The following is a 71,471-nucleotide window of genomic DNA, read 5'->3' as shown; positions in this document are numbered from 1 at the left end:
AACCTCCTCCACAATCCTCTTTCACTTTCCTCCTATTATCTTCCCAAAGTTCTCATCTTCCTCTTCACTCATACAAAGCCTAAGGCTCTCATCCCTCCTTCATTTACAAGGCTAAGGATCAACTCAATCAATCTTCTTAGTGATTAAGAAAGGAATCTTAACTAGGTAAAAGATTAAGACCACGAGAGTAATATCTAAATCCTTATCTTATTCTCAATTTATAATTTATTCTTATTTTTGTAATGCATATTGCAGTCCTCGTAGCACAAAGAAGATCCTCAAGGAACAAAGAAAAAAAATGAATAGATGAAACTATGATACCACCCAATTTGATTTCGATAAACATGCCCTAAAATTTTTAAATTTTGAATATAGGATTGTTCATAAAGGAAAATATATGACCTAGAAGATTTAGGTAAATTGGAAATAATCCAGTGGTTCACTAGTTTAAATGTCATTCATATTCTTCAAATTAGTGAACCTATCTATTTTAGGCTAGTTAGAATATTTTATAATAATTTATATGTAGATAAGAATAGTAGACTATCCACTTATAATCTAAGGCTTTATATATCTATCACAAATGACATAATTTGTGACATCTTAGGTATTACTTAAAAGAGATGATATTACTTTTTTCAATGACAATGGACATCAAGTCCATTGGGGCCACTTATCACAAGGTCATTGTCATTGTTTTTAGAAACCCTAATTTATCTATTGTCCCTAAGAACTATGAGCATCTTTTATTATTTAACATAAAATTACTTCATCATATTTTGATTAGTACTTTACTTCCTAAATAATATTATCTTAATGAAATTAATATCTTGAAAATAGGCACCATGTATTGGATTATGACAAGACGTGATTATTACTTCAGTTACCTCTTACATTAAAATATGATTGATATATCTGAGAAAGATGTGATGCTTTCATATGGATGCTTGATTACTAGACTTTTACATGCAAACGATTGCCATCTCATCATACGAAGAAATAATGGAACTAGATAGATTTAATATCATTAATAGAAATCTATTAAAAAAATTAAGGTACACTGTAATTAATAAAATATATAATAGATTACCTAGGAGAACTAATCCTCCTCCACTTAAGCTTGTCTCAAATACACCTATACATTGGGATAGTCATTTTCCTTTTAATAGTCCCTTTGAAATGAGACCTAACCAGGTCTAACACCTTCCTCATTTTTTGATTCTATAGTAGCTCGATTAGATTTTCTTTAGTTACATTAGGACCAAATTTTAATTAAAATGCAGTATATTTATTAGTGTCTTGATGCTCTTAATGCATACTTTCATATTTTATTTAGATATTTTAGATATTTTAGATTGTTACTACCTAAATCGATTGTATATTCCTCCTTATTGATGATAAAGGGAGAGTAGTAACTATGCCTATCTTTGCCTTTGATGAAGTTGAAATTATGTTTTTTTTTTTATAAGAAAACTTATGATTTTTTAACTTCTAATGATGCCCTTTGATGCCTTTTAATTAAAATTATACATCTAATTCTTGTAATAATTATTATTAAAAAATATTAGAATTTATGATCAAATTATTTTAACTTGAATTTAAGACTAACATGAAAGGTAATTATTTTTAATTCAAGTTCATTATACTTTTAAGGTAGCATATAGATAGAGAGAGTTTGGTTAAGACTACATCGATTGTCATCATTAAAAAGGAAGAGATTGGTAATTCTTGAATTTTGATAATGAAATCAATTAATGAGTTTATAAAACATATTTTTGAGATAAGCGATATAGGAAAATACTTCGCTCAAAGAATCAAACTACTGAAACGTCAATTATTGAGTAAGAGAGTTGAATATTATACCAAGAAATTATCATTTCAAAAATTAGACATTGAGTTAGAGGATTGATTGATATACTAGAGATCAGACTTTGTACTAAAGGTTTTAACATCATGCTAGAAGAACCGAATATTCTGTTGGTAGATTAGACATCGTGAAAATGTTGATATGTTGGTGGAATATGTGATATACCAAAGGAAAGGACAATATGCTATAACTTCGGACGAAATACTAGAAGATCAAATGACATGTCAAAAGCACATACCATGTGTCAAAAGCTTTATAAATATGTTGGATTGTAGTAGATTTATTAAGGTAATAATCGATGTTATTTTTTTATCAATATAAATTAATATTGAGATAAAATAAAATCCACTTATCATGAAAGTCATTTGGCTTGAAGCCGATTCGAATTGGGCTTATTAGAATGTCAAATTGGTGACCAACTAGGCTTGGGTGATAGTACTATCAAGCTTAGATCATAGTACTACCTAAGCCAACCAATAAATATTATTTATGCTTTGTTAGCTTTTTCCATGGTGGTACCGCTTAGGGCAATGATAGTATTACCCAAATTTTAAAAATTATAGTGATAATACTATTAGAATTTGGTATTATAACTATGTCAAGTACAATGATAGTACCACTCGACGTTGATAATAGTATCGTTTGTATCCGAAAATTTTAAAAATTTAAATTTTTAGCTTCATTCTTAAAACTTTTTAGGGCCTATAAATATCTCACTCAAGTTTGGTTGATGGAGCATCTATTCTTGAGCTAATGAAGTATTGTGAGCTTTTATTTTGAGTATAGTTTAAGTCTTTTTCTCCACTTAAGTTTAGTTAAAATTCTAAGTTATAGAAGGTAAAAAATCTCCTATGTAAAAAGAGAGTACGAAGGTAAAAAATCTCCTATGTAAAAAGAGAGTACGAAGGTTATCTCTTAAGTTAAAAAAAAAGGAGAAAGTTGTAATAAGAATAGTTAATCTTCGCCTATTAAAAAGAAGATTGGTAGTGAAAGTCAATAGTCTCGAGAGAAAAAGGAATCAAAAGTAGATGTAAGTAAAAAAGATTGAATCACTATAAATTGATTTGCCTCTCTTTACTTATGACTTAGTCTTATTCTTTTTACTCACAATCTTAGTGAATCGAGTTTTTTTTATCAAGTTTTAAAATCGATTAAAAATACTGTTACATTAATTCACTCTTTTCTCTTAGTATCATTAAAATTTTATAATATAGGGAATATAAATAGTTGTTACAAATATAAAATAAATCTAATATATGCTCATTGTTATCAAGGATTTCTGCACTCATCTCAAACAAAATGAAAATTCTGCATAGAGTATGCCTAATACTATATTTAATAAATATGCTCGATGATTGTGAAAATTTTCCAATATAAGATGCATAAATGATGATGCAAAACTAAAACAAATGTAAAATAATTTTTTTCCATATCGTTGCATTACATAGCATTCTAAGTGATACAAACAAACAAAGGCTCAAGTGTAGTTACATTTTGGTGGGTAGATCTTTATTTCAAGGGAATGCATGTGAAATGACAATGACAACGATACATTAGTTGGACATCAACACAATCCAAAAGCTTAAGCTGAATGCATCGATATGTAATATCTCTTGCTAATTCTTATTACATCATATATTAGATTGCAGAACAATGAGCTACACTGTGATTTGGAGAGCAATATCTTCCCATCTCAGGACAAGATCCTCTACAACTTAATAAGAGGTGATATCAATCAATTGATGTCATTTTTTTCCTCTTCTTAATCGTTTCATTTGTTTCGTCCAGCCATCACAACAACTTACGCTCATTCCATTCAAAAGCTTAACAATAAAAAATGCCACCCAAACATCGATCTCAATTGAATCAGATATTCCTGTTCATATACAATGTATGATGGAGAACAAAAATGGAAGAATCCAAATAACAAGAATGATCAAAGCTCATGATCCAAAGGATTTTGCACTGAGACTGACCTCAATCTAAAGGATGAGGTTTATGCATCGAGGAGAGCTTCACTCTATAGGGTGAAGTATGACATATTAATGTTGGCAGGCTTCTAAGATTATTAGAGACTAGTTAATAACACAAAGCAAAGATAACGAGGAAATCTGACAATCAAAATGCAGTATTTCTCTTTTCCTTTAAGAAGACATCATAATTTGATGATCATTACTTCATTAGCAAGAAACAAAGTTGTATCACCAATAAAAGTACATCCCAACCCACATTTCTAACCGCACCAGAAAGCTTATGGTCTGCATAATTGTCTTGCCATTCTTGGCTATTTAATGAAAGCTTTGGGGAACTTGTGCAGAAGAATGGCACTGCCGGAAAGAAATATATGGGCAAGAAAATGTATTAAACGTGTATAATGTATGAAGAAAAAAAATATTTTAATGCTTCTGATTGGTACAGTGAGTTGGCTGCAAGAATCTGAAGTTAATCCAAGTGCTCCAGACAAAACCCAGTTCAGAAGAGTAAAAGAAATAGAAATATCCATTAGAAGGGAGTGAGGAAGACCAGCCGGCTTTAATTGTATGCTCTCAGGTCCTGCAAGCTGGGAACAGTTGCTTCTCTTTCATTCTTTCTCCCCCTCCATCCCTGTCCAAACCCAGTCCCACGGCCAGGTAGAGAAAGAGAGAGATCAGTAAAGCCTGCGTTAGGGTTTGCTAAGTTTGGGGAGGTGGGATGAGATTTTCCTGGGTGGGTGGTGAGTTTGAACCATAAAAAAAGTGGATGATTTTTTTGGTAATATTTAAATGCATGTTTACATTTTAGTGAGGAAATCCTCTCCGCCATGAGGGCTATAAATCCTCTCTTCCTCTACCTTTGGCCCCCTCATCCCTTCCTCCTGTTTCTCTTTACCTCTCTCTCTCTCTCTCTCTCTCTCTCTCTCTCTCTCTCTCTCTCTCTCTACAAATATTAGGCGGTGTAGGGTTTCAGATCATGTTGTCTATCCATTTCTCCATGGGGAATAGCTTTGTAGTCACGGCCTGATGGTTATGGTGGGAAGAGAAATGGCCTTTGCACTCCTTTACTCCCATTGAATGAGTGAGTATAGGTTTAGGTTTGTTTCTGCCATGTAGAGGAAGAGCGCAGGTGAAATGGGTTATGCCTGGCTCCCTGTATGCCACACATATAGACCAATTCATGGGGTGATTGGCTCTATTGTGGGTGGCGTGCAAGGAGCCAAGCATGCCTCTCTCTCTCTCTCTCTCTCTCTCTCTCTGATCTTGCAGTCATTTCATATGGCGCTCAGATTTGGATATAAGAAGCATATGATCTCAAATCTAAGGTTCGGTTGTCGGTGATGGGTTACATTCTTTTGCAGAACTCAAGCGCTGGTCAGAGACAGGATTGGAGGTTTCAGAGAACCGTGATTGTTTGTCATTTCTTAGAGGGAAGATGTAAGGTAAGTGTTCTTATTCTATGCAAAGATCCTTTCTTTACTTCTCGGTGGTATTTTACTGCTTCACCACAAATCATGGATCCAAATAAATGGAAGACATCTTTTTGCATGGCGTGCATATATCCATTCTGTATGTCAAGTATGCCAGTGAGAATTCTATTGTATCTTTTCCTATTCGATGTGTGTGACAGGATTGCTTGTTATTTTTGTAGAGCTTTTATGATTCTTTCATCTTTTGATATGGATCGAGTAAACGTTAGAAATGTGAGTAAATGAGAGAGACACTTTTGGTAGTTTGTCAAATTGGATCAGCATTTCCTTCCTCTCTCTATTCCTTTTAATTCCTTTGCTCGCAGTGTGGTTGTATATGCTTATAATAGTTTCCAATGTAAGTCTCATTCTCTCTGCTGAGATTCTCTAGGGTTCAGATGTGTCAGATCCCTGAGAAATATTTGGATGGGGCTTCTCGCTCTCTCTCTCTCTCTCTCTCTCTCTCGCTCTCTTCCATATGTAATCTCAAATAAAGATATATTGCTTTAATAGTATTGATTTCTATTCATTTTCTTATATAACAAGTGAGCATCAACTGCTCTCACATGATCATGAACAAGATATATGATGACGATCTCTGCCTTTTATGCTCTTTTTGGTTGAAAGATTACAAATAGCATACATACACAGTTGTCACAAGAAACATAGCTGTGATCTCTCTCTCTCTCTCTCTCTCTAGGAGCAAGTTTTATGCAGCCATCCATATGCATCTTGACTTACTTTGTTTCTGGTACATAAATGGTTGACATTTTATGTTGTGGATGTTGATTAGTGTACTGAATGTTTTCGGTTTTGAGCTCTTTCTCCCTCATGCAGCTCATCGCAATGAGATCTGATCTCTGACAGAGAAGAACCGTAATACCATGTATGAAGAGAAAAAAGATCTGAAGCAACAGGTTTGTTCTTCTCATGGTAATCCCACATGTTGGCATGATGCAGCCGTACTGCTACATTTCATCCGCTACCCAACTCTAGCAGGGTCCTGGCCAAGTTTAATGGCATCTTCTTCTACTCAGGTTCATGTTCTTGATGCCTCAAGGATCTAACTTGTTGGATTAAACATATCTATCTTTGCACATTCTCTCTCTCTCACTCTCTCTCTCTCTCTCTCTCTCTCTCTCTCTGCAAGTGATGAGAGTAGTATCTGAGATGAAAGCCTCAACACATCAAATCCATCCTTGATGTACAATGCTGAAACTGCCTCCAGGTGCCTTGAGTGGTCTACTGTACTTCTCTTTCCTCAAAAGAAGCTCCAACTGTTCCCTTTTCCTTCTCTCTCATTATTCTGCATGGTGAGGGCGATGACAGGACCCCACTCTCACCACTGGGCTGTGGCCACCAGAATGTGAGGTGGTGCTGAGGACCCTCCACCACCAGTAGGTCAAATAATTTTTTGGCTGGCTGGCTGGCTGGCTGGCTAGTGCATGACACCACACTTTCTGCCTCGCTTTTTGTTGGTGATAGTGCAAGCAAGAAGAGCCCAAGTGTTTTGGCCTCAGACTCCTGCCAGCTTTCCAGCCTTCCAAGGAACTGAGACAGCTTTGTGTGCCATCCATCCAAGATGGACTTCTCAGAGCTAGGGAAAGAAGCAGCAGCAGCCCTTCAAAACACCCATCTTATTATGTTTACTGATCTTGGTGTTCTTATCATCAGAAGCATCTCATGTTGAAAAAGAAAGAGTGGATTAGACATGGCGAAATCAACTTGCATGGAAACGATCAACTCACGTTGTCCTCCGTGAACATTATTGGGGCCTTGTCGGAGTAGCAATCCGAGGGTAAAATTGTCTTAGGGTTTTGTGGCTGAGTACTTGCAAGTGCAACTCCACAGTGTGAAGGTTGGAGGTCTTGTAAGGACGTCGACATGCACATGTATAGCAACATCGTACATCCGCCTTGCGGAAGGGAAGTCTTTCACACATAATGTAACCTTCAGAGCACTTGAAGGATGATATGCTCTCACTCAATACAATCTTTCTTCGTCCATTCAATGTCATATGCGATGTCACATCCAATGTCATACACTTATTCTAAGGTTCATGCATTCGAGAACAAGTAAGTGATGGTCACGTACCATATAGGAAAGGAGGACGATCTCCTGTGCGTCATCGTTATCACTCCAAACATTCTCCTAACGTAGACAAGCGACTCATTCACCATATTCTAAAACGATATTCATGCAAGAGATGAAGTATAAAATTTTGAATTAAATTATATTGTCAACCCTATCAATTAAAATTTTCAATATAGCATCAGATCCAAAGTTGGCGGATAAGAGTTTGGGTAAAAAAACTACAGATTGAGTTAGAGACATTAGAAATATATTGATATAGAAATTACGATTGATTGAGTTTGACCTTTGACCAAACCGTCTTAATCCAAATCAATTTGACTTTGAACTTGTGGAATGAAGAATTTGGGGGAAGCTTCCTCTCTGGGAGGACATGATAGGTCCCCCAACAGCACCACCTCAACCAATCCACCAACTCGGAGCATTAGATCTCATGTTTGACTGCAGAAAAATAGCCTGTCTCCCTCTTCAATGAACAGTAGTATCTTTTTGCTTTTTTGTTGATACCTTGTGATCCTTGTTTTGTGCATGCGTTCATGCATGGCATTCAACTCTTCTTTCTTCCCACCTCTCCTCGTTTTCCCTGATGAACATGGAGGAGATGACGGATGGAGCCTATCCATGTCGCTCTCCAGCGGAAGGAGGAGGAGGAGGAGCAGCAGCAGCTGATCCCCCTGCCGTGAACAGTCCGCAGCGACATGTCCACCACCAAACACTGCTGCAGGCAGAACCATGCTGCAATTGCCGAGGCCCAAAAGGTTCCTCCTCCCCCAACATGCTGCGAACTTGTTCCTGCAACATCACATGAACAGGTTAAAAGGGTGCATCAACTTGTGTTTTGCCTCAAAACTGTTGTAAGTTTACTCGCAAACAGACAGAGACATTCTGGTGGTTAATGCGTTATATGTACAGTTGACTAAGCCGACGATGAGATGTGTACAAGAGATTTTCGAGTATGTTTGACTACTAGAAGAAAAGTTTTATTCTTTATAATTTATTCTCACACGATAAGTGTTTGATTGTCCCCCCTGAAACGTAAAATGTATTATTAGGAAGATAATCTTTATCATTTGGAACCTCAGTTAAATTTAATTACTAATATGAGAGTGTTACTTTTTATAATATATTCACATATAGTAGAGAGTTTGATATGTTTTTTCCCGTGCAGAATATAAGATCAAAATATCAAGCTATATAAATATTGTACAATAAAAATCTTCATCACTCGAGAGTCCAAAGCCCTTTAACAATAATTGCAGCAGCCCATAGAAAGATTTGGTTGGAGTAGCAGCTAATTAGAGGTGTCTTTTCTCTTTGGATTGGCATCAGAGATGGTTGAAGTGGCTGATTTTTTTTTTTATCCGAAAGAAAGCTGTTTCTGTATCACTTTTCTTTATCCTTAACATTTGTCAGAAAGGAGTAAACTATTAGCTCAATAAAAGTGTGATTTATCTGACAGGAAACAGTCCCAAGAACACATGTGAATGACACAGGTGAAAGCTGGATTGAAATAGCCATGGTGTCTCAAACAACATAACTATTTGGAACTGTTTCCACTCTCATTGTAATGCTGGTATGCTCCATAAAGTCTCTTAGAGAGAGAGAGAGAAAGACAGATCTGCATAACATTGATTGCTTACTTCTTTTCTCTCAGTTAAAAACTACCTTTGAAATAGCCATGGTGTCTCCAACATTGATGACTATTTGGAAGTGACATGTCACTGTCAGCGAAATCTGTTATGCTTCACAAAGCCTCTTAGAGAGAGAAACAAAGAGAATTTGATAACATTGATTGATTACTTGTTGACTAGGAATTCTTTTCTGCCTGTAAATTTTTCTCTCGGTTAAGGAACTACCATTGAAATAGTCATGGTGTCAGATGACTATTTGGAAGTCATGTGTCACTCTCAGTGAAATGCTGTTATGCTTCAGAGTCTCATAGAAAGAGAAACAAAGAGAATTTCATAACATTGATTGTTCATTTATTCACTAGGAAAATATTTGTCTGTAACTTTCATCTCAGTTAAGGAACTACCTTTCAAATAGTCATGGAGTCAGATGACTGCTTGGAAGTCATGTGCCAGTCAGTGAAATGTTGTTATGCTTCACAAACTCTTTTAGAGAGAGGAACAAAGAGATCTCCATAACAATGACTGTTGTGCATTAGGGACTCTTTTCTGCATGTAACTTCTCTCTTAGTCAAGGAACTACCTCTGAATAAAAGATGACTATTAGAAGTCATATGCCACTCTTACCGAAATGCTGTTATGCTTCACAAAAATCTCTTAGAGAGAGAGAGAGAGAGAGAGAGAGAGAGATAAAAGTGTTTATTTGGCCACTAGGAACACTTTTCTGCATGTAACTTTTCTCTCAGTCAAGGAATTACCTGCTCATGCCTCCTCCTGGTCTGGATGCAGCCTTAGCTTTCAGGACCACCTGAATCTAATGGACCACTGAGCCACTTCCAAGTCCCAATTCTGTAGATAATGAGCAAAGCAGAGAGTATGGTCTTGACAAATAATGGAGCTTCAAGAACTACTGGCACACTGAGAGCAATGGAACCAAACTGACCATGTCCTGCCCAAAATGCCAGCCTCAGAAGAGAGAGAACCAACCTGGCTTGGTTTCTGGCCAACACACAAAGATCCAACACAAGTCATGTTAATTGGGTGGGCATAAACCCAAAAGGACTTGATAAAAGTAAAGAAAGCCAGCCTTCTGATCAACAGGCCAATTGGGCATTTTGAGAGAAAGGCACCTACCTACAATGCCCAGGGTGGCCAAAGGACAACAGCAAAAAGTACCTTTTGGTATAGAACTAGGACAGGGGTCTTGGAGAAGCTAATCAGCTGTACACCATGATGCACAGAACCACCTTAACCTCAAAAACTCAGAAGAGGAAAAATGGATGAGGGAAGAGAGAAGAAAGATGCAAGCATCACTGAAGATATGGTTGTTCATGCTCATGTAATATCCTTCTCAAGCACAAAGCATTGTAGAGCTTTGCTCCACTCTTTTTTGGGTTAACATGGAGCATTCTTGCAGTATGACTGTCCAACGACACCCATAATTATGAGGATAGGAATTGTCTTCCAATCATCATCTACTTTATACATTTTCTAAATCCAAAGGTTGCAGTATTTCCCCACCAATTAGTGAATTAGGCAGGATAAGGTTCTCTTATGCAGAATAAGAAGCAATTATAAACCAGTAGTAGACAATCCAAATTTCAAGTCAAAAGCTCAAGAGATTGTTGATGTGGTCCAGAGAAAAGCATCATTGAGCTATTAATAATTAGAGACGAGAAAGAAAGTAAATAATACTTCTCAAGCATAAGGCATTAGAGCATTTGACTTTGATATATAGTAAATAACTTTCAAATAACACCTATAAAAGAATTGCTCTACCAATCACCATCTACTTTAGAGATACCTTCTGAAACATTTTCTAGATCCAAAAGTTCAATATTTCACCAACAATCGAATCAGGCAAGATAAGGTTCTTTTGTGTAGAATAAGAAGCAACAGTAAATCAGTAGAAGATAATCCAGATTTCAAGTCAAAAGCTTAAGAAATAGTTGATGTGGTCCAGAGAAAGGCATCATTGAACTATCAATAGTGACACAGTGAACTCACAGAATGTAGACAGAATAACAAACCAACAATGACAAATTAATTAAAAGGACATTGTTCACCTTCATGTGATAGATCTAATCTTGATTCCCTGTTTCTCTGGGCACAGAGAGGAGTCAGATACATCATTAAGTGTAAAGGTAACTAGCAGAAGAATCATAAGAAAAAAGAGAAACGGGGAATCATGACACCTTCTTCTATAGGTTGAAAAAAGATTAATTGAAGAGGAATGGAGTTTTGTGTCTGATCCTCTCTCTCTCCTCCCAAGATACCAAGTTTTAGAAGATAATACAATGTGAGATTTCAGTGACAAAAGCATGCAATGAAGATGTACAAAGACCATCCTCCGCAACCCTTGGTTTTGTTATTCACTCAGAAGCAGATGAAAGTATGATATACATACAAAAAAGTATTTCTAGATGATGAACCACACATAAATACAGGTAATTCTTGATATCCGATTTTGAATTCTCTACTTGGAAATATGTAATCAGGAATTTTTTTATTGAATGCAAGTCCAGTTGGCTCTCTTGGAAGATATAAAATTTGGACCATATCATGTGTCACTTCAACATTCTCATCAAATTATAATTAAACAAAGAAAAACATTCAGTTAGCCAAGAAAATCAATCAAACAAATACATAAACAAAGTTCTCTTTTGACCAAAATTGATACGGATATATACAATAAACTAGAATCTATAAGATGCAAATAGAAAAACAAGCATATTTTCTTTCGAGAAAAGGAATTACAATATTCTACATGATTATGTACCTCAAAACTCCATTAACTTATATATCCACTGATTTTTCAGTCTCACTCAGATATTGCTGTGAAGGTCATAGATGCAGATGTAGTGTTCTCTGACGACAAGGGTGAATTTTCCAGAATGGATGACATGATTAAAGATCTATTTGTTTGATCGGCCTTTTTCTTGCTACCAACTTTAAGATCCATAAAATTACTAATGATTCCAGGCTTCGTAATCTTTTCCAAGTCCACATCCTTTTCGCCAGTCAGCATCATGATGACAGTGGACATTGAGGGCCGAAGCTTCATAGCATCTTGTGTGCATAGAAGTCCAACCTTCAAGAACCTACATGCCTCTTCAGCATCCAAGTCATCTGTCAAAGAGCTGTCTATGATATGTTTCAGATCACCATGTTCATATATTGCCCATGTCTGCAAGAAGAGAAATCCATTAGTAATACCGGGGACCGTGCAGCTGTCAAGCATGTTGCCAGATGTAAAACAGCCACAAAATGGCATGTATGAATTAACTCTTTATGATGGTTTGTTATAAATTATCTTCTAAACTTATGTATATCAACAAAATACTTACAACAGCTCATTTATAATGAAGATGCAAAATCATTTTAGCACGTGTAATGAATAACTGATGGCAGTAAATTAAAACACATCTCGGAACAGAGTTGATGTTAGTTCCATTATTTTCTCCATACTATGTTTAAGAAAGCAGATTTCTTTCTCAAGCCTAGATACATGATTGAATCATTATAAAACTAAAGAAAGAAAACAAAGCATTGAACTTCCCTTTCACACCATCAGTACCATCCAATCAGCTTCTGGATTCCAGGCAAAAGTTAACTGTAACTTCAAACTAAACTTATAATCACAGATGTTCCCATATTGTATATATCATTCAGATTTATCCAAATTTAGCTGTTAGTCAGAGACTCAGAATGGCCATCACTACAAGTCCATTAAACACAAACACCTCACTCCTATCTTTTTGTGCCTTGATGAAATACAGATGAGTAGATTGGAATTTTTTATTTGGTGAGTACAACTACTTGTCTATGGAGCAGGTATTTTTTAAATTCTACATTTTCCCCAGCTGAAACTTCGATCCAGATCATAATTCATTGTCAGCTTTTACAACAAAATATTGAATTTTATTCTGGGCAGCCAGTACATATTCTTCAAAATCAACTTATCAAATCCTTCAGCATGCCCCATCCAACTAACTAGAGCAATTCTATCTTTCAAAAGGCAAATTGTTGAAATTTGAATGTCTGGATTTATATGCACACACGATAAAGGGAAAGCATGTAAGAATCATTAAGCTCACTAAAAAATGCATAGGAAAATATACAGAAAGAGAAGGCAATCTACCATATCTAAATTAATGGCCCTTAACTATTGTCTTTTGGCATACCAGACGTGTCTCAAATGTAAAAGAAAGAACTATCTGCCAATGTCAAACTAATTGAACAACGATGACAATATACTTTTATATCACAAAACCTTACAACATTAATTAGACAAGCTACCCTTGAAAAGATTGTAAGCAGCAATATGGAAATTTTTAAAAATAGAAAACAAGAAACAAAATGGGATTAAATCCGGATGTACAATCCAAAATTGTAAATGTCAAATTGACCTGAAACTCCAATCATTTTAGAGAACAGACCAAAAACAGAAAGTATGAGAAAGTACTGTGAATTCAAGAGATGCTATCTGGTAAGGTCATAAATCAAGATGAAGTTGATGAAGTATTTTAATCTTCAACAGAACATCTCAACCTACTATAGACAAAAAATCAATGGTTTCCAACTCGTATATCTCTCATTAGGATAGGCTTTGTGATACATTTGGGGTGAGAAAGTTGGTTATATTAAGTTTATGAAGTTCCAACATAAAGGCCACAAATCAAGATAGAAGTTGATTAAGTATTTTAATCTTTAGTGGAACATTTCAACCTACTAGAAACATACAATCAGTGGGTTCCAATTCATACTCATTTTCACAATATGACTTTGTGATGCCATTTGAGGTGAGAAATTTGGTTTTCTTAAGTTTATGAAACTCCGGCATGCCATTGAAGATGACAGTAGTCATATACACTACATCATCTGCATTACTCTTTCCTTTTAAAATGAAACATGGTTTCTCGATTATTTTTAGTCTCACATGAAGTTAACACTATTCAATGTTTATTGCTTGAATATTCATAATAGCATTAGATAAAGAAAAAGGAACTTGGAATATATTTGTTTCTGAGCACAGCTTTTTCTCCTGACGTGTGAATTTAAGTCAACAGCCTTCTTTACAGTTGATTTTACCTATCAATTTTAGCATTGAACAACAGCAAAACCCATTTGAGGATTGGAGGGGAAGGGAACAGTAATTTTACACAATAAGCATCTTTGTTAATTTAAGGTTTGAACTTAATTTTGTGCAGACTCTACAGAGATGCTTAAATTTATCATACAATTAATCAAACAACTAGGTAGAAGTCTACGATTATCACCAAGATTGAAATATCTTCATGAAAATTATGTGCAATGTATATTAAATGTTTTCGACCTTGTTTGCAACTCACTGCATGCTAGGCCATGACAAAAAAATTGATGCAATGAAAAAAAACAGTTTCAGGCTTTCAGCAACAAATGATGTTACATATACAATAAAAAAAACTTACAATTTATGTCATATAATCATCAGTTAATTTATATTTAATGTACAATTTCCTTACCCGTTCGAGAAGAAATCGATCTTCAAAAGGTAACCTTGTGTTGGTGTTACATCTGCCAGTAACTATTTCTAGCAGAAGAACACCATAACTGTAAACATCAGACTTCTTGGTCACTTGTCCACGAGTTGCATACTCAGGTGCCAAATAACCTCTGCAGAGGACAAAAGTTAAGACTTGAAAAAGAAAAAAATGTATACATATAAGTACACAAGCAATATGACATGGACATTGTTGTTACAGGCCTTTTATTGTTATGTAGCCAACTATTGTAGATCCCATGCTGCAGGGTCAAAGTCCAGTTACAAGTTCTCGATTTGGGATATCATGAATTGCACTCAACAGTGATAAACCACATGAAAAATAGTCTGCATTTGTATTTTCAGATAAGAATTAGATCGTGTGAAGTTAAAAGAGGCAAGAAGACCCACAATGTCCCAGCAACACGGGTGGAGACATGAGTCACATTTGATGGCAGAAGTTTAGCTAAACCAAAATCAGAAATTTTGGGTGTGAGGTCCTGGTCAAGAAGAATATTGCTTGCTTTAATATCCCTATGAAGCACATGTGGATGGACCTCTTCGTGGAGAAATGCAAGTCCACGAGCAACACCAATACAAATTTTGACTCGTGCCCTCCAGTTGAACTGAATGTTACCACGGTTGGAACCTGAAAGATGACAAGAACCAGCACATCTTGATGCATTCAAAACAACATGGGATATGACCACCCTCAAGTGTACACAAAATTCAAATTTTGTAGTATAAACAGGGATTATGTTACCAAGAAGGGTCTGTGAAATGCTGTTATTCTCAAGATAGTTGTAAACAAGTATTCTGTGAGGTTCTTCAGCACAGCAACCATACAGCTTGACAAGATTTTCATGGATGATACCAGAGATCACTTTAATTTCAGTCAGAAATTCCCCCACTCCTTGTTTCGACTCAGAGGATAGCACCTTTATAGCAACAACTGTTCCATCTTTAAGCATTCCCTACATCAATGATCCGATTTAGTGAGGATTGTTTATAAAATTAATAGCATTAATCCACTTTAAAGTATAAAAAAGTTACCCTGTATACAGAACCAAAACCTCCCTCTCCAACTTTATTAGCAGCGCTAAAATCATCAGTGGCAATTTTCAATTCCTTGTAAGTGTAGATATTTACACCTTCAATTCCTGGAATATCTAGATAAAATATATAGCTTAACCGAAAGGTGGAGTAGAATTTTGCAATAGAAGAGGCAAATAGATATTCAATAAAAGGCAAATAAACATTAAGTTAAATCACATTTAATCCACCAAACACCATGTCTACCTTCATTGAGTTGATCATGATGCTGACATGAAGTTCTTTTCCTTCTGAACATGCAAGAGAAACAAGTCATCCTGGAAAAACCAACTACTAGATCTTCCTGTCTGTTGAATGTTGGATTATATGAATGAAAAGTTTCCTGCAAAAGTAGATACGAGTGAGGAAGAATTTTGCATGTTTTGCTTGATTGATCGTCACACACCAATTAACTGATTCAAGCTTTTGCATCTTGCCAGTGTGGTGACAATCAAAAGTCAAAACATCAACTTCCAACAAAAACAATATAATTCACTTGTCGAGATTTGTCTTGATTTTAGGTATTCAAATACTAGTATTGTAGTCTCAGTGTGCTCAAAGTAGTCTCATTTAGCTACCTCAAGAAGCTGCACCTCACCTATCCAAATGAACAAGATCAATAACCAGGACACCAAGCAAACAATCTAACATGATCCAACCAACCATCACCAGACTATACGCTCAAGCAAAATTGCACTTCAAGATCACATCAAAGGTCAGTACTTATTGAATATCTCACTTGGAATAGTTCTCGTTGAAAATGTGCACTCACTTTGAAGCAATAATTAGTTTAACTATATGCAACAGCTACGCATATGCTTTTATTCACTTACCAGAAACAAGATCCTCTGAACCAAAAGAAATGATGACTGAATTTTGATACCAACAAGCTTATTCATCAACATGTTCCGGACTAACAATCAGCTTTACCAAATCTTCCCCAATCAATGCTATATCTTCACTACATGCAATGCCAAGATTTCTCCACAACTTTCATCCACATGAACAGAAATGTTTCCCTCTGGCACAAGTTATCTAGCTAAATTAGTCTTAAAGACCTTCACTGAATCTCACTGCAAATGCTCATGCCATCTTAGTTAGTTCACTGTTTTGACCTCAAGTATTTGTTACCATCTTTTCTTATTAACCAAAAGATAGGTTCTGAGTTACTTAGGATTAGAGATCTAACTTATTACATGCACATACAACTCTGTCCGAAACTTGCTAAAGGAGACAAAAGAAGTGTAGAACAATTAGAGAAGACAAAAAAGGGAGCTCTGTATTTGGGCCCCGGACCAATTTAAAGAGAGATGGAGAAGAGAAAGTTTTACATAAAGAAGAAAAAAGGGATTACTCATAATTTATCTCCGCTTTCCAGTTCTCTTCACTTCATTTGGGCAGAGATTCATTCAATCAAATGGTTCCAATCAATTTGATGATTCTGAAGTTCTCAATTACTTTTGTGGAAGAAAATGGGCTTTTCCATATTATGGTAGGTAATATACCTTGATATAGTTGATCAATTATCAAAAGGATCATCCCTACTTAATGAAAAATATTTTTAGAAACAAAAATAGTTCTCTTTCCTTGCTTTTCTTGAACTTTTTTCTTTTGATGATTTTAATATGTGATATTGTGTATTCCTTTTTCTTGAACTTTTTTCCTTGCTAATCCTAAGATACTTATTTTGGTTTTGTTTTTATCTGCAAGCATCTGACACAAGACTTAATTGACCCTCCTCTTCATTTTATTTTATTGGTTGAATTTTTTCATAAATGAGGGATAGTTTGTATAAAAATAAAAAAAGGCAACACGACAGCTGATCTCTTCCATTGCACCCCTCAGTTAACCAAACCTAAGACTTCAACTCCCTCACTTTCTTTCTTTATTATTCTGTTCATTCTTTTTTTCTCTTCCTCTTGGATCTCCCAATATAGAAAAAGGCTACATTAATTACATTAAAGAAAAGTCAACATAAACAAATAAAAAATTACCAAGAGTTACTTGAAAAGTACATAGAAGGTAAAAGTTTAGATTTTCAAGCAATCAACAAAACGAGGCAAAACTTAATCGTCATCATCGTATAAAATGTCCATACACCTCTATCAAGTACTTCTCCAAACCTTTGATCAGCAACTACTTGAACAAGACAGATATCTACAATACTGAATTGTCACAATAATCTAATTCAATGCTCTCTTATGCAAAAAAACAACTAATTCTTCACCTTTTTGGCAAAAGCAGTCATATAAAATTACCGGAGTTCAGACAACAAGGAAACAAATTGAAATCAATATGAGAAAAAAAAAAAACTCCAGATCTGTTGTATCCATCTGAACACAACTCGGAGATGACAAAGAACAATCTTTGCCCCAAAAACCCAACGTTTCTTGGCAGGAAAAATGACGAAAAGGACGAGACTTTGAACCAGAACAAGAAACCCAGATGCGGAAGTCACCTTCGAAAGTTCGACCAGTCGAATCTATCACCTAAGCTCCTCCGCGAACTCCCGCACCCACTTTTCCGACCCGCCACGATCCCGAAACTAGTAACGCAAAGAGAAGGAACGGATCAGGCAACACCAATTCGGTTCTGCAAGGGATCCACGGGATATGGCTAGCGGAGGCTTCCGGCGTCCGTATGCGATGCTGGGGTGGATGCACGCGGCGGAAGCAGGCAGTGGAGGAGGAGTAGGAGGTGCCGTCGAACGAGAAGACTTAAAGAAGGAGCGAGTGGAGATCAGAGGAGCACCCGACGGTTTTTCAATATTTTCACATATCATTCCTTATAAAGCTTAAGAATAGCATATTGGTTTATATATATATATATATATATATCCCTCAGAATACTGAAATCCCATTTGTATGTATATTAATCGCTATTCATCATGATTGGAAGTAGGTATTTTAAATTAGAAAATATATTAAAGTTTAAATTGTTCTAAAACGTTTTTATACTATGTAAAGGGCATTTGAGATAACGTATTAAAGGTGATTTGAATTGGGAGATCAACCATTATAAAAATCAATCGTTTGGGAGGAATCAATACGTAAATTAATTATTGGTTGCCCGCTGCTGAAATTTGACCAGAAACGCTGAAACTTTGGCTCCAAACCGGGTTCAAATTGAACCGAACCAGGCTGATGAATCGAATCAATCCTATCGCTGTCGGCTATGTTTGACTATACTATATTTGACTTCAAGAAAAAGCCAACCACAAAGTGCAAGTTGGATTTTTCTCTTTTTTTCTTTTTCAAGAATAAAAACATGATTATTAGTTTATCTTTAATTAAAATTAATATCTAACCTGAATAAAATTGATCATTCGTGATTAGTTGTACAAGATTTGTTCAAAGATGATTCGAAAAATTTTTCTATGACTTGAGTAATGGGACCTATGTATAAATGCTAGTTCATCGAGAATACGCAAGAAAAGTATTTCGAATTGTTGATTCATCGTCAGAGATGACTGGCGTGGAGTTTCTCGACCCTTTGGGTTAGGATTAGTTCTATTTCTCGATGGAACCTTTCATATTTTTAAATATGAAAAAAGTCCAATAAGGGGAGTTAAGTTTTTTATCATTCTGGCGTCTAGCTATTTTATTCGTGATTCGTCGTGTCAAAATAGTTGTACAAGATTTGTTCAAAGATGATTAGAAAGAATTTTTTTTGTGACTTAAGTAATGGGACTCTCTCATCTCATATTATTCGTCTCAAATATTATCTAACTTAGCTATCAGCAAAATCGAGCTTAGCTGTTAAAAAAAATCAAACATCAGTTTTTGCTACACGAGGAAGGTTTGTGAGTCATCTATTTCTCATCCAAAAGTCTGGTGCTCTACCTTGCTCCCCTCTTGTCATCTCGAGTCACTTTCACTTTTCCGCATGGGTGATCCATAAGAAGACTAATCATTTTAATCAAATTCTAAATATTATTATTTTCTTATCATATAATTGACTTGTGAGATTGATGGCTTTTATATTATTATTGAGACAAAATATGGACTTACATATTTAAGTCAAATAATTTTTTAATGATAATAAAAGAAATATTAATAATGTTGACACTTTAAAATGCTATTTACTTTGACTTCCTGTGGTACTATGGAACCGCAATAAAATTATAATATAAAACTGTTGGTGAAGATAATAGTTTTGCCATTTACTTTGACTTCCTTTGGTACTATGGAACCACAATAAAATTACAATATAAAAGAGTCACGACATGCACATTAGTTGTTCTAATCTTGTCCATATATATTATCTTCACTAAAGAATTGAAATATGTCACCTTATTTTAATCAAAGAGAAAATAAGTGCCAAAAGACTATCGGTGATTGGTGATATTTATCTCTCTCGTGGGATGGAATATAATGTGATTAATTAATGTGTACACATGCGTCTAAAATTCTCTTATGTATTTATGATCCATACCACTCTATGGCATTCCTTCTTCCTACAAATCAAAAGGCATAGTTTCGATCTACTACTTATGGATTTTATTCATTAAACATCCTAAATTATTGAATTATTGTTAAAGGCTCATTTCAGATATAGTTTTAAAACCTATAAAATGATAGAAGATACAAGATAAAAGATAGAAGTTATATTTTTCAGTTGCGGAAATCTTATCTTCTATCATACCCCTGCAAGATGATACTCCTATCAAGGATACCAATCTTGGACCAATGCAATGAAAATAGTTTACGGATGAGAGGCTTCGTGAGTTAGTTTGTTAGTTGATCAGTCATATGTATGTGAGAAACACGTAGTTAATGTCGGATAACTTGATCTCGCACGAAGTGGAAGTCGATAGCAATATATTTTATGTGAGAGTGGAACACTGAATTGGCGTATAGGAAGGTAGCTTCGACATTATCATAATATATTTTAGAAGTAAGAGTGGAGTCAATGTTGAGTTTCTTAAGTAGATTTATGATCAAATTAAGTTCTGCGGCAACGGTAGCGATGGCATGGTATTCAGCTTCAGTTGTAGACCGTGTGACTGTCTTTTGCTTCTTAGAACTCTAACTGATTGGATTAGCTCCAAGAAAGACAATATACCTCGACTTGAATGTTCTATCATCAAAGTTTCATGCCCAATCAGCATCAGCAAAAGCATGGAGATGAAGCTGAGAGTGTTTACGAAGAAAGAGACCATGATTGAGGGTTCCTTTAAGAGATCATAGGATTCGTTTGACTGCAAACCAGTGCGTAGTAGATGGTCGCTACATAAATTATGACAATTTATTGACCACAAAAAACATATCTAAATGGGTGAGAGCTAAGTACTGTAAGGAGCCAACTACTTGTCGGTATTGAGTAGGTTCCATAGTAGAACTTTCATCGTATAATTTAAGTGATTCACTAGTAGAGAGGAGAGTTGTAACCTCTTTTGCATCTTACATGTTTGTCTTTAATAATAAATCTTACATTTATTTTCTTTGTAACAGGAAGAGACCTGAAGATGTATATGTTACTTCCACTCCTAAAAAGTAGCTCAAGGTTCCTAGATCTTCAAGGAAAAATCAATCTATCAATTGCTTAATGAATGCCTAGATCTCTATAGGATTATTGTCCATGACAATAATATTATCCACATACATCAAAAGATATATTGTGCTTTCATGTTGTTATCGTAGAAATAACGAGGTATCAGACTTGGAGTTGATAAAGTCAATTGAAGTCAAAAATAAACTAAGTTCAGTGTACTAGGCTCTTGAAGCTTAATGAAATCCATAAATAGCTTTTTATAGTTTGCAAACATGCTTTAGATATTGAGGATGGATGAAACCAGGAGGTTACTGCATAAAGACGTCTTCAGTTAGAGTCCTTTATAAAAAGGCATTGTTAGCATCCAATTATCCTAATTGCCAATCTCTAGTGGTGGCAAAACTCAAGATAAGTCAGATTGTTGTAAGTTTAACAACGGGGCTGAATGCCTTAGTGAAATCAACACCAGGTCATTGATGAAACCCTTTGGCAACTAGACGTGCTTTATATTTGGTAACTGATCTATTTGGGTTCCGCTTAATTCCAAAAACCACTTACACCTGATGATGTTTTATGTGTGATGAAAGGGTACAAGGTTCTATGTTAAGTTACGAAGGAGGGCATCATATTCTTCACACATTGCTTTACGCTAGTGTGAAGATTTTTGGGCTTGAGTGAACGTGGTGGGTTCAATGGTCTTAGGTGATGATTCTATAATAGTATGTAGATCAAGGACTTGACGTGATTTGAAAATACTTGGAGCGTGTTATCATTAGATGTCTAGAGGCTATGGGATTGTGAGGTTGTGTGGTTAGTATAGGCGATGGAGAGTCACTGACACGGGCTAGGTTAGGCTGAGGTACTTCAGTGTCACTAGGACTAGAAGGAGGTAAAGACAATAGTTGTGTTTTTAAATGTATTGCCTCATCAACGGGGGAAACTTAAGAAGAAGGGAATGGAGTTGTAATGGAGGAAATGGGCAATTACTGAACTGGAGTAGCTATAGAGTATAGATCTTGAGGAGAGGAACTAGACGGTATCATGGGAGGCTCGTCTGACAGGATCGAAGGTATACTCCAGTGACGAATGTTTGTCAAAGTGGTTTGTATGGCAAAAGAGGATAATGCAGAGGCTTGCGAGAAGCAGCGTAGGTGTTCAGTGGCAAATTAGGAGTTCGGCGGTAAGATACAGCGGTAGAAAGATGCGGCTACAACGAGTGGACAATGTAGAAACACTTCAAATCAATGTCGTCGGAGGTCAAGGGCAAGTGCTTCTTGGAGCTTCATGATGCCCTGGACATGCTTCGCTCCGATGAGAACGAGCTACGACCATCCAAGCTCGTGATAAGTCTTAAAGGAAAGTAGATATTGCTAAGGCAAGAATGACTCTGATACCATGATAGAAGATAGAAGATAAAAGTTATATTTTTCATTAATATGTTTTTGCTATTTATAGAGGCTAAGAGAAAGAATTTGCCTTTGAGATTTTTTTCGTGTAGTTCGAAAAGTTTTATCTGCTATTATACCATTAAATTTTACTGATCTTACTTAGTTCATTGTTTGACAAAGAATTTTTTTTTTTTGCGACTTCTGTTCGGTCCAATAAGACCAATACATAAATAGAAAAAGTTGGTTTCTTTTTTTTTCCTTTTATCATCTCAATGATTCATCATTCGTCCAAATAAGTAGCATTCTAGTTTTGTCTCACTGCTAAAGGGAAGTAGCTGTGGGGTCTGTCAAATAGTGCAATGTATGTACATCTGAGTGTGCAAAGGTCACAAGTTAGGAAGAAGATGAACATAAATTATGATAATTATATCACATACAATTTTCATTTGGACAGTGGCACACACATGTATATTGTGACAACACCAATAGTGACTTATCTAATAACATATATATTGTGACATGTCCGATAGTTCTTCCTTTTGGATATCCAGAGGAGCATTTCATCTTGGTGTACATTTGTGTGAGTGAAGGCATCAGCCAGCCATGCCCACAGAAGCAAGCGCAGGTGATGATTGCATGTGATTATTCTTTTAATTTTTAGAGAGTTATAATATAATAGTATAATTATGGTTCGAGTTATGAAATAATCTCTCTCTAAAATTATGTTTCCCACGTCATCTTAAAACAACGAGCCTTTAGATTCCTTTAATTTATTGTTTTTAATTTGTATTGGCATAATTAATCGAAATCTATGTCTCTTATTTTACCCAACCCAATGTGAGGTTTCTCTTTTTTTCTTTTTTTTCTTTTCAGATCAATATGGGAGGAGGAAGAACTTGCCGTTAGGGAGTCCAAGAAAGGGAATTCCTCCCGAGAAAACTTGTTTTTATGATGTTTGAAGTAGCCAAATAATGAGAGAAATTACTGTGAATCTGGACAATTATGAAAAACTACCTGAGTTTATTTTTTGTATTTGCAATAGATGTATTTTCCCATAAGTTTAGATGATTGTGTTTGTATCAGATTGATTGTATTTTGTTTTAATGATAGATTATTAACAAATTAACACGCTGTGCTGTGCTGTGCTGTCCTCAGAGGCCAACTTACAGGACGGAGTTGTGTCACGGCACGCTTCACATGCATGCACACGTGCTGTGGAATACTCGCCTTAGCAAAAATGTTGTGTTACTGTGTTTGTAGAGTTCGCACGTACGACAACGACTCCGTCCTGAGTTTGCCGGCGAGTCTTCCGCACGTGCGGAACCCATTCGCACGTCACTTTCACCTCGTTAATTATCTTCACATTAGTTTTTAAAATTAATTTGACAATATTAATATGACACGTGGACAATTATCGGTACATTAACTCCCCTTAGTAGACATATTATGAGGGGGGCTGTATCTACTAGGCTAACAATTTGTTATCAATCAATCAAAGGATCCATTCGGTATCATGTAGTGTTGACAGTAAAAACTAACTCGATAAACTGTTGCTTCGTATTTCTTAGATTTGATACACAATTTAATGACCATATTGATATTGGGATGGTGTGCATATACATGATTTAATGATCATAATGACCATATCTCTTAAATTGATAAGTATTTTCAATATTAATCTTAATCTCAACTGTGACGCATATACATTATAAAATATTTTAAGTATCCTTTTAAGACATTGATTAATTATCATTTTTTAATTCGATATTTGATCGAACTTTTAAATCTATACTAATTTAAATATTAAATGGACTTTGTCGATACATTGCAACAAAATTATATAAGGTCTAGACTTCACCATCCAAACTTTTGATACCTTAACTTGAGGTGAACTTAGGAGGGAACCTTAGCCACTACATGGGATAATTATATTTTGTCATGCAATATTAAATATTATTTAAATATATTGATAAAATTCTAAAAATACTAGTTTTGTTTTGGAAACAACAAGTGGTAATCCACTCAACGTAGAGTCTTCTGTCTATGGCAATAATCAGCAGTCATGTCAGTGCCAATGTGGAGTCTCAAAACTGATATGGTATATTATGTCGACGTGACATCTCGAACTTGGATTGGATGGAATGGGTGCCCATTCTTATACTATCTGAGGTCCTACGAGATGACATTGCATAGCATAAAGCTGCTTCCGAAAGTTTGAAATGGCGTCACACTGTGCGAATCCATGCAGGTTGGTCGGCACTCTCATAAAAGGTACAAGTCAGTCGCTTGAGAAGTCAGTCACCATTAACAGATCATGTACGACCGACCTTTATTCGCATATATAAAAATCGATCCCTTGATAGTGTTAAGGGGAGGACTTCGAGTATTCAACTCCCTCTTACTTCACACAACACTAACTTAATCTTCGGTTAAATCAGAAATCCTCCTCCCAACCTCGACCTACGTGCAGGAGCTTAACAACAAAGAAACAAGCCAATGCTAAAGGAGAAGACCACACTTAGGAGACGAGTCTTAAACTCAACTTGATCCGACGCTCGCTTCCAGCATCCAAGTAACCACATGCATAACCTTGCACGTCTGGGATTTGATGAAGCCATGCTGACATCTCGATCATGGCATAAAGATCACATACACATATTTTTATGAGTCATATGAAATTATAATAAACAAAAAAAAATCACGACCATAATTACATTATAAAAAATTGAAAGAAAAGGTTTTCTCTTACAGAAGTATTATAAATTTTCTATTTATTTTTCCTATTTAATTTCTGAGTTCTTGAACAGGGAGAAGGATTGCAGGCCATCTTGTCGACTCTGAGGAGCACGGAGAGGGCGGCGTCGAGGGCTTGATCGCCACCGTCGGGGCGTCGCCGCGCTTCCGCCGCCGGTCGTGCTCCCTGATCAGCTCCGCCGCGAAGAGGTCCAGCTTCTCCCCGTTGGTGCGCTCCGACAGCTTCCTGCCGCGGAACAGCGCCGAGTCCACGCCCCTGTCCGCCAGCGCCGCCTCCGCCGCCGCTGTCGTCACCGGCACCGCCACGTGTCCCTGCGAAACCCACCGCAGGGAACGCCTAAGTTAGCGCCCCCTGATAGGGGTGTTTAGGTAAATCTGAATTCCGTACTCCATACCTGGATCCGTACGTAGTTCGTCGCCCGGTTCTCCCCAAACGCCATCGCCACCGCTTGATCGACCTGCCATGAACAGGAGAATAGTTTAACGATTACAGCAAATAACCAAAGTGCCCAACACTACACTATCACAAGCGACCTTTGCGAAGGATAGTTTAGTCTTTATGCGGTGCTGTGCCTTAATGCGACTAAGAAATAACGCTGGATTAAGTGGCGAGTCCTTACGACGTCGGCCTGCGCACTGCCTGCGATCCTCGCGAGTTCCGCCGCCGACGGAAGCGCCGGGCGCTTCCCGGGTGAGGCCGCGGAATCCGCGCCGCCGAGTGAAACCACGAGGAGGTCCTCCACCCCGGCGGCGGCGGGGAACTCCTGACGGTTGTTGAGCACGTGGGTGATGGCGACCGTCGTGGGATTCCACATCGCCAGCCGGCCACCGACCGCCCGGATCCGCGTCCGCCCGTCCACCGAGTGCATGTCCACCGGCGCCGCCCCGGCCAACGAGTCCGCGCACGTGGCGGCGCACACCTCCCCCATCCGGAAGTCGTAGCCGTCCGCCTCCACGGCGTCTGCCCGCGAGAACACGAAGGGTGCCGCCGTCGCTAGGTCATAGCACGGGATGAGCACCGGCTTGAGGGTGTCCCGCAACGTTGCGTCCCCAAACACACGCCGGAACAATCCGCCCGACCGGCCGAGGATGCCACGCAGGATTCCCTTCCGCTGGGCCCCGGAGGAGAGGCGGTGGCGGTGCTTGGTGAGGAGGCGGAGGGCCTCGGCGGCTGAGAAGAGTGGCCGACCGTCGGGGCCGCGGGTGAAGAGGAGGGCCGAGAGGACGCCCCCAGCGCCGGATCCGGCAGCGAGGTCGAAGAAGTCGGCGACGCGGGCGGCGGGGTCGCCGCACTGCTTGCGGAGAGAGGCCTCGAGGCGGACGAGTGCGGCGCCGGCGAGGGCACCGTCGGCCGCGTCGATGGAGAGGACGCGTACCCTGCCGGCTGCCGCGATGGTGGCGGGAGTGGAGGAGAGGAAGAGCTTGGGCTCGTCGTATCCGAAGAGGAACTTGCTCTCCAGTATCGAGAAGATCTCGTGGCTCAGCTTGTCCACGTCCAAGCTCGGCTCCATCCAAGCCGCCGCCGACGACATCTTTCTATGTACTACACCGGAAAAATATAACCACCAACCACTTTTTTTCCACCCAGGTCCTGTCAACGGCGAGCCGATTAAGCCGACCTGGACGGGTAGACGGCCATAGCATTGACGAGTAGGTCGCGGACCCTTTATAGGCGGGAGGCGGACCGGCACACGCTAGCATTACTAGCGCAGCTTACCGAGGTCGCGTTGGTCCCGGCGATCAATCGGCACGGCGGGACCTCTCGATTCATGCTTATCAAAGGATGGACGGCTGGCGTCAGAGACAGACGGCACGCGGTATTCTCGGCGAGGAGCGAGGGGGGGGAAGAACAAAAGGTCGCCACGTGGGCGAATCAGGGAGCGCCGGAGTGCGTTCACGGCCACGCCGACGGACGGTTCTGATGCGGTGGGCCCGGCCCACAGATGTTGTCGCAGCGACGTGGGACGCGGCCGAGTCGCACGTGGCTGGCGCGACGAGTCGGGACACGTAGGCCACGCGCACCGGTCGGAACTCACCAACGAGATGAGCACGGCACTCAGTAGCATGGCTTCTCCACCGTGTTATTTAGCATGACCCGAGAAGATTATAATGGAATCGCCCTCTACTAATGTTTCTGATTCATGTGATGATGATTCACATATATATTTATTTGATTTATCGAATCCCCCCACACCTCTTTATGATTGTATTCTGCGTATGTGAGTCTTGTGTCAGATAAGTGCAAGCGGATGGTCGTCTTCCTCCTCGGCCAGGGTTTGAGGTCATCCGTACTGGCCATGGAAGAACAGAAAGCCACTGCTTGCTACGTCAAGCCGAACCACTTGCAGCCTCCGGACCTGTTTACCTGCAGATGACAACACCTCCGCCGATTTTATATCATGGCGAGTTGCTCCTCAGCTCCACGGGGATGCAGAAACAGGCTGTACTGTGGCAGACCAAAAGATAAACTCTGATGACTTCTGTGCTTGAATCTTCACAGGACCTTCAAGCTTCATTTTCTTGTTCGTGCAATACACCCAAACATGTTTAAATCATTCTCCACCGTAAGGTGATGATGTATTATTGGTCATTCAATTTATCAAGGTTGATTATATTAATAGGGAAAGGAGCTACAGAAACTAACAGTGTAAGGATGAGAATGATTTGTTTATTTCGGATGCACATCGATTTTTGTGACCTGTGATTCATGTGGGGTATGATATCACGTGGTCATGCTTCTACATGCTTGGAATGAGCCAAATGGTGGATCATAGATATCACTGGCAGGCAAGGATTATATACGCAGCATTTTTCTGAGAGTTTATTGTATCATATTGGCATTTCTTATTGACGTCAGAGTGCTTTGATGAGGGGGAACTCAAAAGTTAAAATGCACATCTGATGTTGGACGATGTTTTCCATGAAAAAGACATGAACTCATGAGGGAGGACAATTGATTTCTGCTGCAGCTTCATACAAATCCACAGTGTTTGGCATTTATTGCTATCACATGCGATGCACAAATAGGACCAGGGCAAAATGGAGTGGACTATCGTCTGTATCTCCATTAGCACAGTGAGATCTGCCATTTCCTGTCAAACATCTCTGCAAGGGGGCTCCGTCAGGGAAGACAAATTATTGAGGGTTGCCAACTTGTTCAGCTAATCGTTCTCCTCGAAGCATCCAAAGCCAGCTTTACAATCTTGCATGTGAGGCTGTCGAGTGTTTGAAGCATTGAGGGGTTCTTCAAGTTGCTGCAGGTGGATTGGATATTTGGATGATGCTTCGGAATGCAGTCAATGACGTGATGGTTAGGTTGCACCGATGTAAAGGCCGCAGATCTGTTGAAGAAGATAGAAGCAACAAGAGAAAGATTTCAATAAACGGAGGCAACGGGTTTTCATGACTTCGTGTTCATATTATTTGTTCTTTTGTTACATACAACCTATACAATAACTATAGAGTATACCTTAAAAGCATCCGACAGGATATACATCCTCACCAATCATTATCAATCTATTTAATTCAATTATCTCATTATTGTTGATGTAAGACATATAACAAGGTTTTTTTTTAATCTCATTATTCAATTATTTAATTCAATTATCTCATATAACAAGGTTAATTCAATTATCTCATTATTCAATTGGTTCCGCATCAGTTGTTCTGCTTCATTCAACAAAATGCAAACAGTATCTATAACAAAAAGAATAAAGAGGAAAAATCTACATACATTACTGGTCCATGGTCTGGTTGTTGAAGAAGGTGTGGTGTCTGAAACACTCGAGCTTTCGTGTTCATGCTGGTTGTTGAAGAAGGTATGGTGTCTTGAAATCTTTGTAACTCCCTCTTTATCTACTCCAAACCTCCCTCCTCTATGACTAGGATCAGAATCAGTGTATGAATCCTTGGTCTATATTTGTCTTAGGAATTCCGCAGGTTGAACAGCATTGTTGTCCATTTGTACAGGTAAAAAGATGTGCTAATGTACAAATATATATTTCCTAGTTCAGAGAAATCCCAGAATAAGGGTTTTGCTTGTTGATAATATATGAAGATATAACAATCATTGATCAAAAGTATGCATTAATCTGTTGGAACTAATTCTGCAACATTTCTGTTATTTTCTTTATTGTATGCAGCTTATTTTGGATGGCCTAATTAACTGTTTCAGACATCAGTTCATCACAGCAAGTTTAATCTAATGTTCTAGTAAGATCAGTAAGCCTGAAGACCAAAAAAAATTTCATCACTTGGATTAATATCTTTTCATCCCAATATCACTTTTGCAAGAGAAGTTGGAAGATGTTTTGGATCAAAAGGGAACACTTGTGTTCATTTCTGATGAATCAGTAGGATGTATAATAGATCATTTGTTTCAAGATGAAAGGAAACAGCAAGCTGCTTAAGAACATACACCCAATGGCTAAAGTAGAGACACAACTTGGTTATTTGATCTTTGTCCAAATCAATCCACAAATCTTCTGCTTGCATTTCTTTGTTATGGTTCTTCTCTCATCCCCTTCAGCACTACATTTGTTCTCCATCTCTTTGCTTTGCACATACAAATTGGAGTTATCATTAAGTTCAACATAAAATAATATTTTTAGTCAATTTAGAATCATACAGATCCTCATATATACTTTCTAGTAAAACTTTTATATGTTTCTCTACCTATCCTCACACTACCAATACTAATTTAATTGTCTCACCTCTTCTAACCACAATATCTATAATTTCAGCCAAAGCCTAATAATTATGAGAGGGTAGTGGTTATATTCCATTATGACATATTCAAGAAACAAATATTATAATTTCTTCGAAAAAGAATTTCTTTTCACCAGTCCATAACATCCCAGTTTTGGTTAAACATGGAAAATATTCTCAAATTATAAAAAAAATCTGATTTTAAATTCAAAACAAATTTAAATGATTTTTCTCCGCACAAAGTTAAAATAGCATAATTAAATTTATTTTTGGTCTTTTAAACTTGTTTTCACAACCAACTCACTCAATTATCTAATTGATAAATTTGCATTCTCTTGCATCGTTAGTTTTCTTTTTTTTTTTCTGTTTGAAAAATGCAAAGTAAAATTTTAATTAACTTGATGAGAAATGATATCAAAATAGTTATATTGGGTCTAAACTAGCAGGAAATTATATCAAAATGCTCCAAAATTTATGCATGGCCACAAAATAAATAGATGACTATAATTGTTTTCTTATGCAGTATGAATGATCAAGATCTGCCTTCACATTACCATAGTTAGTCTTTGATCATTATAACTAATAAAGATCACATCCAAAACGACGCTGGATCTCAATTAGAAGAACGATCATAATTAACCTTCAAGGTAGCTCAAATGATATCACAAATTGGAAGCTATATTGACTGGAATTTGACCAAATTAAATTGAGCATGATAATGGTTGGCCTATGAACTAGTAATTAAGATAAGCAAACAAATAATTTGAGAGTTTGCTACGCCCATTTTGGTTGTTGATATAAAGCTAACTTGATCATTATTTTTCGTAAGAATATTTTTTGTAAGGAATTAATTAATTAATTACAAGTTCCGTGTTTGTTCATGCAATATAAATTAGTCAATACATCATGCATCGATCCATTTGTTGCTCTGTGATGATGCGATCCAAATATTTTATTTGGGATGAAGCATGATGCCTAAGTTAAAATAAGTCTTTTTGAAGTTTAAAAAGATTTTGATCATTGAAATCCTGCTCAAATGAGTCATAAAACTCGTACGGGTCAAAATTCATCCGATCAAAAGCCTCAAGAATTATTTGACTACCATAAATTATGAATTATCATGTGTATTAATGAGAGAATATTTTATTTTAGATGTTATGTTGCCAATTTTATAGATGGATGTTAACCAAAGTTATATAAATGATCATAATTTTAAGAACATATACAATCTCTACTAACTTTATTGTGTGGGGGGAGGGGAATGTGTTATTTTCAAAAAAATCGAAGGATAAAAAAAATACAATATATATACAATAATAAATAAAAAAAGAAACTAATTTATCTCCCGAAATAGTTGGAAGCACTCGCCAGGGGGCCGTATTTAAGCAAACCGTAGGCCTAACGATCTCCTTCTTTCGTCTCCCGCGATTGAAGGGCTCGCCCATTTCCCTTCTCCCTCCCTCTCCTCTGCCCTCCTCATCTCGTTCTTCCCTCAAACCCTCCTCGAGATCGATCCCTTTGAGCCCTCCCATTCCCAATCGCCGGCCAATTCGCTGCGCGTTCCTTCTTTGAAGCGCGTTTTCCTCCGACCATCGATCTGTTTCGCCTTCAAGAAGCCGCCCGAGGAAGAGCGGATCGGGGATCCTAGGGTTCTGTTCCCCCCCATAGGGTTTTCTTGGAGCCAATTGGCGAGGGTTCCGGTCCCCGGAACCCTAGATCTGGCAGTTGGGGCGCCCGAGGCGCGCTTGGGATCTTTCGATCGGGGGCCATCAGGATGTTCTGGCGCATGACCGGACTGAGTCAAGCGTCTCCCGTGAGTCTTTACGCTCTTACTGGATTCGATTTCTTATTCTTTCACCTTCTTGGATGGGATTGGGGTTTTGTTCGTCCGAATTTTGGGTTGCGCGTTGTGTTACCATTTGTCACCACGGGAAATTTTTGTATATTGTTACTTATGATTGCGAAAATATTTGCTGTTTCTTCCCTTCATAAGCATTGTCATTATTAGTTTATATAATGCGTATAATACAAAATGCATTTTTTAATACTGGTTCCAGCTTTGTTTCAGGTAGACGCTATTTTGGAGAAGGAAAACTTTACCTTGGAAGATCTTCTTGATGAGGATGAAATAATCCAAGAATGCAAAGCACTGAATACTCGTCTTTTAAATTTGTAATAGTTTGTTTTACTCTAGTATTGGCGTTTTGGTCTATGTTTAAGAATATACATATTTGCTTCTAATCATTTGCTTTTACATGTTGAGATAACGATCTTATAGGAAGAACTTTAAATTTTCTTAGTTAGCTAGCACTGAATGAGATATGGTACTAAAAACTAAAAAGGATGCTGAAAATTTTGGTGTATCCTTTTCTATAGTATTAAATTATTTATCCATTAGTTAGCTAGCTTTGAATGAGCTACGAACCTGACTGCTACAAACCCAATTAAATGTAAAATGTGGAAAATTATCTTCAAAATTTTGACTGAATGTGAATAAATTTACCAACGTTTGGTGATGCATCCTTCTACAGGGCCAAAGAAAGTCCAGAAGAAAAGAAAAAAAAAAACTATGCACACTGTCTCAAACAATTCAAGAAAACATAAATGCAGATAAAAAGAATGCAAGAATCAAACTAGTAATTGACCTGTTTTGGTTTGAGAACAATTGACCGCACAAATATAATAAACCATAAGGTCGTTTAAATGCTTTAAATATTGATTTATACATTCATACACTGGAACACCAATTGTCTTATCACATTGAAAAATAACAACAGAAGAAAAATGTGGAAAGTATGCAATTTAAAAGTTCTATGCCTAAACAGATTGTTAGGAGTCTAAATGAGATTCTGGAGTCACTATCCAAAGTCACAATCTTCTTTTTTTTGTTTTTTCATTCATGCCTGGAGACTCGAGCTTGAGATAATCATTATATTTAAAATTGAATATTTTAAAATATAAAAATGTATCTATTATATGTATTAGGTTTTCTTCATTTTCTAGTTATATTGGCCTCAGTAGTTTTTAAAGGTGGGAAACAGATCTATTAAGTCAACCTCGAGTAGTATGAGATCAGTCTGGTAATATTGGTTGTTACGATCATAGGTTTGGTTTTGAAGTCCTCATTGTTGTCAGTGCTATCTGTTCTCTCTCTCTACAAGTCCTTTTCAAACTTAGATTGACTCATACCAATAAGCTAGAGTTGGCCAAATATGGGCGATTCATCACTGTTGTAGAAAGGAAAGGAAGACAAGAAGTGGGGATGAATGTCGATGAGGAGGAGCAAGGAAGAGAAACAAGAGGGACAGTAGGAAATTTAATGATAAGGACAGTTGAGCGAGGTTACAAATCTGTCTAGTGCTGAAAGTGGTCCTTGGGCATACTATTATTTGTATTGGTGCCACTGGGTGTCCTATGTGTCAGCAGGCATACACGTTGATGCTGTGTCTGGTTGGTGATGAGGAGGGAGGAATTGAGAGGATGTGGTGGTGGAGGAGGTGGTGGCATAGGAGGAAGAAGAAGAGGAGGTGGTGGTGGTGGTGGTAGTGGTAATGGAGGAGGAGGAGAAGAAGAAAAGGAGGCAAGGCTACAGAGGAAACAAAAGGAAGAGAGAGAGAGAGAGAGGAACCTAAAAAGATGCTGTTGATATTATAAAAAACAGAGAAAAATAGGAAAAGAACTCAATACTGGTACTGGGAGAAAAACCTCGATATTGGTGCTTGGTGATACCCTTACATGTTGAGTTTATGTACTGGCTAGCTTTCTTCTGGGCTAGATTGGTGAAATTGATTGGTTCACGTACATGTTGGCTATCAGCCGGTACAAATTGTGGTTGGTTTACTAGAAAAACTAGCCTTCAAACACCTTTTTTAATGGTAATCAATCAAGCACCTTCAATGGTAATATTTTGTTTCCTATTTGTTTGTTATTTGTTTGTTATTTGTTTGCTTGCTTTCTTATATGTCAATTGTGTTCTAATATATCACCCATTCCTAGAAATACTGAGCTGTACATGTGTTTTGGAGGTACGTAGATATATACCATGCAACAAGGAATGAAATTTTGGGTACCAAACCCATACCGGTTGATAGCTAGAGTGGTACGGGTCCAATATATGCAAACATATCAATACATTGTATGTCGGCATGAACTGTGGTAGCGTTCTGTTGGGGGGGGGGGGGGGTAGGAGGAAGAAGGGAGAAGAAGGGATAAGGAGGAGAAAGAGAAATGTAGGAGATGAGGTGAGTGGTAGGCAATGGGTGACGATGGGTGGGCCATGGTGGTTGTGCGACAGTGCGGAGAGGGAGAACAGGCTCGCTTATTCTCGCTAGCCCTAAAAGGCATCTGGTTTAGTTTTGGAGCCTTCTAAAAGAAAAAAGTTCCAGCCTAACATCTAACAAAATGAACAGAACGGATCATCCAAAATGGGGTGGTCCACGTCTTGGTTCATACCTGGTCTAGTAAATACTGGTAGTTTCGTCTGGTCAGGTCTGGTAAGTACAGACCTGACCAGATGAAATTGAATCTCTTGGTAACTTTTGGACTTCTTTCTCCTATCTCTTAATTTTTCTACTGCTGAACTAGCACGTAGAAGTAAGGAAGGCAATGCAACTTCATGATCTTAGGTTTTCTATGATATAATTGTTATATAGCTTCAAGTGTTACTGGTTAGTTTGTTTCTTGTCTTACTCAATTCTATAGAATGAAAATTTTAGTTTTAGGCAATAAGCTACTTACTGATAAAAAAGAGATAAATTGCCATATCTGTAATAGGGAGGGGAACAAACATTGTGTATCTTAGTAAACAAGCATATAGATGAAATGTATGCTTTCTTTTTGTTTTAAGCAATAAAATGTTTTTTACTTACTGATAAAAAAGGATAAACTGCCATCTCTGTGTAAGGAGGGGAGTAAGTATTATGTATCTTAGTAAGCTTATAGATCCTCTCATGTCAATTAAAAAGAATCTCTTTAGATGCATCTTTGGATGCCACTTATTTGTTGGAGTGCCAGATGCCTCAATGCTTATTATATTTGATGTTGGAATGGCCTATCTGCTTTTCCTTTTCAAGAAACAAGCACTGAGCAAATTATGTTAATTTTGAAATATGAAGCAATCATAATATATCTTGTTTTTTAATTTATTTTATATTGTAATCGTTTCTATTTAATAAAGTAAATATGTGACATAAATATTGTAATTAATTTTTGGACATCTCCTTGTATTCAACCTTTTTTGTTAATGCCGAATCTGAACATAGGCGTCTCTGTAATTTGCAATTTTGTTTTGATCTCTTTGCAATGCTTTATTCGTCGTTTATTATTTTGCTATCCTCATATGCAGTTTGAGAGGAAAGGCCCAATTGGAGCAATTACTTCGTTATATTATAGAGGAGCCGCCTGAGGATGCTGATAAGAAGAATATTTTCAAGTGAGCTATGATTTTTTTTGTCTTCTGAGATATTGTTTGAATACTTTGCCACTCGACTTATTTGTTGAAACTTGTCTTTATACAGGTTTCCGTTTATTGCATGTGAGATATTTACCTGTGATGTTGATATCATATTGAGGGCTTTAGTTGAGGATGTACAAGTAAATGTCTCTATGAAACTCCTAACAGCTTATGTATGATTAAACATGACCACTCTTTTCTAGATTGCACCTTTTTTCTCTTGTTTCAGCTTCTGGATTTGTTATTCTCCTTCCTTAAGCCTGATCACCCACATAGTACATTGCTAGCTGGTTACTTCAGTAAGGTAATCACTGGAACTTTTTATATGAGACAACTAATGTTACAAGTGATTTCTCAGCATTTTCAAGCTTTTCTTTGTGTCTAATACCTAGTATTGCAAATTTTATGTTGTTTGGCAAGGTTGTGATATGCCTAATGATGCGGAAAGCAGGCCCTCTTCTTAATTATGTTCAGGTTTGTGATGTTCACGTGGTAAAGCAAAAAAATTAAAATTTCTCTGTTTTGATTCTTTTTGTTCAATTAGCCTCTATCAAGATGGTATTAAGTTTTCTTTGTCATGGAGTTTTGTTTTGTGTTCTTAACATGACTGTATAAGAGGGATTCTGAGAATTTGAATTCCATTGTTTTTTGTTGGTATGCACAGTAGCCATGAATAAGAGGAAGCTGATTAGCCTTCATTCTCATATGGTCTTATGGAAATGGTGAAAAAATATTTATGCTTGCTTTGCATTAACTGCTGAATATGGTTGGTCAAATTGTCAGTTGGTCCATCAAAATGAGAGAGCATTTGTATGAATTCTCCCATCTTTTTATGAAAAACATAAAGTTGAATGATTGACTTCATCACTAGATGTTGAGCATTAAGGTCTTGTGTGGAAGATGATTTGCACTGGTTTTTCCTACTGCGCTTTATCTGCACTTTCTTGGAGTTGTTTTATAGATGCTTCAAGCTTTATAATCTGGTTTCTGTTGGATATCAACTATTAATGTTTGTTATATGCTAAAGTTCTACGGTGTCCTCTTTTCTGTTATCACTTGCATTAATGAGGGTTTGCATTTACTTCTCTTGTTATTGTCTAGGGTCATCGAGAAATAATTCATCAACTTGTGGATCTCATTGGAATCACATCTATTATGGAGGTTAGCAGTTCATGGTTTCATTATGTTTGTTCTTGTGTTGATATGCAAATCTACAAACATACTGGTCCTTAGCATTTCTGTCTTTTTTTTTTCAACTAGTTCTGAAATTGGCAATGTGAAGCAGGTTCTCATTCGATTGATTGGTGCTGATGAGAATATGCAATTCGGCTACATGGATACAATGCAGTGTGTGGAAGATACTGATGTTCTCGAGATGATCGTGGATAAGTTTAGTTCATCGGTATGTGATATGCTGGATCCCAATGTATAATTGATCTTGTTTATCATTTACCTGATGAAAAGAATATGTTGTCCTTATAAATAATTGTATGTATTGAATTTCTCAGTAATATTTGAAAGTTTACAGACCCCACAAAAGATCTAATGTTTTGAAGCATCATAAGTTTTAGTATCTAAGTAGGCACAGTTGACAGAATTTTTGTCATCTTGTGAGATTGTTATTATGAATGACTTCCTAATAGTATATTGTGAAGGCCAAATAATGTTGAGTCAACAATAGGTCTCTGCCGATATACCAGAGGCTTCCTTTGATGATTTCCATTATCAAGAAGACCTAATTCACTATAGAAAAAATAAAGACAATATTTCTCTTAAACATGAGTGGCTAGTCTTGACATTGTGGATTTTTTAAGGGACATTGGAGTTATATTTGGCTTATGCTAATTTATGTTGTGATACTATATCCTGAAGTCTGAGGTGTTGATCAAGAAGGTTAGAATATCTTTGCATAATGCCATTCATTAACGGATAGGGTAGCCCACAGAAATTTAGAATTGAAGTTTTTGTTATAATTTAATTGCATAATGTTTGTTAAACTTCTTTGAGAAAAATCACTTAATAGGTTCTCTGTATGTTTGCATCTTGCACATAAGACATTTGAAAATACTTCAGTGGTAGTCCCTCTCAGGGAAAGAAGGATTGCTTTAGGCAACTAATAGCAAACATAAAGCTTTGTCAAATTATGAAAATGGTACCAATACTGATTTCAAAGCAAGGCTAGGCCATCATATGATAAAATTGGACCAAAAATGGTGGCAAGAGATACATGTTGTCAACCCCAACTGGTTGGGATAACGGCTATTGTTGAACTAATTTACTTGCATGCACTTTTCCTTTTTTCCTTTTCTTTTGATAGTTCTCTTTTATGATATCTCTTTCTCTCCTTCATGATGTTTTTCGAAAAAATTATTTCCTTAAATTATTAGTAACATAAATCAAGTGCATTTTCGGCTGCGATGATGAGCAGAATATCATGGCTGTCTCATTAAGACAATGAAATTTATTGAATTCCCTTTAACTAGAAATCCCTGGATTCATTGAACCTTTTAAATTGCAAAGCATAATTGTTATATACACACACACACACACATCTTGGTGTGTATATATACACATACACATCTTGGTGGAAACAATTTTTCAGATGTGCAACTAAGATGATTAGTTTCTCTATAGTTAGTGTCACTGGAGAGAAGGCTGTCATCATGGTGTCAACCATTATTCTTGGCTTTCAGTTTGATTACATGAAACTGAACTGAGCTGAGATCCTGTCGTGTTTTTCGACTTGTTTCAAGTTGAGCTATGCAGTTCTTTTCTGTGCCTTTTGTTTTCCAGTTGATTTATGTTCATATTTTTATCAACTAATTTCAAGGCCATCAAGGATGCTAATTTACCTATATCTTCGTTTACAAGTTATATTGTAGGTAAGTACTGGATTAAAAAAATCATTATCATCAAGAACATAATTCAGGAAGGCAGATGTCTCCTTATAGTTATTTTACAGAATTTTACATCTTTTAAGAGAGAAATTGTTTCATAGATTTAGCATTCTTAGTTCAGTTAGAATCATAGACTATTGTACTGCTCGAAATGGTATGGTATGGGTGGTACATACTAGTTTGAGAGTGGGCCGATACGCGGACCACCCCCATTTCGAGCGATCCGATTAAAATAAAAAAAATCAAAAAAGTAGTGAGCCCCTATCCAACTCAGCATTAAAAAAAGGGATCACGAACGTGAGCCCTATTCTCGCATACGATGGTGCTGCCCTCGCCGTTACGACTTCCGCTTTGCTTCTGTAATGTTGCTGCTTCACTGCTTCTTCTCCTTCCTTTCTTCTTCCTTCTTCTTCTTACTCCACTGCTTCCTCTTCTTCCTTCTCCCTTTCTCCTTCCTCGTTTGTTCCTCTATCGCCACTTCCTCTTCATGCTTTTTTTGTTCCTTGTCGTAACATCGGTATGCACCGGTGTATTGTGTCGGTAGACAAGTATGTACCGGTCCGACATATTGTCGAAACGGGTTAGGTACCCAAAAAAGACAATCCTTGGTTAGAATCAAGGTCTGCCATACTGAAACGTACCGCCTGTACCAGGCGGTACATACTGGTCCGACAGGTTACCGGTACGCGGACTGCCCGGTACTGCTATAGTACTACAGTACTACCAGTGATTGAAAGAGGCGCTCGAGCGCTCGCCAAGGCGCTCGGGCCTCGCCTCGCCCGAGCGCCTCGCTAATGTCCCAGGCGGCGCGCTTCAAACAGGCGCCGCCTGGGCGCTCGCCCGAGCCCAGGCGTTGGGCGCTTCGGGCGAGCGCCTAGGTAAACCAAGTGACCGAACCAGGATTTTAGGTCTGGTTTGGTCATGGTTCGGTTGTTAGTTGGTTCAATCGAACCAACTAAATTGATATAACTCTTACCCAACCCTAACCCGCTGCCGTTGCCGCTCCCGATCTCGCTGCTCGTCGCTCCTGCTCCCGCTGCCGCTGCTCGCGCCTCCCGCGAACCCTCCAGCTGCTCGCACCTCCCGCGAGCCCTCCCGCTGCTCGCGACTCCCGCGAGCCCTCCCGCTGCTCGCGCCTCCCGCGAGCCTTCCCTCTGCTCGCGACTCCCGCGAGCCTTCCCTCTGCTCGCGACTTCCGCTGCTCGCGCCTCCCGCGAGCCCTCCCAGCTGCTCGTGCCTCCCGCGAGCCCTCCCGCTGCTCGCGCCTCCCGCGAGCCCTCTCGTGAGCCTTCCCTCTGCTCGCGACTCCCTGCTCGTGCCTCCCGCGAGCCCTCCCGCGAGCCTTCCCTCTGCTCGCGACTAGAATTTTTATTTAAAATAGCATATTTTTATTTAAAATTTTAAATAATTATATTTATTAATTATATTATATATTTTTATATTTTAGCGCCTCGCTTCGCTCGGGCAAGCGCCTGGGCGAGCGCCTAGCGCCTCGGGTGTTTTTGGACCTTGGCGTCTTTTGGCGCCTAGCACTTTTTAAATCACTGAATACTACACTATAGCACTGCTACAGTATGAAAAATATATAAAATTATTCGGTACACCAGGGTGTACCGCTCGATATGCCCTGATATACCGTTCAGTACATCGGTACCGTATCGTACCGAGCCTGGGTCGAAACACCGGTACGGTACGGAACGGCGAACCTTGGTTAGAATTATGACATTTTGATGGGGCTTTATTTAATAAGTGATGATTTTTGTAGACTAGAGATGCATGATGGATACAGTTTGATAAAAGAAGGTTTTTCATTTTGTTTTCAACTGAGTTGCATACCAAATGTTTGTCTTTTTTCCTGTTGAAATGGCATCTTTTCTTTCTATTTACAGCTTGAAGGTAGTAATATTTGGCTCAACCTTTTCATATTGTTCTCTTTTCAAAAACAACATCAACATTTTTGTTGATTGGTGTTGATGGAGAACCATCTAGGTTTATAAATGATTTCAGAAGAGGTTATTTGAGGCAAAGGAATCAGCAAAAAATCATGAATTAGTAACCTAGAAACTCTAAGAGTTGTGTGAAAAATTGAAGTCTTTTGGTCTTTTTAGGTGTTAACCTTGGGATTGTACTTTTGTACTAAGTGCACTCTTGTATTAAGTATACTTTTTTACTTCTCAACTGTGGAAACTTTCAACTGTGATAATTTCTTTAAAGCTATTGAGGTCTCATAGAAGTTTCATTTTGGGTTTCTAAAATACATACAAGTTCCCTAGGAGGTTACTCCTGAAAATTATTGTCTTTATTGATTGTACTAAGACTCCAAAACCCTTATAGATAGTGGAGCTTGTCAATGGACGAAACACTTCAAATATGATTGAAAAATATTTGCATATTCCCTCTTCTAGTCTCTTACCCTCCTCTCTCACCTCACTCCTCTCTCTCTCTCTATTTCTCTTTATGTTCTACATCAATTTGGTCAGAGTATATCAAGAAATCTGCCTTGCACCCCATTGGGTCCCAACTAGCAATAAAAGCTTTAATCAAAACTCACAGAGCCTTGCACCTCCAACGTCAACCCCTTGTGTATGGAGTTGGACTTTGGGGTGATTGTTCCTACGGAATTGGTGAACCACTTAGCTCTCGGTGCTTGGTAATTTTTTGAAAACTTCACTAATATTATTGTTACAAAAAATTATGTATTTCCTTATATCGTGATTTTCTTCATCTCTTCTTCCCCCATTTTTGTTTTTTCATTTATCACCCTTTTTCTCTCACAACTTTAACAAGAGTAGTATTGAACTTTAAAACCTAGAAAGTTGTTAAAAAAAAAGGTGAGAGAACAACTTGAATCATTACACCTTTATCTTGTGCATTGTAACAATTAACAACATCATTATCAAAAGGTAATTTGTTGATAGCATTAGAATCATGACTAGACGGGGTGAAAACCAACCTATTCTTGATGATTCCTAAGACCAGTACACTGAGGGAGACACCCATAGGACCAAACTAGTATATAACGACACAATGTTGAACTAGTTGTTTGATCAAATGATCCAAGTCCTGGGAGATCTTCAATGCATTGAAAACAACCCATGAATGAGGTTGAAGAGTCACTTGAGCAACAAGACCATTGCATTTAGTTGAGGATAGATTTTACTGGCCTTCCTTAAAGCGAGATGTTGCTCGACTAGTGTCGCATTGTCACACTTGTCAAATTATCAAAACTCGTAAGCACTTGGAAAATCTTCTTAGATGTTTAATTAGAGAGAAACTGAAAAACTGGGACTTAACCTTACCTATGGCAGAGTTTGCATATAACAGTGATTTAAAAAGTGCTAGGCGCCAAAAGGCGTCAAGGTCCAAAAACGCCCCAAGCGCTAGGCGCTCGCCCGAGCGAAGCGAGACGCTAAAATATAAAAATATATAATATAATTAATAAATATAATTATTTAAAATTTTAAATAAAAATATGCTATTAAATTAAGAAAATCTAAGATACAAAATCATAATGTCACATTAACAAAATGTTTCAAAATTCAAAACAATAAAATTTTACATAAAAGTCTTTTATCATAATCAATATTATCGTTATTTTCACACAAATCATCTTCATTGAATTCGTCCTCTTCTTCTTGTCCTTCGACTCCGTCCTCTTCATCAAAATATGTTTCATTCTTTATGTCTTCAACAATAGCAGGAGCCGAGCTTGATGCTTTTACACTCATTTTTCTTTTTGTCATCTGTCTTGTATATGTTTGTAATTCTCCAGCACCTGAAGCTCTTGCCACATCTCCCTATGTCAATCTATCATCTTCAAATACAAGCTCGTCTTCGGCATCTTGCAAGTTAGCACCCATTTCTCCTACCAACCACTCATTTGAATCATCAATATCTTGCAATGAAATTGAATCAATTTTATTTTGCAAATCATGACGAGCCTTCAAAGCTTGATTATACTTTATGTAAATAAGATCGTGCAATCGTTGATGTTCCAACCGATTTCTTCTCTTCGAGTGAATCTATCATGTCATATAATTTAAAAATATATTAATACATCTATCTAAATAAATAAATAAATTAATTAAAACAAAAATATTTAGTGATCCTTACATGCTTAAAGACACTTCAATTTCGCTTACAACCCGAAGCACTACATGTCAAACTAAGTACTTTGATAGCAAATTGCTGTAAGTTCGGGGTGAAATTTTCAAATAGACTCCACCATTCAACTACAAAATTTATGTTATTATTAGCAATAATATAGTAACATAATATATATGAAATTAATTATATCAAATTATTTATACCTGGAGACGTAGTTGTCCTGGATCGAACGACCATTAGAATTCCAAAAAGACCTTCGGCATTTTTATATAAACATAATTCATGAATAATATTATCTTGAACCTTAAGGCTGGGAGCTAATCTTGCAACGTACTGATATAACCCATCCAAAACTTCTGCATCAAACCCAACATATTTAATCTTATAATAGAATTTAGGGTTCAAATAATATCCTGCAACATGTAAGGGACGATGAAGTTGATAATTCTATCTTTCGTCAATGATTGTAAAAAATTTCTCATATTTTTTTTATATTTTCATTAAAAGACCTTTTAATCGTCTCCTTTGCTCTATCCATAGCTTCATAAATATATCCCATTGTAGGCTTATTTTCATTATCCACCAACCAAAGGACTCGAACAAGAGGGCCCATTTCCTTTAATGTATAAATTACATGATTCCAAAAGGATGACATTAAGATGATATCAGTAGCCCTCTTGCCTTTTGCTTCTTTTGCCCATTGGCTTGTCACCCATTTCTTAGAGGTAAACATGTTTCTTATATTATGTTTTTGATGATGCACGTTCTGTAATGTCAAGAATGAAGTAGCAAATCGGGTGACACTATATCTCTCTAATTCTTTATTTCCTGTAAATTCTCTCATCATATTCAAAGCCCCAATATGATTATAAAGAAATCCAACAACAAAAATTGCCCTTTCTAGGGTTTTCTTGATGTCTAAGATCTTTCCAATATCCTCCAACATTAAATCAATACAATGTGCTGCATATGGAGTCCAATATAAGTGTTGTCTTTTTGTTTCAAGCAATTTACCTGAGACAAAGGATAACAAAAATAATAAGACTTAAGAGTTTAACACATTTAATTAAAGATAAAATAATTAAAAAATTCAAAAGATGAATATTATCGGCTAATACATAGTTGCTTCCATTGTCGGTTATGATTTGAACGACATTTTGTTTTCCAATTTTTTCCATAAAGTTGTCAAGTAAATTATATATCTTATCTCCAGATTTTACAAAAGATGAAGCATCTATTGACTTCACAAACATAGTCCCTAAAGAGCAATTAACCATAAAATTAATTATACTCCTGCGTCTTCTGTCAGTCCAAATATCTGACATAATAGAGCAACCATGTGTTGCCCATGATTCTTTATGACCCTTTAGTAAGTCATTTGTATAATTCAACTCTTTTTGCAATAATGGAACTCGCATCTCATAATAACTTGGAGGTTTTAATCCCGCACCATATCTTCCAATAGCTTCAATCATATCCTTAAAACTGTCTAAACGAGTTGTACTAAGGGGAAGATCAGCCTGATAGAAGAAGCGAGCAATGTGCTTAATTGTTCTTCCTTTTATTTCTTTATCACAAGCATCACTTATATTTGTTTGTCTAAATTTTGAGCCTCCTGCTTGCCCTTGTTGCTTCTGGGATCCTTGAAACATATATAGATCCATCGGTCCTTTTTTACCCTTCTTAGTACTCATAACTTCTTTTCCTTTTTTGTCGTATACTTTTTTCCCACTTGGGTTAATACTTATAGAATAATCTTCTTCTTCATTCCTGAGATGTTCAACATTGTCTTATGGTAAATTCCCGTAAGATTTATTCTTTTGTGTTTTCTTTTCATTCATATAACTCAGCAACTCTTCTTTTACCTCAGGTGGACACTTTTTGCAAGCTGTTGCATTCTTGAAATTTCCTACTAGATGTTGTTTTGCACGAAAAATACCACTTCCAGTAGTTTTATCGTAAAATATGCAAGTCACTGCATTAGGATCTTTCGGATCCTTCATATAATTATACTTCCATGCAGGATCTTTTTTTGATACCATTGGAGACTCTATTGAGTTGCTCTGTACACTTGCCATTTATCCTGAAATCTAACAATAATTTCAAATAAATAAAAATTAACAGTATTAAAATCAAAGTAATATATTATTAATCTAATAAATACAAATACATTATTGTTAACAGTATATAGTATACTGTTAACAGTATACTTTCGAAAGAGAAGAAGAAAGAGGAGTGTAAGGGAAGGCCGAGGGTGCAGCGACAGCGGTAAAAGTGAGCAGTAGCAGGGAGAGTGGCGAGCGGTGACAGCGGCAACGATGAGCAGCGGGAGCAGGAGTGGTGACAGCGGCAGCGAGCTGCAGCAGCGGTAGCGTGAACGCGAGTAGGGTTAGGGTTGGGCATCGACAGCTAATATCGGTGCTTTAGTTGGTTCGATTGAACCAACTAAAGCACCGGAGATCGAGCCCAAGCGTCGGGTGCTTCGCCTCGCCTCGCCCGAGCGCTTAGGCGAGCGGCTGAGCGCCTATTGAAATCATTGGCATATAATAACCAAGCCGCTTCACCGGAAAAAGGCCCATTTGAAGTTGTCCTCGGCTATACTCCTTGCATCCATTGACTTTGCACCCATTCCACTTAACTATCGTGCCTCTGGACTAGCCCACTCCTTCGCTTAACATATCTATGATTTGCATGTTGAGTCTAGTTTTCAATTTAGAGTCATGGTATTTTTGAATGTCCTCTATCTATCAGTGTTCATTCTTGATGATCGCCTTATTTAGTCCTCCTAAAGCATTGATTCTCCCACAATACAGGGATGACATAGAAACCATTTTGATGGTCGCTTTATTACATATACTACTATCATCCCTTAGTACTTTCTTATTAAGTGACGTGATCGGCCAGCTTCCGATGCTACTTGGGTTACTTTGGAGGAACGTCGTGACTTTGCACCAGTCTTATTGGACCAGTACCTTATAGACTTCTCTTTGGGATCAAGTTCTTTTCCACTGAAGGAGAACCATCTAGGTTTACAAAGGATTTCAGAAGAGGTTATTCAAGGCAAAGAAATTAGCAAAAAATCATGAATTGGTGACCTAGAAATCAAGGTTCACTTTATCGATCTAAACCGATGTGTTGGTTGGCCTATGGTACGATATGTACCGTTCGATACCAACATATCATGTGTTGGTATGGTGGGGCGTACTGATGACACGGAATATGGTTGAAAATAACTTTGAAAATTTTTAAAAATAGAAAAAAAGCTAGATTAGGATTTTTAAGTTGGAAATAAATATAAATTTAGTATAATTTTAGCAAAAAAAATCTAAATTAAGAAAGAATAGTTGCATATATTTTTTTTGGGCTTTGAGAAGTAGCTTTATGGTACCGTTTCAGATCATCCTTCCATTGATATTGAATTATCTACAAAGAAATGATTTGAATTGTTAGATTATTTGTTAAACAACTTAAACTTTAAGATTCAAATGAATCAAGTAATTGATTAATGGATATGTCTGGTTCTACCACCAAAAAGAATGATGGGACTTCATAAGCGATGGATCGGGGTCCTCGATCCTATGTATTTGTATACTAATTTGATATGTTTGTCGGACCTAATCCTGAAATTGATCCCATAATATAGTATATCGATACATTGTATGTCATTGGTTCATCAATGTGGTGATTGTCGTAGTTTAGTCATCGTGAACCACATGTGTCCGAGGTGACTCTTGAGGCAAGTATGATTATGACATGTATTGGTGCGGAGTATGGAGAATGTTGGAACTTTTACTTTCTCCATTGATTTACTATTCTATATTATAAGATCAGTCATAGTACTGTTGCTCGGAGAGAAAAATGACCAACTATTACTATTACTCGGAGAAGAATGACTAATTATCACATCGAGTTTCATGATCTGAATTTTAGGTGGCATGTGTAAAATACTGCTCCTCGATCCATACACCTCCCTCAAACTATGTAGATGTTACCATTGACTCTTTGGCGTTGTCGCCATCGTCGGTCAAGACACCGTTGTCTACGTCGTTGCCATGTCTCTAGACTGAGTGGGTTGGTGAATTTGATTGAGAAGTTGTTTATATATCTTTGATTAGAGAGTTTTTCCTCAACTTAGATGCTAATACTTCATAATTAGTCTCTCAAGCTTGATCCAATCCATAAATTATAGCTTTGTGAAGTTTTAAGAGAGTGCAAATGTGAGAACGAGAGAAAGGAGTGAGAAAGAAATTGAGAGAGTATAAGAGTTTAAGAGAATGAAAGGGGGTGAAAGAGCGGTAGGAAATGGTTTAAAAACCCATTCAAATGGATATGACCATTGGAAAGGGTTAGATATGAGCCGTTCGTCGGTAACGATCGAAATCCGATCATTATCGACTGGTATAGGTTGAATTTTGACCATTATCGAGTGGTACAAGCCTATGTACTGATCAGTAATGGTCGGATTTCAACTGTTATCGAGCGGTACAAGCTCGTATTGGGCGATATAGAGCCTCTTAGTATATATCATCTGGTATAAAGTGGTCCGCATGTCGGTCCCCTATTGGATTGGTATGTACCGCCCATATTGGGCGGTATATCGTGGTACGACGATCCCTACTAGAAACTCTTAGAGTTGTGTGGAAAATTGAAGAATCTAGGTGTTAACCTTGGGACTCTGCTTTTGAATTAAGTGCACTCTTATATTAAGTGCACGCTTTTACTTCTCAGTTGTGATAAGTTTTTTAAAAACTATTTATGCCTCATAGAAGTTATATTTTGGATTTTTTAAAGTCATACAAGTTCCTAGTCACTCTTGGAATCATTGCTTTCATTGTACGAAGACTTCTAAACCCCTATAAATGGTGGAGTTTATCAATGGATGAAACACTTCAGATTTGAATAAAAACACTTGCATCTTCTCTCTTCTGTTCTCTTGTCCTCCTCTTGAATCTCACTCCTCTCTTGCTCTCTCTCAATCTCTCTCGCTGTTCTACATCAGGTGTACTGTTGTTTTCTTTTCCAAACAGTCTTGAACTGTTTTTTAAATATCTGAACAGCCTTCTTTCGACCTCGAATTGATTATCTGCCATACATGAAGTCTTGATCATGTCATTTAGGCACAGTGAAATTCATTGGAGTATGCAAAACAGCTATATATAGGCATCACAAAAGCACACAGCTTTACTTCGCAACTTTGGATTATGTTTGAATGCATATAGATTACTGGGCCACTTTTGCCACTGAAAACTGCAATACATTAAAATTTTCTAGTCATCGTGGAATGATGATGTGTAGTTTCAAGTTTGTATATTAAATTAATCTATTGTAAAACTATGTATTAGACTATCCCTTCTTGGAACTCTGCTATAAGTAAATAAGGGGGAACATGTGTTTCCTGTATGAGACATGCTATATACCGTAAAAAATAGAGAAAGAAAAAAGAAACATGTTTATTATCTGAGACTGAGTACTTTAATTTTGCAATGCTTGTGCAGGACTCTCCTCATGTCCATGCCAATGCAGCAGAAATTCTTTGTGCCATTACTCGATGTGCCCCTCCAGCGCTTTCAGCTAAAATTTGCAGCCCAAGGTAAACATGACCTGATTTCTATATAATGTCAACTTGTTATAGAACTTGTATTGTAGTTTATATGGGTTTTGAACTTTGATCTACTCTTCATCGATGTCATTGTGTTGTAAAAAATGCAGTTATGTGGGGAGATTATTTCGTCATGCGCTGGAAGATTCGAGACCTAAATCTGTCCTAGTTCACTCCTTGTCTTTCTGCATATGTTTGTTAGATCCCAAACGACTGGTAGCATCTTCCTATCAAGCATTTAGAAGCCAGCTAACTCATGGATCATTGGTTATTGCTAGTCACGAAACCGTTGAGGGCATGCTAGAGAGATTAGGTATGTTGCTCTTTTTGTTGGTGTTTTGGCACAATGCTGCTATTCGAAGATTTAAAACTTATTGCTCTTCAGAAAAGTCTAGCCTTATTAGGATGACTAAACATTTTGACTTTCAAGATATACTGTAGGATTTGTGGTACACTACAACCAACTCTAACATTGTTTCTTAGTTTTGCATTCATTGCCCATTGTTATCCTATATCATGAATTATTTTAGACTTTGAGTTATTATTTTTCACAATTTCCATCAGGTCTTCTTCAGTTCACCCTTTCTTTTATATGCCGTCCTTTTTACTCATGTTATATGAGATCTTGAGACTACATGCAATGATGGTCAAGCAACAGTAGAAGTCACTGGAAAACATGGGTCTACCATAAAGGCAGGTCTGCTCCTAAAGTGCAAATGTAAAAGAATCTAGTTTGTTAATGAACTGGGCTTCACATATCAGAAAAGCAATCAATCGACAAGCGATTCAGCTTTCCTTTTGAAGTTTATTGGTAGTATTGGTACTGATGTGCCGATTCACATGTCAATAGTTTCACATGCTAGGAAGATATAGCCACATGTCAGGTTGACCGTTGCTGAAGATGCCAACATATAGTGGGGTCAACCACTATAATAGAAATGGTGTCAACTTTTTTTTTTCACTTTCTTTTTGCTTGTGCCAGCTGGCATGGTGGCATGAGATCTGATTCCTTGTGATGAAGCAACAATCTTTGTTGGATGACCTGCAAATTTTACGCTCGCCCTTTACCAAACTTTGTTTCTGAGCCAGTCTGGGGATGCAACTTAGCACCATGGTAGTTGTTTAGGTTGTTTAAATTTGGCTGAAAATCTTTTGTAGCGTTGTTGTTATTGCAAAACATAGTGTGCCCATCAAGCTAATACCATTTGTAGCGTTTAAAATTTTAAATTAAGTTCTATTTTTCTTGTACTAAGTTATAAGTGTGTGTATATATATATGTATATATATTTATGTATATATATGTATACATACATATATATATATACATATATATATATATATATATATATATATGTGTGTGTGTGTGTGTGTGTGTGTGTGTGCTGAGCCGTCTTGATTTAGATGCATAAAGGCTTGCAGGCTAAGGATTAGTTTATTTTGTTTATTCCAAAGACCCATTGGCGAATCCCCAAAAAAAGGTTTGAGCTTCTTCTTGAAGCCATGTATGCCTCCATAATATAAATCACTAGGATATTTCTCTAAGATCTTGAAGGATTCTAGTCCATTCTATCCCTCAGAAGCTTTTACTTGTACAATGGCCTTGCTACAATGATAAGAAGCTTACTCAAACCTCTAGGTTTAACAGGATTGTGAAGTTTTATCTGCCAATTGTCTCAAAGTGCATATATATCTAGAGGTGTTATATAAGAATATGTGTGTCATGGATGTCATTGCTCACATTAATGTTTGACACTGTGATGTATGTCTGACAATTTACTATCAGATGGTAATTTGATTACAGTTTTACTGTCTGGTCAAACAATCAAACACTCTGGGTTCTGGAATGAGCGCATTGGGCTTGTCTAGAATAATTATTTCTGCAGAAGAATTGGAATCTCTTTTGTTGCAGATGGAGCATGCTTCTTCTGGTCAAAGTTAAATACTACACACACACACACATACACATATATATTACAACTTTGCCAGTCCATTCATTTTACTAGTTTTTTTAATCCAACTTCATTATAATTTTTCTTGATATTTTTTTAGCATTCATTTCAGTTTTTGTGTGTGTATACTCATTTCTATGTGAGGTTCTTCTTTGTGGATTCTTGATTGGTGATAACTGTTGATGATTTCTAAATACTTAGCTGATTTTCTTTTGCTTAACTCTACTCATTTTATGATGGATTATACACTTACTGATTTTAAAGTACTTCTTGATCTTTTATTCACCTTGATATGATTATGTTCTTGAAACCATAAAAACTTCCAGTTGCATGAAATGTTCAAACTTGCATACATGTCGTAGTTGAATGTTTTTAACTATAAATAAGATCTCAGAAGACTTCTACTGTCGACATACGTACAGTTTTCTATGCCATGAAGCACAGATGATGTCATGCATTTCATACTTGGTCTTATAAAAAAGAAATTTGACTTTTAATATTATACTCTTTTTATTCTCTTGGGAATGATCATTATGGCTTGTATGGCAAACTTTTCCAGTCGACAATAACTTAATTTTCTCTTTATCAACTTCTGTCTCTGTTTTCTGCTCATTCAAATATGAAACAGGTGATTTACTGAAACTATTGGTTGTTTCTTCATTGGAAAGCAACTTACAGACCACATATGGCAAATTACAGCCTCCTCTTGGAAAACACCGTTTGAAGGTATACTGCTATCATTTTAATTTTCTTTTGTGAGCTCATGTTGTCAAGATTGTTGAGTACATTATGTCCCCTACTTTTTGAGTATAGCATTGTAGTTTTTGATTTCTTAACAGTTTTCAAGATATATTTCATGTCTATTTTGGTATTATTAAATAATGAAAAATAACTTAATTGTTTGACTTTGACAAATCATCATTCTTTGTTACTTTGTTAGTATCTTGAAATATGCCTTGGCTAAAAGTTCAAACTGTATGCCATATTTATTTAGTTTTTGCCTGACTTATTTGTTTTCAGATTGTGGAGTTCATCTCTGTTTTATTGACGATTGGTAGTGAAGCTGCTGAGAAAGAACTGACCCAGCTGGGAGCAATTAAGCATGTTGTAGATTTGTTTTTTGAGTAAGTTGCACACCTGAATGACTTCTGATGCTTCAATCCACTTGAATCTTACCATGAAAACTTTATGGAATTTGTAGGTACCCTTACAATAATTTTTTGCATCATCATGTTGAGAATGTTGTAGGATCGTGCTTAGAGAGTAAGAGGACTCTTTTAGTTGAACATATTTTGCATGATTGTGACCTTGCTGGTAAAATTATTGTGGCAGAAAAGCAAACTTCCTTGTCAACTGATTCCACTAAGGTATGGAACTTGTGTAATACCATAACTTAATAAGATAATGTTTGTGTAACAGAATGCTACTACGATGCTCAAATTATTATGTCTCATACTCCAAATGTGTCATATCCCACAAATTAACTTTGTTTCATCTGATACTTGTGTGTTCCCTTTCTGAAGGATAACATCGGAATATTTATTAACAACCATGCAAGTGTAAAACTCTGTTTGCAGGCTACAATATCTGCAGAGGGACGGCTACCGCCAAGAATAGGAAATGTGGGACACATGACACGCATAGCGAACAAGCTTATGCAGTTGGCAAATAGCAAGCGCATAATCCAGACACACTTGCAGGTCAATCAGCTTCCTTATATATGTCTGTGTGTGTAATTTTTAAAAAATTCTACTTTGTCATGGTTCAATGTAATTTTTGAAAGTATTTTGGTGGATTGTGGACTTTCTTTGTTGTGGAAGTTGGAAGCTTAACTTATTTTTTAGATTTTTGTATGGTAAAATTTTTGGTCTTTGTACAGCCATTGCATATTGGGTTTGTCATTTATATGGTGTTGTTCTATAATTTTACCTGTTATAAGATGACAAAGCAATAAAATCTCCAAGGAGATTACTAAAAAAACTATGAAATATATATTAAATAAGTATAGCTTTATTAAATCTGATATTACTTCCTGCTGCTCATGCTACCCAAAGTTCTCTAGATGATTTTACTATTTACATATGCTGTGAGATCATTCTTTTTTTTGGCAGTGTGCAGACTATGCTCCATTTAGAAATCTGATGCTTGTAATTATACTGATTACCTTTTCTTCTGATCCTATACTTCATTGTTTAAAAACTTGATCCATCAGCTGGGTTTTTATTTTCAGGAAAACAGTGACTGGGTTGACTGGCATAATCACATCTTGCTCAAGCGGAATTCTGTTGAAAATGTTCATCAATGGGCTTGTGGGTAGGCTATTTCATGCTTTTTATGATTAGTCCAGGACGCTTGAACATTATTATTGTATACTAGTTTACAACCTAGAATGGCATTGATGATAAAATTTATCGAGGAACAAGTGTTCCATATATTTTCTTCTTTTCATGGAAGATGTCTATAGGAGTGTGTGATTAATAGCAAAAAAAAGATATTGATGTAGGATAACAGGATACCTCCAAATAAAACTCTTGAATGCACATGGACATTTTTGTTGTTTTGAAGGATGCCACAAAATTTTCAAGATCCTATATGCTCTATCTTAACTTGTCTCTTTTGCCTACTCTTCCTCATTAATATCAAATTTCCCTAGAATGCATACTCTGTTATGTTAGCATCAAATTTCCCCGTGATTCATATTTCGTTCAAACATTTTATGTCTTCAACATAGAATAATCTGTTTTTTTTGTTATTGTTAAGTTCTATTTATCATTTCTTAGAGAAGAACACACCCTTTTCTCGGTATGTACCCATAAGTATTTATGGAACTTAATCCATGTGACAAATTTTGACTAATCGCCCTTTGCATTATGGTTGTTGTATATGGTAAATGCAAACATTTCAATCAGAGCTTTATCATCATTGATCTTCCAAGGTAAATGTTTCTCCTCTTTGAAGTTTACTTGGTGGTAAGTTAACAACAAATTTTGGAAGGTTTAATTGTTATAGTTTTGGTTACTAAAGAAAATTTGCAAAATTTGGTGATGCATATTTGACTAAGAAATCCCACATATGTTTTAAGTTTCAATTAGGCACAATCATGGTTGATTATGGATTTGTGGCACTCAGAGTGTGTAGATTTCTTTTATGTGATTTTACAGTTTGCATATGGGTAGGCACTGGTTTAAAATGTAGTTGTCATTTGCATTATAATGACTTAAGCTATGATTTTATATAATAGATCAAGTGTGTACATAATCTAAGTTGAACTCAAATCTTTCACAACCACTTTTGCTGAAATTTTGTATAAACATGTGCTTGCAGATAATTCTAGAACTTAATAATCTCTATATTGCATTAGTTTATTTTACTTTCGTTACATGCAATTATAATTGTATTCTAAGTTGTCCAAAGTTGGAGATAGATATTCTGATTTCTGAATATAGAAATTTGTAGGAGATTCACTTGATTGATGATCTAGGGCAGTCAAACCTAGTTCATCTTTGCATGGCGAGTTGTCAAAGCGTTAAGCTTCACGAAAGACCTCCATTACTTTCTTGTTTGGGGATGATTTCTTTTAATACTTGGATCCTGTAAACCGATTGCTTGTCCGATGATTATCATATTTGACCTGTTAAAATGTATTCCAGTTTTCAAGAGTTATTCTCATTTTCATGCTGAAACTTAATGAAAGTTATGCTGTTTGGACAAACTGAAACCTTTTACATTTGTGATTATGTACCTTCATCTTGGATATTCTCTGGACGACTGATATTTTTCATTATTTTTAAGGCGTCCTAGTACACTACATGACCGAATCAGGGATAGCGATGATGAGGACTTCAGAGATCGGGATTTTGATGTGGCAACACTGGCTGGTAATCTGAGTCAAACTTTTCGGCATGGAATTTATGCAAATGACATGGAAGAGGTAAACATCATGATGCATTGTAAATGTTTTTAATTCTTAAAGGCACTGTTTTTTGAATGTTTGCTTGCTGTTAAATTTCATCTGTGAATCGTTTCTTTGCTTAGATTGTATGTTATGTTTGGTTTGAATTGATGTTTCTTTGATTTCTAGATTGATCATCGAATGTGGTATCAATTGTCACTGCCATTCTGTATGTCATTCTGTCTTTTGTCAGTGATATTTGAGTCAGGCAAAAACATGCAAGGTTTTTCTTGCACTGACATGCCCCCATGCTCAGCTTTGCCTGGCATTTGGCATGGCCTAAGGTGGTGGTTGGTTCGAGTTGGCATGATCTATGCACTACTAGGACATGCCCTTAAATCAAATGTATCTAACATGCAAAGCTGTTCTAGCATGATAAACAACAAGTGTCACATCATTCCTTTGTATAGTTTGGGAAAGTTGTTTGGTTGGAAGCACCATTCTTGTTTTCATTGGAGCTGACATTGAGACAAGCTTTCTGCATAACAATTGATATCTAAGATGCTTGTGAAGCTGATTTTACCATTCCCACAATAGTTAAATGATAAAAAAATTTATTTCGGGATTTCTATGGTTTTGTGTATACTATTTGGATTCTTTGGCAGTGTTAATTTATCTGCCTTTGGCTGCTGGGTGCAGGCTCAAGGATCTTTTGAACGAGATGATGAGGTATGATACAATGATCACAGTCGTCATTGCCTATTTCCTTTTGCTCTCGTTATCAACTTTGGAATGATTTTCTAGTAATAAATACGACGTGAAACCTTGAGAATCTATTTTCTTGAATTTATTTGATTTGCCAATTCGACAAATGTTTCATTTCATTTTTTTACTATTTCATATCATGTGCTACTAAGATCTGGAGGAGGTAGGACAAGGTGAACTTGTCAATACTTTTCAATCATATAGTTGAATTTATGTTCGGTTTGTGCCAAAGGCATTTATGTATTATATAATTTTTGCAGGATGCTTACTTCAATAATGAGTCGGCAGAAGTTATTTCATCTTTGAGTCTTGGGGATGACCAGGACAGGTAGTTGCAAACTGAAAAACATCCACTGACCCTTTGGTTGCTTGGTATAATTTTGAGTAGGCTGATCAAAATTCTGTCTCGTGCAGCTCCCAAATTACAAATTCCGACTTATTTGCTTCTGAAAATGATAGAGGGGTTACTGATTATTCGAATGATTCTCTTGCTTCATCTCCAAATTCAAGTGAGACATCACCTCGTGTGGATGAGCCAGACAAGGTGGTTATTGGTGAAAACAAGGATCCAAGTGACATAGAAACATCTTTGCAAGTGACGGATCCTGGAACTACCTCGGGGGAATCTGAAGCTACAATATCTGGAAATGGTCCTGTGGATGAGCCCAGAGAGGACACTAGTAACTCAACTACAAGCAAAGGTGACAAGCCCCTAGGGTGGATTGAGTGGAGGGAGACATCGAGATCTGACATGCCTGGCGTAGAGCCAACTGCAGATGTCCCAAATGGTCAGCTCAGAATGGACAAAAACATGGATGAAGTGGCAGTAGACACAGATAAGCATCGACCTTTGTCTGAAGATGCAGACGGACAAGGCGGGGAAACCGGTGTATTGCCAGGATCTACCAACATTCCCGCTGTCAAACTACCAGAGTCCAGCAAGGGTAATCCATGTGGAGATTTACCGGAGCCACTTGCATTCTCGACTGTCGAGAACACAGGGAAGTGAGATGAAGTTGAAGCACCACCCCTGCGACTGTAACTTTAGAGCCTTGTACATCTTGAAGGAAAGCTCATGATGTTAAGAGGCTCATTCATTGTTCTGCCATTATTCCTTTTTACCCAGCACTGCAGCAACGAGAGAGACCACGAAGCTCCGGCAATTTCTCCTGATGCCACTTCTCTCTGTGCCTTTCTCTTCCCTGGCAAATTTTTGACATTGATTGGTGCCAATACCATTGGCATTTTTGTTGTTTCCTTAGCTTCTTTGTTGTACGCTGTGATGCTTCACGGTGGTATTACTAAATGCACGTTCATTTTATTGCAGCGGACACCCACTGTCGATTTGTGCGAGCACCTTTTTTTCTACTTTTGTCGAGTCTGTGCATGGTTACCGATGCCACTTTGTTCCTTCGTTCCTTCGTGACTGATGCATACGGAACCCAAGTACGTATAAAGTATTGAAAGCATGGACATGAGCACGGATCTTGATGCAAGACTTGACTTGGATTCATTTGCCTCGTGGAAGTCCAAGTCCGGCCCGTTCGCGCCGGATTGGGTTCGTCGAAATCAAACCGGCCTTTCGTATATAAACCATCTCGCCTCGCGTTTCCGCTTTCCGCATCTGGAAACCCTAATCCGAAGACCATCGGACCACGTGTTGGTGGAGCTCACTCTCCGTTCTACTCTTCTGCGTGTTGTTTTCCTTACAATTATTCGTGTCTTTTTCTCACGCTTCTTTTTCTTTGTTTCTTCTCTTCTTCAGATCGAGATCGAGTTGAAGGAGATGGCCGGGTACGTTGTCCATACCCCGTACTCCCTTTTGTCTTCGGTTGATCTATTTGGACTTGTGACAAGGATTTTAATTAGCTTGTGTTTGTTTGAATAGTTATTGCTTATTTTCCGTATTAAACTGAATACTTGCAAAAAGTTTGGGGACTTTATTCTAATATCAGGCGAACACTAGTTGCTTCTACTAATCATATCTATATTCTATCTCTTTGCGTCTAGTTTAGGATCTGCAGTATGAGTAAAGGAGAATGCATCTCATTAGGTTCTGCAATTTGGGTGCGTTGTTGTCATACTTGATTTTGTTTAAGTTCCTAGTCCTTTTCCCGCTCATATGATGTGTAAATTTGATAACAAGAGTGATTACTTGTCATCGCCTAAAAGCTTTTCTTGTCATGGAGAAGAATCTACAAGTAACAAGATTGATGCATGGATCTACCATCGGCCGGTGTACTAATAATAAGAGTTCATATTGAAGACCATCTAGCAGCAAATTTTTGCTAGAGATTTTATTAGGGTTCCTAGTGGAAATATCTCTTTAGTTGCATAATTCTGACATACTAGGATGCTTAGGCTTGAGCTAGGCCGAAATATTGATGCAGGGATCTACCTTTGGCCACATTGTACTGATAATAACAGTCCATAGTGAGGACCACCTAGCAGCAAATTTAGCCAGAGATTAATTTAAGGGTTCCTAGTGGACATATGCTTATGGTTGGATTATTCTGACATTGTAGGACGGTTAGGCTTTAGCTATGCCAAAACCATGAGAGGGACAGTTTTTTGACTGAACACTACTCTTCAACAAGTGTAACCTTCAACTGATAGTTGATCTTTTTCACTAATATTGTATGGCAATATCACTGCCACTTCTCTATGGAATTGGTGAATTAGTTGTTATGTTCATAGTTCTCAACATTGCAATGAGCCACTGAGGCTCCATTTTAGTTTGGTTTTGACATGGAAGTTAATTATATGCAATGTTAGTGGTTGAATTTACTGCTTAATAAGTTTAGAAAGAATTATTTATTTGTTGGATTCTTGTTTATATCAAGGTGCATGTTATGTTATTTTAACTTCTTCCATGAGCAGTAAGCTTACACCTTACATGCTGTATTCTTGCATCGTATTGACATTCTTTCCCTTTCCCTGTGGTTCTGCAGTGAAGAGGCTGAAAAAACTGCTCCAGCTCTTGGGGAGCCTATGGACTTGATGACAGCTCTCCAACTTGTGATGAAGAAATCATTGGCTCATGATGGGCTTGTTCGTGGTCTCCATGAGGCGGCCAAGGCAATTGAGAAGCATGCAGCACAACTTTGCATTCTAGCTGAGGATTGTAACCAGGCTGACTATGTCAAGCTAGTCAAAGCACTTTGTGCTGATCATAATGTGCATCTAGTAACAGTGCCAAGTGCCAAAACCCTTGGCGAGTGGGCAGGGGTTAGTATCTTTTCTTGTTTGTTGTCTTTTCTGACTTTTAACTTAGGCTGTGTTTTACTGCACATAAAAATTCCATGGAAAATATTGTTCTCTTATAGAACTTCTATTTTAATGTTTGGTTAGCAGGAAAACCAAAAAAATCTGGAGAACTGTTTTCCAGATTTCTCACAAAAGTTCTTTTTCTGGTTGTTCATCAGATTCTTTCTTTGTGAAATGGAAAATAGATCTTTCCTTATTGGCCTTTCTGTTGTTAGTTCACTCATCCTTGCATACCATGTTTTGGGCTTTCTTTCACTTTGGTCTTCAGTCACAAGAAATGGAATAGAAAATCAGTTTTCTTTAACTTTACCTACAATACAAATATTGTATAATTCTATGAAAATATCTTCTGTAACAGTTTTCCTTGCAACCATATAGTTTCTTAGCAAAAGGTGATTTAGCACCTTGATTTCTTAGCGCGTACACACACACATATATATATATATATATATATATATATATATATATATATATATATTTGTATATATGTATATGTGTATATATATATATATATATATATTTGTATATATGTATATGTGTATATATATATATATATATATATTTGTATATATGTATATGTGTATATATATATATATATATATATATATTTGTATATATGTATATGTGTATATATATATATATATATATATATATATATATATGTGTGTGTGTGTGTGTGTGGGTGTGTGTGTGTGTGTGTGTGTGTATACATACATATATGTATATATATATACATATACATAACTGCATTGCTAAAAGTTATAAATAAATCGGAAGATTATTAGGATGCACTTCTTGAAGATTTCAACTGACTGTACATCTCATAATTTCTACATCTTTGGCTGTAGCTAATCTTTCTTTCTACTGAATTAAGTCAAATTACAAGCGTAAGCTATCTGATTCTTGTCCTGTCCAATCCTTTTCCCTAACTCTGGTTTTTTCCTAGGTGATATGTAAAATTCTCACGATCATAGTAAAATATGGAATCTCTGGTCCAGCCCCCACATGAATCACTTTGTCAAACATTTTTAGAAATATTTGATGACAAACTTCAGATATCTTCCAAGATGATGACATTAGAAATGCATTTTTTTTTCTTTTGAGGTGTCAAGTACAGTTCTGACCTCCCTTAAGATTTTGCATTCTAACAATACTTTAATGTAATTTCCATTTATGGTTGATGGTGCTTTTCTATCTGTTTGTCTCTATTAACTAAGGCTGTTTTGTCATCAAAGATGCCTACGCTGGAAAATGTTATTTCACGCGTTCTAGTTTCTTGGTTAGGCATAGATGTAGCCCTAGTTTGCAGCCATTTGGGCTTTCCTGTTATTTTGTGATGTTGACTGCTCTTCTGTGATATGTTTTTCTAATGTGTATTAGTTGGTTCATGCAATGCAGCTATGCAAAATTGATTCTGAGGGAAAGGCTAGAAAAGTTGTGGGATGTTCATGTGTGGTCGTCAAGGTACTGTAATCAATCGGAAAATAGCAGTATACTTGTCATTTCTTTATCATCTTTGGTCATGATACAATCTGTTAATGTTCTTCGACAGGATTATGGTGAGGAATCAGAGGGTCTTCATATAGTTCAGGAGTATGTTAAATCCCACTGAGTTTTGATAAATTGTTACTTTTATGGATTTCAAGAGACAGATTGCTGGTGCAGTGTAGAAACATGGAGCTCATAAAATTTGAACTTCCTAGCGTTTGTGGTAACCATTTCTACTTCTTGTGCTTTAACATGATGTTTCTCTTTTCTGGTTAGTTAGCATGCTTGAGTTATTTCGACTGGATAATCCCTTTTGGTTGGCCATAGTCTTTTGTGCTGAGATGTGAATTCTGACTGCCTACTCCAGGGATTCTGGTTTTTTCAAATTCTTGTATATCCAAGTAGGAACGGCATGAATTTTCATCCTATCCATTCCCGAACTCGAGTAATTATCTAGATCTCCAAACTCGTTCAAACTTGACTCAGACCAACTCGGGTGCCAATTCTCTTGCTAATAGTTATCACAAATTCAACTATAGGTATTACTTAAGTTCAATCAAGTTGGCAGGTTTGGATGTTTGGAGAACTTGATCCACTGTCATGTAGGAATGATATCAGATAGAATACCTTGCAATCATATTCATTCCCAAACTTGATTTACAATTGAGATACTTGAATTCATCTCTGATTTGACTCTGGTAGCTATTTTTCTTCCTGAAGCTGTTTCATATCTCGTTGTAGGTATCCTGGGTATCCCTTTCTTTAGCCTTCTTGTTGCCATCCTTCTTCCCAAAACGTGTTGAGAGTAGATAGATGTTCTTGACAATCCGCTTGTGATTGATGGATTTGGAGAGGTGGAAAACCTTGTATTTAGTCATTTAGGGTAGGTCATCTTTCAATAGTGTGCTTGAAATGAAATTGGCAGGCTGGTGCTGTTAGTCTTTCATAGAGTGCAATCAAGTTTGTCCGTGGTGTTACTCTTTGAACCACTTTTTAGTAGCTAACTTGATGATGTTAATTTGTCATCCAACTTTATTACAGACGTTTAGTATATGGATTTTAGGAGCATCTTCACATCTACCCGTAAAGGCCAGATTTTGATGGTAACACACATTACTTTGACAAGTTTTTTGGCTTAGAGCTTCTCAAGGAAATGTCACGAATTTGAAGTTTTTAGATGGATTGATGATGAAAAATAGTTTAATATGTCTTCAGTTGTGTTTTAATTATAAGATGAAAGTTTCTACACCAATAAAGACATCATTATCAGCATCGTCAAGTAGCTCATGTTGTAAAAATTGATCAATAGCTTATATGAAAAATGGTCATGAAACTATATCCAATGAACATCTGACTTGTGAATTTTGATCCATAGCAAATTTTAGGAGGGAGATACTAAGTTAGCTTAGTTGATAAAAATGTGTCAAAATAATAAAAAAATCAGAATAATCCATACTTATAAGAATAAAGTAATATGTTCTTAAATTTTTTTTATCTATAATTTTCTAACATTAAAACCTGCATATTACAAAAAAAAAAATTAAAGAAAATAAATTAAATTAAATTAAATCCTGACACATTCATCCCCAACGAGGCGTCCTGTCAACGTTTGGGCCCCGCCGCCTCTAGTGGCGCTTTCAATCTCGAAGCTGAGATCGCATTTGGACCGTCCGATAACCGGACCCGCAACACCCTCTCTGCTTCCCGGTCTTCTTCCGTTCTCCTCCCCACGGGTAGGGTTTCGTTAGATCTGTCCGTCCGGAGCGGAAATCCCATTGGTTGCTAGCCCTCCTCGTCCGATCTCCACCGTTGTCCAACTTCCGCCGTAGATCGACGCATCTCAGTCGGTAATCTCTCCGCCCGCTACCGCATCCGGGCTCCAAAGTTTGCATCTTGGCGGCAGCCTTGAGGTTCGTTAGCTCGTGGATACATTGATGACATTGTTGAAGCACCGAAGGAGAAACGTTAGATTTGTATTTGTATATGAATCCCTCTTTTGTTTGGGGGGGGGAATTTGATCTTTATTTCTCTTCCAATTTTGGGGCGAAGAGGCGATGAGGGGCAGAAGCACTGAATCCTCTGGGACGAGGAGGTGGAGGCTCTCTCATGCTCTCCTGGCAATTGCATTGATCTACTTGGTCTTTATTTCTTTTAAGTTCCACCATTTTCTTGAGATCGCCAATGCATTGAGCGGCGACGACAGCTTCTCCGGCCTCGACCGGCCAGTCAACGACCTTACCTCCCACCACCTCCACCTTGGCCATACGACTCCTGTCTTGGTCCACCATGATACCTTCCACCGGAAACTGGAGGACAGCCGGAACCTCCCTCCTGCCCTTCAAAAGGAGCAGCCTTCCCTCAGATTTGCACCGATTAAGCCTTTCCGGCGCTGGTTCGGTCGTAAATCTGGAGGTAACTTGACGCAGCTGGAGGCGATGGTCGACGAGGCATGGACGCTAGGCCAGAAGGCTTGGGATGATGTGGAGAGTTATGACCCTGTGAACAACAAGGATGAACTACCTGTCACAGGAGGAAAGCCTGAGTCTTGCCCTTCATCGCAGGCGAAGAGTTCGGCTGAAATGAGCTCTGATGGGGAGCTCCGCCTGTTTCTTCCATGTGGCCTCACCGCAGGCTCTTCGATTACAGTTGTTGGCAAGCCTCAGGAGGCCCATGAGGAGTATGTGTCCCAGCTGGCAAGGATGAGGCATGGGAATGGAACTGTCTGGGTCTCACAGTTCATGGTTGAACTTCAGGGATTGAGGGTGGTGGATGGGGAGGACCCACCAAAGATCCTGCATTTGAATCCAAGGCTCACAGGGGACTGGAGCAAGAGACCTATTCTTGAGCTTAATTCATGTTACAGGATGCAATGGGGCACAGCAATAAGGTGTGATGGCTTGCCTTCAGGAGATGATGATGACACAGGTATCAGATTTGACTATGCAAACACGCTTATCAATGTCTTTTAAATAAGTTTAACTCCTTCCAACTCCACAAAAATGTACTTAGTTTTATAGAGCAGAGAATCTGCATCTTCTTGAAACAATAGCTCTCGAGCTTTATTTTAAGATCCATCAGTATATTGAATAAGTAGTATTAGTTGCTTTGTGCCCTTGGTAAATCTATAATGGGTATCTTTTCTGCTCTTCACTGATACTTGGTTGTGTTCCCCATTTCTATCATACTATTTTGATCATTCAACCATTTATATGCCATTGAATATGATCTATGACTTAAAATTATGATATATTGGGTATGTATCTGCATATCTACATTCCTAATATATCTATCGATAGTTTTCTCTTTATCTCTCTCTCTCTCTATATATATAAGCATAAGTATTCTCATTCTCTTTTGCTCTCTTTCTATATATATAAGCAGAAGTTGATATATATATGTGTGTGTGTGTGTGTGTGTGTGTGTGTGTGTGTGTATTGCAAAGAAAAATTTTATTAGACGAGAAAATGAGTCCTCAAATCTTACCAAGTGGATATAATATGCATAGATGTTTGTCGGGAGTTTGTTTGCTGAACGCACTCAGCTAACTCTTTTCATCTCTTCAATTCTTTATTGTAAATTACTTGTGATTATGCTTTTAAGATTTTAAAATTCTAAGGAACAAGAAAAACACTTGTATAAGTTGACCATTTCTTTTGTTTCTTGTCCTTTTTAAACATGTACATGATGATATTTCCTTATGTTTTCTTGTCACATCATTGTCGATAAGACTTATTAATTCTAGTTGGAACTACATTTGAGTCTTTTAGATGCTTGTTTTCAATGATATGTTGACCATGATAACAAGTCATTTCGAGCATGGTTCGTCTTTACTGATCCATACCGGTGTATCGATCAGTTGTCAATACAGTATGTACCTATATATCGACACATGGTACAGTGGAGTGTACCAACGGATTAATACGTACCATCCATACCGATCCCTTATTGGACTGATACGTATCACCAATACCGGACGGTATGTCGTGGTACGACGAACCTTGATTTCAAGTATGACAATTAATGATATGTCGAGGCTTGCATAGTTGCATATATGTTTGACCTGTTTCAAATCCTTTTTTGGACAGTTGACGGGTTCAGAAAATGTGAGAAATGGGCTCGTAGCGATATGATAGACACAAAAGAATCTAAAACTACTTCATGGCTGAGGAGGTTTATAGGTCGCGCAAAGAAGCCAGAAATGACATGGTCTTTTCCATTTGTGGAAGGAAGACTGTTTGTCTTAACAATACAAGCTGGTGTTGAAGGTTATCATATTTTTGTTGGAGGACGACATGTAGCTTCATTTCCATATCGACCGGTAAACAAGTTGGCAAGTTTGATTATTTCTGGCATGTTGAACATTATTATCTTGTTGTTGTTAAAGAGACTATTGTCAAGGAAATCATGTTACAAAATAGTTTCTTACTGAGTAGTTGATTGGTTCTTCAGGGATTCACTCTTGAAGATGCAACTGGATTCGCAATAAAAGGAGATGTTGATGTACACTCGGTGTATGCCACTTCGCTTCCCATGTCTCATCCCAGTATTTCACTTGATCGTGTCTTGGAAATGTCAGAGAATTGGAAGTCTCGTCCTTTGCCTGAAAGTCCAATTGATCTTTTTATTGGAATTATTTCTGCTTCAAATCATTTTGCTGAGCGCATGGCTATTAGAAAAACATGGATGCAATCTTCTCAAATCAAGTCATCTATTGTGGTGGCTCGCTTCTTTGTTGCACTGGTAAGTTTTTCTTTTAACAATTAACTAGAGGGTTTTAAATAACAAATTAGCCTGGGAATGACTTATTTATACATTCTGCTGCAAGAAATTTGAGATGAACTAAATCATGTAAGCCGAAGGTTCAGAAATTTACTTTGACCAAAATGATCAATTTGAAACTGAACTCAGAAAGCTCACTATGAAAATCAATCATGTGAGGCCTAGTAATCTAAATAAGATAATGACAAAGAATTCGTTTTAAAAAAAGTACTGGTGATGATTGGTTCTGCTAGTCAATTGCTATTTGGCTAGCTTCTTGGTGCCTCTGTTCAGTCTGAATTATGGCACAAAGCTTTGATTAATTATGGTGGGACAGAACAGAAGAAAAACAAGGAGCAATGGTGAGATGACATTTTGTGAATGTTTACATTTGATAGGGTTTGAATGTGGGATCACCATATTGATTGTCACTGTATACATTTTTCCCCTTTTTCCTTTTGGGTGGTTTTGGAATGACTTGATTGTCACTGTTTACTGTACGATTCAGAATGGTTATAGTATTCAGATTATGTTATGCTTCTATTCAGAAAGATGTATAATGATCTTTCTGCTGTGAATGGCAACTGGAACAAGTGTCCTTGACAATGGTAACTAGCTTGAAATTGACACTATTACTTTTATGGCAATGCCAATTATGGTGCTTTTTAGGAGAATTGATTTTCTAATTTCATCTTAGGCAACTCAAGATTTTTAAAACTCCATCAATGTGTCTTTGCTAAAATTGATCTATTTCTTGTAACTATGTTTCTTATGCTTGGCTAGAGACATTTTTGAATATTTTAAATATAATAAGAAATTTCTCAAAATTTTGGTTGAAAGATATGTTCTTTATTCTTTAGAAATTAGGTTTAATTCTGTTTTCTTAGATAAATCTATATGCTAACATTATAGTCAAAATTCAACAGAGATTTATTTGAAATATCAGACTGTTGTTGTAGTCCATGGTCCAAAATATTCATATTATATTAGCAAACTTGATTTTATATGTTTTTGATTGCACTTGTAGAACCCAAGGAAGGAGGTAAATGCTATGCTAAAGAAAGAAGCAGAATATTTTGGAGATATTGTCATTTTGCCATTTATGGATCATTATGAGCTGGTGGTTCTCAAGACAATTGCTATTTGCAACTATGGGGTGAGTTAATGAGTTTACTTTTTCCCTTGCTTTTTGGTTCATCATGTTAATGCAGTTCCTTGGTCAGTGTTAAGTAATAAATTGATCATTGTACAGGTTCATAACTTAACCACTCCATACATTATGAAGGGTGATGATGATACTTTCATACGGATAGATGTTGTGTTAAAGGAAATAAAGCGGATCTCTCAGAAAAGACCATTGTATATGGGGAACCTTAATCTCTTGCATAGGCCTCTCAGAAGTGGAAAATGGGCTGTTTCATACGAGGTATAACAACTTTTGGGGCTTCTGATGCATGGTTCTGGATTAATAAAGTTCTCTCTTCTTTGCAAAGCAGTGATACGTTACTCATTTCTTACACTAAACTCATAGTTTGTGGAATCGATAGTGGTGATATGAATAAAAACAAAATATGGACTATTCTAAAGCTGGTTTATTTAAGTGTAAATTTTTATGGATCGTCACTGATGCATGAAAATTTGCTGCACCTGCTTTTCTTTTGCTTGTTTATTACCGGAAAGTCTTTGATGTTCTTGTCTAAATTTGTCCATTGTGAATACAGGAGTGGCCAGAGTACGTATACCCGCCCTATGCTAATGGGCCTGGCTACATAATTTCGAGAGACATCGCAAGGTTCATTGGTTCCCTTTATGCCAATCAAAGCCTAAGGGTGAGAACCTGATACCTTGAGAGAACGTGCATTGCCAATACAGAATTTAATAACATCTGAACCAGATTGTGTTATTGTTGTTGCAGCTATTCAAGATGGAGGATGTAAGTATGGGCATGTGGGTTGAACAGTTCAATGCTTCTATACCAGTACAATACTCTCATAGTTGGAAGTTCTGCCAGTATGGATGTATGCTGAACTATTACACTGCTCATTATCAATCTCCTAGGCAAATGCTTTGCCTTTGGGACAAACTGGCTGGGGGGCGAGCCCAATGTTGCAACTTTAGATGACAAGTTCAGTGGTACGTGTGCTTTGTTTCCCCCATCCCCATTTTGTTCTTTTTATATTGACATTCACCATGGTGAAAACAGCATCTACCGGGGGATTTTGTTAAATGAGTGTATATGTTTTTCTTTTTCTTGCAACCAATTTCTATCATCCACTAGTTTGTCAGGCAGCACGTAAAATGATAAGATTGAAGGACAATTTTGAGGACTCTTTTTTGTTCCAAGTAAGATGGAAGACATTCTTTTTGGATGTATACTTGCTGTACCTTGAAACTTATGTTGATATGCTAAAACAAAGATTTCCTGCTTATTTTCTGGAAAAAAGATTTACTTGAGGCAGAATTTACCATCAGAAGAATTGAAGGTCTTGAGAAATCTTCATCAAATCTGCTTCTCCATCTGTTTGACCATTTTCCTGATTCTTGGTGTCAAGGCTTAGGCTTTCATTGAGTTGTATCATGCTGATAGCTGGTGTCGAATGATCCATGTAATCCCAGTGATTAGAATCTATCAGTCACCTTTTCTTCTGCTCCTAGGACAATGTGGGTGGTCAGAAATCTTGTGGATTTGCTTGAATCAGTTCAAAATGTTCATGTTTCAACCAGCAGCTGGGCATCTAAAGATTTATGTTATATCATGCTAAATTTCCATTTTGTGTACTGTGTTAGTATTCATCTACAAAGATGATCCTACATTGTTAGACATGCGTTCAAGATGCTGCTGAGGATAGCTCATTCTAGTTACAGTGCTAAAACGGCATGCGGATATATGTACTAGATGAGATTTTGAACTCCTTATTTTCAGTTAGTGGTGTGGCACAGATCAATTTTTATGGTGTCAGATAAATTATTTATTGTTTATTACATATTGAGATAAAAGATAATTTTCGATATTACAAGTTATAAGTTATAGGTTATCCCCTCCAAGACTAGGTATAAAAGATAATATTTGGCGTTATGTGGAGGGACGCTTCTTCAAAAAAAAATTCATATCTAAAAAAGACTTTGGTGATTAATTTGAGTATCGGAGGGATTCATTCGAGAAAATTTTCTCGACATTGGTCTTAGTGTAGGTGGCGCCTCGAGAGTTCGACACTTTCACCTTGAAGCCACTTCAGTTATCATCTCGAATATTTTTGTGCTCAGGGTTCTGAATATTGTATCGAATATTAGTATGCCAAGCTTTGCTCGATAAAGTACGGTATGACATATCAAGTAGTACACTTTAAAATGGCATAAAATCCTCTGAAAATACCTAAAAGTAGAAAAAAAATTAAGATAGGGATCTTAAGTTAGAAATAAATATATATTTAGTATAATTTTAGCAAAATTAATGTAAATTAGGTAAGAATAGTATTACATATTTTTTTCGGGCTTTGAGGAATAACCTTGTGCAAGGTTCGAAATTTTGGTCCATTACGAATAGTCCTTATGTTAATATTGAATTATCTAAAAAAATTTATTTGAATTATTAGATTATTTTACAGATAATATAAATTTTAAGATTTAAATTAATTAAGTAATCACATGTGTAGATATACTTGATTTTATCACCAAAACGAACAATGGGCCTCCACGGGTGGTGGATCGGGGTCCTCAATCATATATATATATGCATATTAATATTATATGTTTGTTGGATCTAATCTTGAAATTGATCCTACGATATAATGTATTGATACACCGTAAGCCTAGTGCATCAATATAGTGATGATTGTAGATTGATCGTCATGAATCACGTGTTCGAGGCGGCTCTTGAGACATGTATTGATGAATATTAGAGCTTTTACTTTCGCTATTAATCTATTATTCTGTATCATACTGTTGCTCGAAAAAGTATGATCAACTATCATCGTATTACTTTTCGCCGTTAGATTCTCCATAATATGATGACTGTAAATACGATGAGCTTCTTTCTGTGTCTACATCGTGTAGGCTTTGTCGCATCTACTTAAATTCATCCACTAGCTTCCCCTTCCTCTTCCGTGCATAAACTTGACTAGTACCTTTTTGGGTTCCATGATCTGAATCTTAGGTGGCATGTGTAAAATACTACTCTTTGGTCCACGCACCCTCAAGTTGTGTAGATGAGACCAACAACTACCCGGCGTTATCATCATCATCGGTTAAGCACTATGATCCACGTTGTTGTCATGTCTCTGGGCTGAGCAAGTTGCTGAATGCGATTGTGAAGGTGTCTTGTCGCTTGACTCGATTCTTTCCAATGGTGCGATTGATGTTACTTACTTCCCCTTTGTAAAGGTTTTTGCACTCTGAGCGGATGACCATGATAGTTGGGTGTTTGTAGTTCCTTGAGCAATCTAACTCGATGTTTTTCTACTCCTTTGACCACGTTCTGACCAAGGGAGATTTTCCTCTTGTTGGGGTTATGCTTCCTCTTCTTCTATTGCCTCGGTGATAAAACACGAAAGACATTGAGGATCTCCCACCTCATCAAGTAGAGTATCATCTTGGTTCTTCATCGCTTTGACCCACTCTATCATCGTCTTTGAATCTTCATTGTAGAATTGGAGGTCGATGGATCAATCTATGGTTCCTTTAGCTCCTTATCTAGCTTGTCACACCATAACCTTAGCTATATGTTATAATGGACATATACTAGTTTCTTCAACTGTCTATATGATACTCTGTTGTGGACCTTCGTATGAATCAATATGAATATTGACCAATTATGTTCGCAACCATTAGATGTCGTCATTTGTGAAAGCACACAAATGAATGTATAATTATCCCAATATCAAGCTGGCCATGAGTCATACCTATTAGAACTCCTTCTGGCTTAATGAATTATTATCTTCATAATAATTCACTCGACTTATCGACTACGGACGTAGTAGACCACTACGCCGCAGTCCCTATATGATTTAGGATAATCCAATCCTTTGGACCTATTTATTCTCAGTTACCATGTACCTATAGTCTCTTATTTTATCGAATATCTCAGAGACCATATACCGGGCATGGTGTTGTCAGACCCATACGATTTCTGGTCGAGTCTCGCTCTAATCGGATTCTCCAAAATAACTCTTTCTCTCTCAATCCGAATGACCCTAGCTAGGGATTTGTTTGAGCAAGAACACATGAGATATTCCTCTCATGACACCGAGAGTGGAAGATCCTCTATCGACACTCAATAGTCATCGTAAGGTTGGTTATTACTCTCGATGACCGACTGTGCTAGATCTAGAACTTCCAAGTCTATAAGTCCAATATCAAATAGTAGAGCACTCATACAAAACATCTTTGGTGTCTCAAGTCTAAGGACCATATACACCACTGGGACAACGGAATCGTTGTCTAACAATGAGGTATTCTTAACCATCCAACATTCCGTGAGCGGATCAATCAGTGAACTCATTCTCCAATGAGCGCCTGCACTATAGCCCTAGTGTCCCCACACGAATAGCTATACGACCAACTGCCTCCATCATATGGACGGGTATATAGCACACTAGTCTGTCCGGTTATCTCAATATCCCTTTCGAATAACTTATGACCAAGATTATTAAGGATCTATGTTTAAAGGTGAATCAGTTTCATTATCATGATCTTATCACGATCTGATTTTTATTGCACAGATCCATGTACATCATAATATATATGCATATATGCAACAAGTAATATAAAGTTATAAAATGTCAAAATATAATATGAAAAAAGAATGCGTATCATGTCACACGTGCTATCACTCACGTGATTGGCTTGCAAGGCATCTATGACTGGCAATCTCCCACTTGATCTAAAGTCAATCACATATATATATGATCCCCATCAGACCTTTATGATGCTCAAAGACAATCTGAGACAACGGCTTTGTTAGTGGATCTACGATATTATCTTCGGATGAAACTCTTTCCACTACTACATCTCCTCCGGCCACGATCTCTCTGATCAGATAGAACCACCTTAGAACACTTTTAATGAGACTTGGGTTTCTTCGCTTGAGCAATTGTCTTATTGTTGTCACAATATAAGGGAATCAATTTCTCGCTACTTGGGACGACTCCCAGATTTGTGATGAACGTCTTCATCCAGACTCCCTCCTTTACTGCAACAATGTACTCCGCCTCTGTGGTCGAGTCAGTAGTAGTATCTGCCTTAGAACTCTTATAGCATACTGCTCCTCCATTCAAGGTGAACACATACCCCGAATTGGACTTGCTATCATCGACATTGGACTGGAAACTCGAATTTGTGTAGCCTTCAACCCTAAAGCTACTACATCCATATACTAGTAAAAGATCCTTAGTCCTTCTCAAGTATACCCTTTATTGCTTTCCAGTGCTCCAAGCTTGGATTCACCTAATATCTACTTGTGGCACTTAGAGCATACATTATATTAGGCCTGGTACATATCTATTGCTAAGGCATAGGGTATCCTATCCATGTTTGTCCCTTTTTAGGAGTCTTTGGAGACATACTCCTAGAAAGCGATATCCCATGTCTCATCGGTATGAGACCTCTCTAGGAATTTTTCATGCTAAACCTTTTGACAATTGTGTTTATGTACCTGAATTGGGACAAGCCAAGCATTCTCTTGGATCTATCTCTATAGATCCGAATCCCCAAGATATATGATGCTTCCCCTAAGTTTAGATAACCAAGTTTTTGCTGTGGATAACATTCCTATATCATTCCCAATGATTAGGATGTCATCCACATATAACACCAAGAAGGTGATAGCACTCCTACTTACCTTCTTGAACACATAAAACTCATCTTCATTCTTAATGAAGTTATAAGATCTGATCGCTTCATCAAATCTTATGTTCCAACTTCGAAAAGCTTGCTTTAGTCCATAAATGAACCTAAACAATATACACACCCTATCTGGGCAGTCCTTAGATATGAATCCCTCAGGTTGTATCATATACACCTCCTCCTCGAGGTTGCCATTGAGGAACGCAGTTCTCACATCCATCTGTCATATCTCATAATCATAGTATACTGTGATAGTCAATAGAATTCGGATAGATTTTAGCATGGCTATGGGTGAGAAGGTTTCGTCATAGTCAACCCTTGCCTTTGATGATACCTCTTAGCCACTAGCCTTACTTTATAGGTCTCTATCTTTCTATCTACTCCGATCTTCTTCTTGAAGATCCACTTGCAACTGATGGGTACAATACCCTCAGGTGCATCAACTAGGTTCCAAACCTTGTTGGAGTACATGGA

General features: G+C 37.3%; 5 protein-coding genes across 9 annotated transcripts; 3 read left to right on the top strand and 2 right to left on the bottom strand.

The window, feature by feature from the left end:
* Positions 1–11,671: 11,671 nt before the first annotated feature.
* On the bottom strand, positions 11,672–18,415 carry LOC103969107 (cold-responsive protein kinase 1). 4 transcript variants are annotated; one of them, XM_009382542.3, is made up of 7 exons: positions 18,100–18,415; positions 15,849–15,984; positions 15,603–15,718; positions 15,313–15,523; positions 14,961–15,198; positions 14,533–14,683; positions 11,672–12,215 (listed from the first exon to the last, which is right to left on the bottom strand). In XM_009382542.3, the coding sequence occupies exons 2-7, from the start codon at positions 15,916–15,918 to the stop codon at positions 11,850–11,852; spliced, it is 1,152 nt and encodes a 383-aa protein (XP_009380817.2). In that variant the 5' UTR covers positions 15,919–15,984; positions 18,100–18,415; the 3' UTR covers positions 11,672–11,849. The 4 variants fall into 4 exon arrangements, with proteins under 4 accessions (XP_009380817.2, XP_009380826.2, XP_009380833.2 ...); XM_009382551.3 differs by having other exon boundaries at positions 15,603–15,709; XM_009382558.3 differs by lacking the exon at positions 15,849–15,984.
* Positions 18,416–25,285: 6,870 nt separating this feature from the next.
* Positions 25,286–27,447, bottom strand: LOC135604918 (patatin-like protein 3). Its single transcript, XM_065094569.1, has 3 exons — positions 25,897–27,447; positions 25,672–25,734; positions 25,286–25,588 (listed from the first exon to the last, which is right to left on the bottom strand). The coding sequence occupies exons 1-3, from the start codon at positions 26,806–26,808 to the stop codon at positions 25,307–25,309; spliced, it is 1,257 nt and encodes a 418-aa protein (XP_064950641.1). The 5' UTR covers positions 26,809–27,447; the 3' UTR covers positions 25,286–25,306.
* Positions 27,448–31,382: 3,935 nt separating this feature from the next.
* Positions 31,383–55,970, top strand: LOC103969090 (uncharacterized). Of its 2 annotated transcripts, XM_009382519.3 has the most exons (19): positions 31,383–31,796; positions 32,052–32,155; positions 35,328–35,414; positions 35,500–35,575; positions 35,665–35,739; positions 35,856–35,909; positions 36,537–36,596; positions 36,721–36,837; positions 47,935–48,029; positions 48,149–48,351; positions 50,616–50,713; positions 51,008–51,111; positions 51,189–51,354; positions 51,565–51,687; positions 52,218–52,300; positions 53,780–53,918; positions 54,579–54,608; positions 54,905–54,972; positions 55,059–55,970. In XM_009382519.3, exons 1-19 carry the CDS (start codon positions 31,758–31,760, stop codon positions 55,651–55,653), a joined length of 2,316 nt encoding a protein of 771 aa, XP_009380794.2. In that variant the 5' UTR covers positions 31,383–31,757; the 3' UTR covers positions 55,654–55,970. The 2 variants fall into 2 exon arrangements, with proteins under 2 accessions (XP_009380794.2, XP_064951195.1); XM_065095123.1 differs by lacking the exon at positions 54,579–54,608 and having other exon boundaries at positions 31,419–31,796.
* Positions 55,971–56,015: 45 nt separating this feature from the next.
* Positions 56,016–59,674, top strand: LOC104000269 (small ribosomal subunit protein eS12-like). The gene is made up of 6 exons (XM_065095125.1): positions 56,016–56,090; positions 56,173–56,307; positions 56,410–56,438; positions 57,596–57,872; positions 59,310–59,375; positions 59,464–59,674. The coding sequence occupies exons 1-6, from the start codon at positions 56,031–56,033 to the stop codon at positions 59,521–59,523; spliced, it is 627 nt and encodes a 208-aa protein (XP_064951197.1). The 5' UTR covers positions 56,016–56,030; the 3' UTR covers positions 59,524–59,674.
* Positions 59,675–61,168: 1,494 nt separating this feature from the next.
* LOC135605251 (hydroxyproline O-galactosyltransferase GALT2-like) lies at positions 61,169–66,586 on the top strand. The gene is made up of 8 exons (XM_065095124.1): positions 61,169–61,309; positions 61,449–62,324; positions 63,485–63,717; positions 63,849–64,139; positions 65,185–65,313; positions 65,410–65,583; positions 65,879–65,986; positions 66,073–66,586. Exons 2-8 carry the CDS (start codon positions 61,454–61,456, stop codon positions 66,277–66,279), a joined length of 2,013 nt encoding a protein of 670 aa, XP_064951196.1. The 5' UTR covers positions 61,169–61,309; positions 61,449–61,453; the 3' UTR covers positions 66,280–66,586.
* Positions 66,587–71,471: the final 4,885 nt, after the last annotated feature.

This window comes from Musa acuminata, chromosome BXJ2-2, assembly GCF_036884655.1.
Source record: "Musa acuminata AAA Group cultivar baxijiao chromosome BXJ2-2, Cavendish_Baxijiao_AAA, whole genome shotgun sequence".
Taxonomy (NCBI): Eukaryota; Viridiplantae; Streptophyta; class Magnoliopsida; order Zingiberales; family Musaceae; genus Musa; species Musa acuminata.
The sequence above is the reverse complement of the archived record's forward strand: the minus strand, read 5'-3'. Positions and strand labels throughout refer to the sequence as shown.

Coding starts and splice junctions, on each gene's coding strand:
- LOC103969090 (XM_009382519.3), top strand. CDS start 31,758: ATGTTCTGGCGCATGACCGGACTGAGTCAAGCGTCTCCC. Junction 35,576..35,664: donor CTTTAGTTGAGGATGTACAA/GTAAATGTCTCT, acceptor CTCTTGTTTCAG/CTTCTGGATTTGTTATTCTC. Junction 50,714..51,007: donor TTGGAAAACACCGTTTGAAG/GTATACTGCTAT, acceptor ATTTGTTTTCAG/ATTGTGGAGTTCATCTCTGT.
- LOC103969107 (XM_009382542.3), bottom strand. CDS start 15,918: ATGACTTGTTTCTCTTGCATGTTCAGAAGGAAAAGAACTTCATGTCAG. Junction 15,719..15,848: donor TCATGATCAACTCAATGAAG/GTAGACATGGTG, acceptor TATTTTATCTAG/ATATTCCAGGAATTGAAGGT. Junction 14,684..14,960: donor ACCCGTGTTGCTGGGACATT/GTGGGTCTTCTT, acceptor TGTCCTCTGCAG/AGGTTATTTGGCACCTGAGT.
- LOC104000269 (XM_065095125.1), top strand. CDS start 56,031: ATGGTTACCGATGCCACTTTGTTCCTTCGTTCCTTCGTGACTGATGCA. Junction 57,873..59,309: donor CCCTTGGCGAGTGGGCAGGG/GTTAGTATCTTT, acceptor CATGCAATGCAG/CTATGCAAAATTGATTCTGA. Junction 59,376..59,463: donor GTTCATGTGTGGTCGTCAAG/GTACTGTAATCA, acceptor GTTCTTCGACAG/GATTATGGTGAGGAATCAGA.
- LOC135604918 (XM_065094569.1), bottom strand. CDS start 26,808: ATGTCGTCGGCGGCGGCTTGGATGGAGCCGAGCTTGGACGTGGACAAG. Junction 25,735..25,896: donor GCAGTGCGCAGGCCGACGTC/GTAAGGACTCGC, acceptor TGTTCATGGCAG/GTCGATCAAGCGGTGGCGAT. Junction 25,589..25,671: donor CGAACTACGTACGGATCCAG/GTATGGAGTACG, acceptor TGGGTTTCGCAG/GGACACGTGGCGGTGCCGGT.
- LOC135605251 (XM_065095124.1), top strand. CDS start 61,454: ATGAGGGGCAGAAGCACTGAATCCTCTGGGACGAGGAGGTGGAGGCTC. Junction 63,718..63,848: donor CTTCATTTCCATATCGACCG/GTAAACAAGTTG, acceptor TTGGTTCTTCAG/GGATTCACTCTTGAAGATGC. Junction 65,314..65,409: donor TTGCTATTTGCAACTATGGG/GTGAGTTAATGA, acceptor ATCATTGTACAG/GTTCATAACTTAACCACTCC.